Below are 72,089 nucleotides of genomic sequence, written 5' to 3'. Positions count from 1 at the left end.
AGAATGATGTTACACATGTAGCAAATGTTAACTGTTTATATTAAATTTGTTATTAAGTTTAATATTAGTGTAGTATAGAATTAGTGCTAATATTAACACTGTTTGAAACACAGTGAAGTAATAGGTTATGAAATCCAATCTTGTAAAACTGGGAAGTTACTACAAAATGTTGCTGATAGGCTGCAGGCAGAAGCACACACCTGTAAGTCTAGCCACTGAGGCAGGAGGATAGTAAGCTCAAAGTCAGTCTCAGCAACTTAGAGAGATCCTAAGCAACTTAGTGAGACCTGTCTCAAAATATAATATGAAAAATGGCTGGGGATGTGGCAAACTGGTTAAGCGCTCCTGAGTTCAATCCCCAGTTACAAAAGCAAACAAACAAAAAAGTTGCCAGCTTGGGTAACTTATGTAAACCCTGCCTCAAAATTAAGATTTTTAAAAAAGGGCTGAAGACATGCAATGGAGGAAGGATAGCATCTTCAACAAATGGTGCTGGGAAAACAGGAAATCCATATGCAACAAAATGAAACTGAATCCCTGTCTCTCACTATGCACAAAAGTTAACTCAAAATGGATCAAGAAGCTTGATATCAATTTAGAGACACTGCGTCTGATAGAAGAAAAAGTTGGCTCCGATCTACATATTGTGGGGTCGGGCTCCAAATTCCTTAATAGGACACCCATAGCACAAGAGTTAATAACAAGAATCAACAAATTGGACTTACTTAAACTGAAAAGTTTTTTCTCAGCAAGAGAAACAATAAGAGAGGTAAATAGGGAGCCTACATCATGGGAACAAATTTTTACTCCTCACACTTCAGATAGAGCCCTAATATCCAGAGTATACAAAGAACTCAAAAAATTAGACAATAAGATAACAAATAACCCAATCAACAAATGGGCCAAGGACCTGAACAGACACTTCTCAGAGGAGGACATACAATCAATCAACAAGTACATGAAAAAATGCTCACCATCTCTAGCAGTCAGAGTAATGCAAATCAAAACGACCCTAAGACACCATCTCACTCCAGTAAGATTGGCAGCCATTATGAAGTCAAACAACAACAAGTGCTGGAGAGGATGTGGGGAAAGGGTACTCTTGTACATTGCTGGTGGGACTGCAAATTGGTGTGGCCAATCTGGAAAGCAGTATGGAGATTCCTGGGAAAGCTGGCAATGGAACCACCATTTGACCCAGCTATTGCCCTTCTCGGACTATTCCCTGAAGACCTTAAAAGAGCATACTACAGGGATACTGCCACATCGATGTTCATAGCAGCACAATTCACAATAGCTAGACTGTGGAACCAACCTAGATGCCCTTCAATAGATGAATGGATTTAAAAATGTGGCATTTATACACAATGGAATTTGCAGGGAAATGGATGGCATTAGAGCAGATTATGCTAAGTGAAGCTAGCCAATCCCTAAAAAACAAATGCCAAATGTCTTCTTTAATATAAGAAGGGCAACTGAGAACAGAGCAGGGAGGAAGAGCATGAGAAAATGATTAACATTAAACAGGGACGAGAGGTGGGAGGGAAAGGGAGAGAGAAGGGAAATTGCATGGAAATGGAAGGAGACCCTCGTTGTTATACAAAATTACATATAAGAGGATGTGAGGGGAAGGGAAAAAAACGAAACAAGGGAGAGAAATGAATTACAGTAGATGGGGTAGAGAGAGAAGATGGGAAGGGAGGGGAGGGGGGATAGTAGAGGATAGGAAAGCCAGCAGAATACAACAGACACTAGTATGGAAGTATGTAAAAACGTGGATGTGTAACCAATGTGATTCTGCAATCTGTATACGGGGTAACAATGGGATCAAACGTATGAAAAAATGAATCAAACGTATGAAATATGCTATGTCAAGAGCTTTGTAATGTTTTGAACAACCAATAATAAAAAAATAAAATAAAATAAAAAAGGGCTGAAGATGTACCTGAAAGGTAAAATGCTTATCTAGAATGTGCAAGGCTCTGGGTTGAACACCCAGGACACTCCCCCCAAGAAATGTCTGATATATTGAGAAAAAAGAATTTGTTCTGTGGATATGGGCCTCAACTCTTAACGTTCATTATATTAGATTAACTGTGCATAACTAGATGAATAACTGAGTTTCTGTCAAAGACTGGAAGTTCTGTTCAGAAAGCTGAATGTTGAGATTGATTCTATCATAAGTAACGGTTTCCTTAGTGTTGATGAGGTTCACTGTGTGGTTCTGGGACAGGGTAACTAAAAATATAAAGTGTTCACATGTATTCATAGGAAAATTAGGTCAGATTCATTTCACCACTCTTCCCTTCCTGTCCTTCCTCCCTCCCCTACAACACAGTGAACCTTCATGCATATCCACAAAGCACCAATTTTTAAAAAAAAATACTGGAAAAAAAAAAAAAACAACAGAAAAATCAGTAGAATAATGGAAAGGGAGCAGAGGGAGAGAGAAAAGAAGGGAAAGGGCAAATACTGGGGACTGAATTAGAGCAGATTATATTCCATGTTTGTATAATTACGTTAAAATGAACTCTAATATCATTATAACTAATATAATTAAAATCAGCTAATTAAAAATTCTCAAAAAAACAAAACAACAACAACAACAAAAAGAATAGAAGTGAAAGGAAAAATACTGAAAGAAAAGATGCGAAAAGTATTGGAAGCAATATCTACCCAAGATTCTGCTGTCACTGCAGAAGATTTCTGGAGAGAACACAAACTTGCTGTTTTTGGAAAGCAAACTGGGTGGGTTTTTCTTTTTAATAACTTAAATATCAATGTTAAGATTTATTATGATCTTAATAATTAATTCACTCATACACTTGGATTAATGTGTTTCACTACTGAGGTGCTTCATTTATATTTTATAGATGCTAAATTTTTAATTAATCTATTCCCCTAAAACTCAGTCTATTAAGAATGCTTTTGAATCCTTGAGAGTTGAAACTTCAACCTTGCCTAATAATTCATTGCAATGCTTTGCCTTTATGGCCAGGAAATTCTTCTATATATTTTCTCTTATTCACACAGATTTATTGAATGCTTCTTAAGTGCCAGCATTATTCCACACACTAGACATGCAACAGAATATGAATCAAATCTCTGTTCTCTTGGATCTTTGGTTGCACCAGGGAAGAAAAACACAAACAAGACCATAAATAAGTATATGAACTTTTAGAAGATAAGTGCTACAAAAAAAAGGAACATTTTTATGATTTAAGTATGAGGTGTCCACCAAAAGCAAAAATATTAGACAATGCAAGAATTTTCAGAGGTGAAACTATTCAGGTACACAAAGTGCAACATAATCAGTGGATTCATCCATGAGTAACTGGGTGGTAACTGTAGGCAGGTAGGGTGTGACTGAAGGAAGTAGATCACTGGAGACATGTTTTGGGGGAATTATGTTTTGTCTCTGGTCAGCAGCGTTCTCTCTCACTGCTTCCTGGTGGCTATGTCCCGAGTTGCTTTCCTCTACCACGCCCTGCTGCCATAATGTTTTGCCTAACGTTGGGCCCACAGCTATGGAGTAGGCCAACCATGGGCTGAACCTGTGAAACCATGAGCTGAACTAAACTTTCCTCCTCTACATTGTTCTCCTCAGATCTTTTGGTCACCATGATGCAAAAGCTGACTAAAACAAACATTGTAGAGAGTGAGAAGAATCCAAACAAAGAGGTAGGTGGGTAGAACACAGTTTTAAAAATGTATGGTTCAGGTAGGCTCCATTCAAAAGAAGCCATTTGAAAGATACTGAGTCTTGCAAAATTTCAAAAAAGACCCAATTAACAAGATGGTCTTGCACTTTATTGGTAAAATTTTATTAGCATGTCACAATGTCATATTCCATCTTGGGAATGACATCCAATTTTATAAAAATCATCTTTTTCATTTGTCATATTTATCATTCCTTACATCCTTTATTTTAGTTTGGTTAATCTTGATATAAATAGCATACTAAAATAAAGAACATTGATTAAATGTCTCTTTACCTTAATTAACTCGAAATACCCTATAAAGACAGATTCATATGTGGAATAACTTAGTCTTCTAATGTCAACTTTAAATAAAACTATTTTACCTGAAAAGTGAATTTTATATAGACCAAAACACAGACTCCTTGCTATGCCGATAACAGGATTACTAATCTCATAACATTTTCAGCAATTTGTTTTAAATTATATGTAGAATATGCAGTACAAATCAGATATTTGATTGGATTGAACTTTTCTGCTTTTTTTTTCCTTAATCACATGTGCTTATCAGATACTTTTTAGAAACTGAACATCACCACATACCATGAAAGAGTGAAAGTTTTAATAGGAAGGAAAGATAGAATGAAGCTTCAAAACTTAAAATTTTGACATGAAACATACATGTATTTTTTATTAGTTTAAATAATGTTATGAAATGTTAATGGCATGCATCTTGAATCTGAATCTAATTTCAGCTAATTTAGAAAAATCATCAGAAATAAATTCAGATATCTTTGATGACTTCCCAATAGCATAATTTTATATTCCTTTTCTTTTTATTTATATCACTTCTTTTTCCTTTTGTTCAGGTCCCTTGAGAGTTCAGATTATATATGCATGAAGAGCCTTTTTCTTTCTTTCTTTCTTTTTAAATTAAGACTACAGCATCTACAACGTTCTGTAGCTCTCTCTCCTCATTTCTTACCTAACAATCCATACCGAACAATTTAATGTACAATAAAATGATAATAACTCTTCCATTTTACAAACGTGACTTCTATGCAAGGCACAAACGAAATTAAAATTGTCCATTAACATTTTTAAGTCAAAGTTAAATAATCCAGGAGATAGATGTGATCATCTCATTTCCTAACAGTAGGAGCACACCACACTCTTTGCACTTCAGCTTCTCCTACAGACATTGCTTATTCACCTGTAAATGGCTGTTCATTTTATCATTGCTTATAATGTGGAAACAACTTAATGCTTACCCATCATGCTGTACTTAAATAAATGATGTAGTTATAAATTGAAAAATATGCAGTTATGGAAGTAAAGCAGATGTTTTCTGCTAGACCTTTAAAGTGTCTGTGATATAAGTAAAATCTATTCACCAGATTTTTTTTATGGCCTAGGTGTTTTGGGCTTCCTAACTGAAAGAGTAAGGAAGGAATGTAACCTTCAATCTCCAGTGAACTAGCATTTGTCCCAATATCACATACTGATTACTTTTTGAAGGCTGATTTTTTATCTCATATGAAATTGAATCGATTTTCTATTGTTATATTTTCTTCCATTTTTATGTTTATCCCTGAAAAACATAGAAAATCATTTTAAGCACTAAAACTTTTCCAAATGAACTTTAAAAGCAATTTGTCAGGTTTTTATAAAATCGTCATTTTTCTGTTGTGAACACTTGAATTTATGAATTAATTTAGAGAGATTCAACACATTTACAGGAAGTTTTCCAATCTAAGAACAATGTATTTCTATTTGTTTGGTCAACTCTAGTGAGTCTATAAGTAGAATAAAAAATGGTCTTTACCATGTTCCTTATATTTCTCCTTAAATTTATTCTGATACATTTTACATTTTATTTTCTGAAATTATGTATCATCTTATATTTTCTAATGTACCATTTTGCATATTAACATGAATGCCACTATTTTTAAAGTTTATTATTTAATTGACAAGAATTGTATATGTTTATGGTGTACAACATGATGTTTTGATACACATATACTTTGCAGAATGGTTAAGTCAAATTAATAACATGCATTACTTCATGTACCACTATTTTTTAACAACACTTAAAATCTATTCTGTCAATAATTTTCAAGTACATAATATATTCTTAGATTATTGATTTCATATTAACTTTGTAACCAGGATTTTATTGAAATCTTCATTCATATAACTTAAAAGTAATTATATTAGGCTTACCAGGTAAATATTAAATTAACTGCAAATGATAATAAATTTGCCACTTCCTTGCCAATATTGCTTTGCCTTCCTCAATCTAATCATATTGGTTAGAATTTATGGAATGGTATTACATAGACATGACAGTGAATGGCATTTATTCCTCCAGAGCTTTCTTCTTATTTGATTAAAGTTTTACAGTTATACATAATATTTGGGTTCATCCTGACTAGACTTTAATAGTAATGTAGCCATTCCTTCTTCATTGAAGATGATCCCGGTTTCCATTTTAAATAATCTATTTATTTTTTAAGAAGAAATATAAATTTTATCATTTTCCATTTAACATCTTTGAAGATGAATATTATTTTTCTCCTGTTGACTTATTAAGTGGCAACATGATTTATTCATGTTGATATGTCCATCCTGATATGAATTTTACTTGGCCATAATACTTTATGGCTTTACTGTGATCATTTTAGATACATTTTATTTAGACTTCTTAAAAGACATTTGTAAGTGAGCCTGGTCTCTAATTTTCCTTTATTTTATTATGCTTGTCAGATTTTTATAACAACGTTTTTCTGCCTATTTCTAAAGGAAGTATTTTTCTTCATTCTGTTTTGAAACATCTTAAAAGCACCAGAGATATCTCTCTAAAAACATTTTACAAAGTTCAACTAAGTACTCATCTGAGTCTAAAAAGTTTTAACTAACATGACAATTTCATTTAATTGTCATCTGTGTTAATTTATCTATTAAGTTTCAGTAATTTATAATTCTGTGAATTAATTTCAAATAGGTTTAGGAAAATAGAGTTGAGTCATGTCACCTCACCAATTTGGTAAACATTTTATAATGTTAGTCTCATTTTTCACAGTACAATGTTTATGGAAACTCACAGATGTAGGAACTGTGTGAATCAAGAACCTGGTTCCAACATGAACACACTTCAGTTAACGAAGTGCAAACCAAGGAGACTACATGGAAATATTTTCCCTATTCTCATTTTTCACTTTGCACATTTGTAGTTTCTTCTTTTTTTATTAGGTTGCCTCTTCTTCAAAAATTGACCATTTTCATATATTGTTATTGGTAATTGCTATCTTTATGTTTTCTTTTCTTCCTTCTGTTTAACATTTTATCTGTCTTCTTAATTTTAATTCTTAATTTTCTTCATTCTTTCTTCTTTAATAAGTATGTGAGGTTAAATTTTTTCTCATGTACTGTATGTAATATCACATTGATTATTAATATGCAGGAGTTAGTATGATTATTTATTAAATATTTGGAAGACTCAGTTTAGATTACTCTAAAACAGTGCTATTTACTTCCTTCATATAAGACTAATTTTCCTGGTTAAGTCTTCAAACTCATACATCTGGTTATTCTGTTTTGCACATCAATAAAATATTCCACCCATCATTGCTTCCCTCCCCCCAAACCAAACACAGCCCAGAAGAGTGTGAAATGTGATTAATTGAAAATCTTAGTTCAAAGTAAGTCATTGTTGGTTCCCACCTATGTCTAATAATTACTTACAGAGAATCCAGATTACTTTGTGATCCTGGAAGCCTATGTCTATCCAGGCTTACTTCTTTTGATTGGGTTAAAATGAAGAGTGATATGACAAGTATTTAGTAGTTCAGATTGTGGATATCTTCTACATTCGTGGAAGATGTCATTTTCTTCCCTTTATTGCATTGCTTTTCAATTTTCCATTTTTATTTGACAGAGAAGAATGAGGTAAGAATGCCATTATTCTACCATTTCTAAAACCATTAGTTTTGATAGTTTAATATAATGAATAGGACTAATATTAAAGAGAAAATATTTGTGGACAAAGGATTTGTTCAAAATATCTGAATAAAGTATGGTTTCATTCTTTTCTGAACAATTTTAAGGGGAAAATATGTTGCTATATCCATTAAAAACAAGGTCATACTTTTCAAAATGTTACATTTTGTGTAAAAATCTTAAAATACAATAATGGTGAAAGCATAATATAGATAAATAGATGATAAATATCCTATACAAATAGTACTTCAAACAACAAAATTTAGTGATTAATAAAATTCTACTCTCACCCATATTGTAGCACCCTTTCACTACAAAAAAAAACTAGAAAACTGGACAACATACATAACATACTAGAATTTGGCCAGTGTCCAGCATAGAACTGTGATCTCTGAAATAAAAGAAGTGAACAAGGTAAGCCTATAATTACCCTTGGAAGGAAAGTCTCTGCCATGATACAGGAAATACAATAGTCTTTCTGAGTTAAGGAATGAATATTGGAGTGAGTAGGAGAAGATAACAGGAAGGCAAAATATTGGTGGAGCAAAATCTCTACAATCATGCATAATGATCTACTAGATCTTTATTAAATTCTAAATCATGTATGCATTCAATGAAACCTCTGAGTAAGACAAAGAACTACTCTAAGCAATGCCCAAAACAATTCCAATTCTAAACTGAGACTGATTGTCCCAGTTGTGGAGGAAAGGCCTCACTTAGTTCCCAGGGCACTCAGGAAAGACCCTTCCTTGGGGTATACGTTAATTGTAGATAGCCTTAAAGAAAATGCTGCTAATGACCTACCTTAAGAAGGCTAAACTACAAACCAAAAAAGATTAAACTGATCAGCAAATAAATTTCCTACAGCATAAAGAAAAAATAAAAGTTAAGACTCATAACAAAATACCATCCACAGTATCCACAGTACACTCAAGAGATGAATGACAAAAAGACAGAAAAACATAGATCATCTGAGGAAGAGAAATAACAGAGATGATGTAATTTGTACAAATTGCTCAAGAATTTAAATAAAAACATGAATATAGTAGAAAGAGAAATAAGGGATTTAGATAAAACAAAATGAAACTTCTAGAAGTAAAAAGACAATATCTGAATTAAAATTATTGCATATGTTTAAAAGAAGTAGATATTAATGAAGAAAAATTCAGCTAACATAAAGACAAAAAAATAGAAGCTATCCAAACTAAATTCCAGAAAGAAAAACAAGACTGAAAAATAAAAATTATTTAAGACTCAGTGACCTATGAAACTATCAAATAATCTAACTTATTTAAAAGTTGGAGTTCCATGAAAGGGGCAGGCAGGCAGAAGTAGTTGATTAAAAATGTTTCAAAAACTATGGCTAAAATATTTCCGAATTTGATGAAAACTGTAAACTCTAATATTCGAGATGATCAATGAATCCCAAGTAGGAAAAACATATGCAAAACAGAAAAAGAAAAATGACCAAAACATCAAGGCATGTCATAACAAAACTATTGAAAACAAGTGATAAAAAGAAAATGGTAAATGGATGGTGAAGCACATGTACAAGGGAACAAAGAATGATCATAGACTTCACATGAAAATATACAAGGCAAAAACTGGGCACCTTCAAAATGTACATAGGTAAATAGATAAACTATAGCATATCTGTACAAAGGAAAATTACTTAGTAATAGAAATTTCTCATAAGTGTATCAATGTGAATACATCTGAAAATCTTTATACTAAAAGAAAGACAACATGATTGGTGTAATATCATGTATATGAAATTTTAGACTGATAAAATTATAAAAATAGAAAATAGATTAGTAAATATCTAGAGCCAAAGATACAGGGCATGAATATCAAAGGGCAAAGGCAAGTTTGAGCTCTAATATTTTCTCCATTTTGGCTGTCTAAACTCATAAATATTTGCTCTAGGAATTAATGCAGTCCATTGTATGTAAATTATACTTCAATACTATGGACTTTTAAAAAAAAATAGCAGGTAGAGACAAGCCACTGACAGTAATAATACAGCAATATTATCCATAGGTTATCAATATCCATGCAGGAGAAAGTAATGGCAAACAATGGAGAATCTGTCCCATTTTAGAACTTAAGTACTCCAATTAGCAAGGAGTTTTCCACTAGAGAGAATTCAACCTCACTAGAAAGCAATGAGATGAAATGGAAAGGATTTTATCCACTCATAGTAGGTGTGCATACAAGCTACCCACAGTGCGATGTTCAGAAGGGGCTGAAGTAACCTAATGTCTTAATCTTCAAATAACTGCTAGAACTCTAGCGGGAGGGATGGGGAGTTAGGGAGGTATTGACTAAAGGACAAGTATTTCATTTACAGAAGAGGAAAAAGCTCAGAAGATATATTGAGCATCATGGTGACTAGAATTAGTAACAATATATTATATACTTGAAAACTGCTAAGAAAGTAGATTTTAAGTATTTTTATCACAAGGAAGTAGTAAGTATGTGAGATATTATACATAAAATATAGCTTGACTTAGCCTTTCCACAATGTATACATATATCAAAACATCACAATGTACACCTTAAAATAAATAATGCTTTTTATTAAATTAAAACATGAAATAGAAAAAAAAGAAGTGGTAGTAATATTAGCATTGGTCTTAAGCTATGTGTGTAACATGGGACCTTAAATACATGAGCAATTGTAAGGATACTCTTTTGTTTCTGTGTTTTAAGAACTAGGATTCTTGGGGTGGAAGGAAAAACATACAGAGGTAATATAGAAGAGTTTAGGGAAATATCTCACGGTCCTTCATTTAAACTGAAAATATGAGAATTGTGCATAACGTACTTTATCCCTAAATATTATAATATGCTAGTTTTATCTAAGACATTCTAGAAACTATACCAAAACTTAGTAGTAATGAGTTCAACTGGTTATCATAAAACACTATTCCCCATTAAAAGAAATTGGGGCTTCTTTTACAAATGGCTGCTTCTAGGTCTGGGTAAGGAAAATTCTGAATGGACTTGGAACATTTTACAGACAATATACCTAATAAGATTTCACAAACCCCTAGGTCTATATCAAAAGAACAGGAGTCAACCTGAACAGATTTATACTGACCAAAAATGGGATTTTGAATTTCATTAAAAATAAAAATTGCCATGGATTGAGTATTAAATAATGACTTATTCCATAAATTCATAATAATCTATTTTTTTAAAAACTATATAAGCATTATGACAGTACCTCAAATTATAGTCTTAAAAGGGGCAAATAAGGAGAAAAGATTAAAAATGTATTCTACTTTTCCTGTATAAAAGGACACCATCATAGTAGATGAGAGAATGTGTTTCCTTATAATACCAAGTCAAGAAATGAAAGAGAAATGGTGGACATAAGAATATTATTATTTTGCCTTCCCCAATTAATCAATGGATCCAGAGATTGAAAATTGATGACTGTTACCTCAAAAACTAATCACATTCAGGTACTATGGAACTACTGAAGAAAGAATACATCACCACCAATAGTTTGCAAAGGGATCAAAGTTGAATACAATCAGACTTCTGAATAAGGCTGACAATTTCCAGAAAAAGCATAGGAAAGAGAACCCTGTTGAACTGCACCATGAGTGTGCCAACAACAAAATCCAGACTAAAAGAAACCACAAGTAAAATGACCCTGGTTTCTCAATAGATAAATTGTAAGGTAGGGAAAATGATAGTGAATCAAATAAAAGAGACTTAAGATAGATCAAGTTAAAATTGGCCAAGACTGCTTGTTTTAGTCAGCTTTCTTCCTGCTGTGACTAAAAGATCTGACCAAAATAATTGTAGGGGAGGAAAAGTTTATTAGAGTGCTTATAGTTTATCAGTCCATAAAAGGCTGGAGATTTGAAGCGAGAGAGAATATCATGGCAAAGTATGGTGAGAGGAAGCAGCTGATTTGGTGATCAAAAGAAAGCAGAGAAAGAAAACAACATTCTCCAAATGATTAATAAAGAGATTAAATGATAAAAAAATGATTAATAAAGAGATCTGTTTTGCCATTTGTTGGCTTTGTCATGTATACCCATACATGTATACCCCATGTATACCCCATAGCCATGCCCGAAATAAACCATTTCTTCCAGCCACACCCCACCTGCCTCCAGTTACCACTCAGTTAATCACATCAGGGATTAGATTAAGGCTATAACCCTATCATTTCTCCTCCAAAACTTCAGCATTTTTTATCTTGCTGTCATCAGGATAGAGCACATAGAAACATGCTGGATGGCTGGCAATGTTCTGAGTAGTACTTGTGAAGATGATCTCTTTAAAATATTTCACAAGCTTCACCCTTGTTTTCTGCATTCTATTTCATAATAAAAAGGTAAAAATCAAAACAAAAGCCCTTAGACAATAATATCCCACTTCACAAATTGGAAGAACATTCAATAGTTAGAAGTACATTAGCGATCACCTTGTCCCTGTCTATCCCTAAGGCAAAAATTCCTTCTGTAGCTGCTACTGGACGTGTGGTAGAAGGACCAGTGGCCTTGACATCCCCTGGAAACTAATTAGAAATGCAGCATTTCAGTCCCCATACCAGACCTACTGACATGGAATCTGCATTTTAACAAGATTCCCAAGAGGTCCACGTGTATGTTAAAATTTGAGAATCTTCAACATATTGATGGTTATTCGAGAACTTCCAATTATATTATACTTTATATTTCCCTAATCATTTTTCCAAGTCTTTAGTTATTAAGCTTTTGTTCTTATTAGTGAACTGAATACTTGCTTTTTATAATTTCCTCCATATAAGTACCCTCATATTTTTTATATACCTACTGCATAAAGCTGGCCTTTTCTACATACTATGCTTCTATATTTCAAAACAGTCTCCTATTCTACAAGCTAGGCATTACAGGTTGTTTCATATACTCCTTGTAGGGCTCAATTCCCAGACTTTTCCCACAATCACACTATATTTCAGTGAATGTATGATATCCTTCCTAAAATGGCTGTCAAATTGTGTAACCTGTCTCACATTGCCCAGCACGCAATGTTATGCAGGAAGAAGTCAATATTCTGCATTATTATAAAACAAGAACTAATATTTAATATGTTCAGTTTAGAATAGAAATAAACAAAAAGCCCCAAATGACAAAGCCAACAAATGGCAAAACAGATCTCTTTATTAATCACGATCTGCGCACTCCATTTTTTTCAATGAATTTATTTCTTCTGTATCTTTTCGATATGACAAACCTAGAGATAATTTAAAATTCAAGAATATTTTGCATATGAACTTTTGCCAAGTGTGGATTCCCCACTTCTTGACACATGTGATTGACTTTGATTGCTGAAATGTAACCTTCTACAATTATTCATGCTAAATCACATCTTACTGTGTACATAAGGTTTTCTTCCTTATCAAGACATAGTCAATCATCCATCAATTATGTTGTCAGTGGGAATCCTACCTTTGTCCTTTTTGAAGTTTAATGCTGAGAGTTCTGAATGTAAACTTAGGGTAATATTTGGAATCCACATCTCAGCAGAGATAAGTACAATAGCACATGAAATTTGTAAATTTATTAGTTTTTTGAGTATTTATTGAATATCTAGCTTTTCAGTTTATGTCTCATTTCTAATAAATAATTGTATCTGTTAACTAAGCTTTTATCTAAAATTCAATAGAGTTAATGACAAGAATAGCAAATAAACTCTCTAGTCCAAGGAAGGGCATCCAATTTATTGAATAATTATTGCATGTAAGACACTACATATATCGAGATTAATAAAATGTAATCTTTGTGTTAAAGAGCTCACAGCCTAGCTAGTGGGAAAACCACATGAATAAATACAAATATACAGTTATTCATGAGTAAATATTATTTCATGTTCAAATGCAATTGTAATACAAAGAGGGTAGAGCTCATTTAGCATAGAGGCTAAAGACTACTGGGTTCTAAAAACTACTGATTGGTAGTCCAAGTAGTTTAATACAATAGCCTGTTTTAGAAAAGAAGCAGAATTTGGCTACAATGACATGGAAGAGTACAAAGTATCCAAGAGGAGCTGAATTTGAAATAACCACTTTTTGTTGTTGTTTTTGGTGGTGGTGGTGGTGGTGGTGGCTTTTGGGCCATAGGCTTCAGTTTTCACATCAGCAAAAGAGATGATAAAGCCTAGAAGGTTTTTTCTGGTTGTGGAAATTAGACTTAATGCACCCATTATGGTATTTGACACAAGGGTAGATCTGGCCAGTAATAACAATAAGCAAATGAAAAAGGCAAATAATTTTTTCAAGAAACAGGAAGGAAGAGGGGAATTTACCTGAGTCAGAGTCCAGCAATGATTTTGAAATCACAGATTTCATGAAAGTCTTAGAAATTGGTGTCTGTTTCAGGGATGACTTATAAGAGTTACAATTTAAATAGCCACTTTGTGAGAAAAAAAGATGCTGCACTGTTCTTAACTGGTCATTCAGACTTATTAGAGACCTCTGGAGAGGTGAGAAGAGGTTAGGACACCGCTACATGAAGCAGCAATTGGTTTCTCTCAGGTAGACGACAAAACCTTAGGAGGTCACAGGAGTTATAGTACTTTCCACTAAGCCCCTCTGGTTGTTACTCTCTGAGTAAGCACTTTGCTTTGCCTCATTGTGGAATGGAAATGAGATCATTAAGAATGTAGGAATATAGGCTCCTAAAATAATAAAAATAGGCGGCCTTCTAAATCAGCTTTATATTCAGCTCAATTAAATAAAAGGCAAGCATTTGTGTCATCCAAAGCTTTGCTCTAGAAATACTGCTGCAATTTTCTATGTTGCTTGTCCAATGTGAGCATTCCAATGTGTTAATAAACTTGCAATTTGACATGCTGATAGTGTCTCCCATAAATGAGATTTAAAATGTTTATAAAAGGGAGTTTTAGAGGAGGAGCCTCATACAGGCTGCTTTTGCTTAGCTCAAGCATTAATGAAAACAATAGTAATTCAAGCCAAAAGATCAAAAACTAATTGCCTGGCAATTGTCAAGCTTCATGGGGATGCTGAAAATATTACAGAATTTAAAACTGCTGAAAAAAAAGCGCAATTGTTTAGGTTGATTTAAAACTATGCCAATAAGCCCAATAAAATAAAAACCATCTCTCACCCTCATTAACTCCACAGTCATTAATTTAAATTTGCTGCTCCTTTGCTTTTCGCTTAGGTTTTTTTTAAAGAACTTCTCTTCGAAAATAGATCAGACCAATACTGATAAAATGTTAAAGAGAAACAGAATTCACAACCGATGCACAAAAAACAGCTGTGTAATTAACTTAAATTTAGAACATTTTATAAATCTCTTGGTTGAAGTAGACCAAATTATATACCATTCTTCATAAAGCACCAAATAGTTCTTTTCAAGGCTAAATTTGGTAGATTTTCACTAATTCCTATTGCCTAGGCTGTCTGAACATAGTGCCTAGAAACTTCTTAAAATCATCCAGGAATACTACTGATATGTTACTATTTTTCATTATTAAGTATTAATTTCAAAATTAATAATTATTAATTATGAAGTTTTAGTATATATCAATACAAAACAAGACTGATTTTTTTATCATGCAGCAATTAAACAGTCAATGATTTAGAGTATTTTCTTATTATTGAAGTTTATGTAGTTTTTTATTATTGTCAACATAATTTCACATGCACTTTATTTTTTAGAATGACCATTCAGCAGAAGAACATGTTAAACAATACTGAGATACAATTATGGTTATCTAGACGAGAAGTGATGCTAAAAGATAAAAAAAAAAAAATCTGGCTTTCTTTAGCAATAATTACACTTACAAATTGCAAAAATAAATGCAAAAGAGAAAGATAAATTAATTATATTTTGCTACATAATAAATTGCCAGAATTTATAGTATAAAACAATAACCAATCATTATTTATTATTATTATTATTATTAGTAGTAGTAGTAGTAGTAGTAGTAGTAGTAGTAGTAGTATCTCATGTGGTTTCAGGGATTAATGGGTTCAACTAAAGAGCCTACCTTGGGATCTATTATGCTGCAGCAATAGGACAGTGGCAGGAGCTAAAGAAATAAGACATGTATTTTCTTAAGTTAATAACTAATCATTCTTGACTAAAGAAAACAGAAACTCTAAGTCTTCACTTTTCAAAATCAAATAAAAATAATGGAATGTTTTTTTCTTGACATAGGAAGTTGCTAATTGCACTATACCTCTATATAACAAGGAAAACGTACACAAAGTCAGGTTTGCCGTATTCAAGAGAAGTTGTATGGACAGATTCTGCTTCAGTCTTTTTATTGAAAGTCTAATTCCCTGCATTGTATGCAGTAAGCAACATGCACTCTGCAATTCTGAGGCAATGAGATGTATTTTTGATCGCAGAAAGGATGACAGGAGGCACCCCTTGCCTGTCCAGAACCACCATCAAGGCTACTAGCTACTACTTAGAACAGTTTCCAGCTTCCCTGAGGTCATGAGTTCTAAAATGACCAGTTCATGAATATCAGTGCTGGCATTTGATAAAGTCTGTGTTCTCCCCCAGCCCAGATCCTTGGTTCTGCATGTTGACAGAATCTAGTAATATAATTCTATGATTTGAAATTTCATGTATTAAAAACTCAATCCATAAATTCATATGTTAATGATTTGGAGGTGACAGGCTATGAGGCTCTGCTGTCATGAATGCATGAATCTGTTCATGGATTAATTAATGAAATAGTCATCATAGATGTTGTTGCTGTGTTATAAAAATCAAGCTCTCTAGAAAACTTAATTCTGTTCCATCATGCAATACCTTCTTCTGCCACGTTATAATGCAGCAAGACATCTGCTAGATGCTGAACAGATGTTGATGCCATGCTTTTGGACTTTCAACCTATAGATCCATGAGCTGAATAAACCTCCATTCTTTATAAATTACTCAGTCTGCAGTACTCAGTTATAGCAACAGAAAACAGACTGAAACATACAGACTATTAAAGTAGACAGGCCCACAATGAAAAATGATGTAGATTTCATAAAGATGATCCTTTGAGAATTTAATTCCAGAAGATGAAAGCAATGAGACCATCAGAATTGAGAATAATAGGGAACTTTGAATCCATTATCTTGTTTCTCAAAATTCCTTCTGAATGGATAACCAAAAAAAACAATTAAATCTTTCTTAATATGTACATGACTAAGGGCCTTATTGCACAGGTAAGGATTAAACTAGAGCTAACATGGTTTGAGGAGGCATGATCTTTTGACTAAAACAAAAGCTATTGGAGCTAGTGAAATAAGTCCTGCAAGTTTCCACAGGGAAAGTGTACTCTGAGTTTGTTTTGACTGTAGGAAAACGTAAGAACAAGAAAGTGTGCAGAGATTCACAGTCTAAAGAATGGTATCCAATAACTGAAGGCTGAGGAATGAAATATCCATTTGAGGATGGCAAGGTCATCAGGGAGAGATGATAATATAAGGTGTACGGTAGGACCAATGACTCAGGCTATTTTGATTGATCAACTCTATATAAAATGATCTGACATTGAAAGACAATCCATTGATATTTATATTTGATTAGCATGAACATAAAACTTCAGTAATAGCAATTGCAGATTTCTTTCTATACCTGAATAGTGATTTCTGAATGCCAATTCAGTTTCATCAACTAAACCTGCACATTTTCTTACAAATTCAGATTTCTAGACCCCCATCTCTAGAGATTTAGATTTAATTGGTCTGATTTAGGGCCTGTAAATCTGTATTTACAAGTTCTCTATTACTAATGTATAACTATACTTCAGAACTAATAATATGTACAACAAGGCACTAGTCAACTACAAAACATCTATCCAACAGGAATTTATTCCAGACACTAGTATAAGACAACTTCAAACTACATGGATGATGTTCATCAGATTCATTGACTTTGCCTAAGGACCTACCATTAGTACATCCCAGCAATAAGGCTTGATGAATTGCTGATAGCAGGCCCGCCCTGGCCCCTGGGGACTCAACCCCCAGTTCTTTGTTATGCATGTCAATGTGGCCAGCTCACAAGGCCATGACGCGGGCTTGCGGTTCCCTGTTTATCTGCCTCCCACATATGTGTCTCTCGGGAACATCTTGACCTGTTCGAGCCTCCTGATAGGGGACGGTGACGTGAAGGTAACCCAAGGACGCAGTTATTACTCTCCCCTCCTCACTTTTGAGTAATTTCCCGCAGCTGTTAAAAAGATATATAAGGGGAACAAATCTGGCAATAAAGCGCACACACGCTCCCTCCTGGATGAAGAACCTTGGTGTCCTGTGTATTTTTTAACCCCGACGTCCCTCGCCGGACTCGGCTCCGTTAGCCGGACGCGGCAATGAATGAATGAAAAACCACTGCATTGTTTTAACTAATATTTAATTTCCAAATAACCATCTTGTACTGCCCAAAAAGAAATCAAGAAATGGTATTTTTATTCATTATTTTATCAAAAAACAAATATTAATTGAAATTTTATAGAAAAGTAGACTTGATATGTTATGCTAATGATACAGTATCTGCATGCTCCATGGTTATAGCTCCTAAACAGGGTTTAATTCTAATGAAAAAACAAAGGCTTTTGAATCTCCAAAATGAGAGGCATTCTTTGACTACCTGAATGCCTCTGTTTTCTACGAAAGTGATTGTTATGCAGCAGTGACTCACTGCCATAAAATCCCAGACAACATTTCATGTTCTCAGTGATTTTTATAGCTGAGATTTAGAGTCTGGTTCACTATTTCAGTGATCTGTGTGGGGCTAAATGCCCGTTTTCTCAAAATAGTAAGAAAATTTTCTCAGGATCGAAGATTTTAAATCCATGACCTCTTTACCAAAAGACTATCTTTACTAGCTTTGTTATTTCTTTAACAAAGGATTTTTAAAAGATTAGTACTTAATACACATATTCATAAATATTTTCTGGTACATACATTTGGAAGATATTGCATCAAGACTGGACAGGATATCCAGGAATGGTTGGCAGGTAAGCAGAGTAACTGTGGAATTGTAATTGACAGAAATAGTCAAATCAGATCAGAAAAAAGTTTCAATCTATTTCCCATCTCTGCAGCATTAGGGGAGAGTGCCAGAAATAGACCCGACATCCTATTTCCCTGAGAGTAAGATGAACAGTTTCCTCGGAGCTTTCATAGAAAATCCCATCAGAAAAACATCTGTCTCTGAAATTTCAGTATTTTCTCCACATCTCTAAGCCATTTTTACACCAAGCCAGATTCTTTAAGTTCTGTTTATCATTTTGGAAATTTTTGGAATCCCATGACCCTGCTCAGAGTGGCAGGATCTTACTGAATTTGAATGTTAAAAGACTCAAAGGAGTCCTAAACAATGGGCAAAGAGAATAATAACATTGTGAGTAAACAGAATCAAGTTGTTTTTGCCTTTTGTGTGTGCATTTTCGTGTGTGAACATCTGATAATCTTCATTTTCCTTTATTTAATTATGTAAATAGCAAAGAGAAGATCTTCCACCTAATTCAGAGCATTACAAAGTTATAAAGTCAGTTTATTTGAAGGGGAAAAGAAGGCGGCAATGCTAGAAATACCTGACAGCAATGAGATTTATTATGACTACAGTTTTAGGGGGAAAAAATTGTCATAGAAAGAAACCTCATAGCACCAACTCAGATGCCTAGGAAATCTTAGACTTTGTTTGAAACAGAAGATTATAGTAAAAGTTATCCCTGAATTACTTAATTTAAACCCTTAAATTTCTTTAGGGATGCTGGGAGTGGTGGCCCATGCCTGTAATACCAACAATTCAGGAGACTGAGGCAAGAGGATCTCAAGCTCGAGGCCAGTCTCAGCAACTTAGCAAAGCCCTAAGCAATTTAACAAAACCCTATCTCAAAAATAAAAAATAAAAAGGGCTGAGGATGTGGTTTGGTGGTAAAGCGCCCCTGGTTTAAATGCCTGGTACAAAAAAAAAATTATTTAGGGTTATCACAATTGAATTACAAACTTTCACTAATAATTTCAAGAATGTACAGAGTGGTTGCCTGACTTCAATTTTACTAATTACATTAAGCAATCATGCATTATGTGATAATTGGACATGACCTGAGCTAAGGAGTTGACAAAACAAATTGCAAATATAATATACTCATTTTTTGAGTTTTTTTATATTAAGCTACTTGAGTTAGAAGCCTTAAATGTTTTTCATATTTCTAAAATAAGTGTTTATCAGAGATCAAAGAAAATTATGACTCATTCCCAGGTGTGCTGGATTCATTCTGTCTTTAGTGGAACATTCTGCGATTTTTAAAAATGATCTATGAACACTGAACTAGTACATGGTCTCTCCTAAATGGCATGGCAACGTGCTCTGAAAACCGCTAACCTCATTAAAAAGTGATGAACAGATACATCAGCTTATAAATGTCATACCCATTTCATTTCCACATGCTTAAATACATTTTAAGCAGGGAAACCCACAACCTGAATTCTAAAGTAACTATCTCTTCATAAATTACTTGCCATATTTGAGCTAAATTTAGATCAGAACTCTAAACTATTTATGAGAGAAATGTCAATATGAAAGAAAGGGTATCTCATAATTTTCAAAATTGCCAGGATAGGTTAAAAGTCTTACTTAGAATTTTCTAGAGTTTATTGTTTTAATGCACCTCAGTGAAATACAATTTTGAGTAGTTTAGGACATGTATTTTCTTGATATAATCTACAGTGATAATTAAAACTGTCATTGAATCCAAAGGAATGTATGGGAAATTTATGAAATATTTCTCTTCCAAATACATTTTACCTCAACCTTTATTAGAAAGAAAATAGAAAGGTACAGAAAAATGAGTTAGATCTAGTAAGATCAATGTTGTCTGCACTTGAGAACACAGAGTAAGTGGAAGCGAGTTAGCCACTTATCCTTGATCTGATCAGGAGGCCTCCTGCAGAAGCAGCTCCCAGGGCAGCACAGAGGATGAGAGAAATTGCGAGATTCTACAAGATAGATGTAAGTGGAAATAAGGGACACAACAAACTGAAATCAGAAAGGTCTCCTTGGGAAATTCAGAGAATATTTTTAAGAAGTCAAGTGGTAAATTATTTTATCTAACTAAAAATGCCTTTGACCAGAGGAAATAAGCCCATCTCCACACTCCAGATGATTCTCAGCTTTGTAATCAGCAGAGCCATCACAAGGATCCATTTAAAATGCAAGACACATCATATGCTATCTCTTCTCCAAATTATCTATCAGTTTTCCTTCTCATTCAAAATGATCCCAAGTTCTTTCTAAAGGCCCACAGGTACAACTAGATCCTCCCTCATCCCCTACCACAGTGCCCTTATTGCCTCTTCTGCTCTACTTTCCTACCAAACTGGACTCCTCACTCATCCCATATCATGGGGAAGCCGAATGAGACCTTCAGTTTCCTGCTTCCTTCCTCTGTCCCCCTAGATTTTAGCACAGTTCACATCCACACCTCCCTCAGGTTTCTTACAATCTCAGTGAGAGAGGTGCCCCAGCTACTGTATTTGAAATTGCAATCCTCCACCCTCCACACTTACAATCCCTACCTTCTTTCCTGCTGTATTTCTCTACAGTTCTTATATTCCACAGACATTGTGTGCCATATATTTTACTTCCTCCAGACATTCCAACTAGTATATCAGGTGTATAGGGGCAGGGGTCTGTTATGTTTAGTGACTGCTGCATCCTCAGAACCTAGAAGAATTTCTGGCCAACAATAAGTGCCTAATAAAATTTTGCAGTGTCGATGAATTAACAAGAACCACAAATTCCATATTCTGGGAATATTAACACATCAACTATGTTTTGCTAATTCCTGGATGTCTCTTCTTAACCTTAAACTCCTGTTTGGACCAGCATATCCTGATACCATTTCACAGGCTCTATATCTCTATCTGTATCTTATTTGGAAGGTCAATGTCATCTCTTTATTTGCCATTCATCTAAATTCTCACCACCAAAATTCTACTAAAGATACATCTCTCCTTAGAAGTCTAACATTTCCAATATACCAAGTACATGCAATGTACCAGGTACTTTGCTAGGAGAGCACTGGATACAAATGTTTAAGAGAGAGTATTTTCCTTTAAGCAGTTTTCACCCAGTACAATTCAGGGATGGGTGTATAGTTATGCATTTCCTTCTCTAGCATTAACTTATCTAGTGACTCTTACCTGTGTAAACAATTTGGCTCCTGTGCAATATGTCTGTATGTGAATGTATATCCTCATTAATTAGTTCATTGTTTCATTCATTTAACAAATGTTTATGGAATCCCTTCCACATGCCTGGCACCATTCTACTTGCTGAGTGTCAGGCATGGGCCCAGGCCCAGGGAACAGATTCGGGATCCCAGGCATGGTTGAGATATTAGTCATCCTTTATTCAAAGATAGCAACAGCCTCAGGCCAGCCCCCACTCCAGCTTGAGCCCCTAGCCATTTAGCCCCAGTCAATTCCATTTATCCTAGTCAGTTCCATTTAGCCCCCAAGCCATTTCTATAAGCCTTTTTTATATGCAGGCAAGACTAAGAAGGCACACAGCCAACAGGTTATGTGTGTGGGTGCATGCTCGAAAGCAAATGTTTGTGACCTTGATTATATACACTGAATCAGAGTGCTTGTGACCTTGAGTACACACTAACCATAACATAACTGATTCATGACCTTGACTACAAGTTTAAAACAACCACCCCCCACCCCCAAGCCTCAGTGAGGAAACCCAACTATAGCCATTTGGGACCTGCCCCAATACTGAGGGTACCCATGAAGAAAATGGAGACTGTTTTTCCCCTCAAAGAACTCTTAGTCTAGTGGGTAGAAACAGCTGGTAAGTCATAAATAAATCTACCATATGTGTAAGTTGTACGAGTATGTATGAGCTGGTGATAAACACTATACTGAAAAATACAGTACAGCTAAAGAAACAAGGTAAATAGAGATAACTTACATTGGGGAGTCAACGGAGCCCTTATTACTTTCCAATATTTGAGTAGACCCCTAATGGGAAGTAAGGGAGTGGGGATATCTTGAGAGTAGTAACCCAGAACATGGGAGAATAAATGCAAAACAAAGCCTGGGACATGTATGCATTGTGTCTGCAAGATGACAGCATTGGTAAGGAGGGTGAGCCAAGGGGTGAGGAAATTGAGACAACAGGATGCAAGACCCTAGAAGGTCTTGGAGGATCTCTGATGTTTGCTTTCTGCCGCCCCAACTCCCCAGTAAAGTGCTTTGATTACAGAACAGATTTGTGTGTTCTTTAAGCTTTCTATGGAATGTCCTACGGGACCTTGTGCAGAATAGGTGTTTAATATCTTTGGCTGTGATGAGAAATTCCCATTTTTTTTAATACAAAAAAAATCTGCCAAAACCTTGATCTTCCTCAAATGAGAGCAATTTTCTTGTAGAAACCTGAAATGAATTGCAAACCAATTCAATTACCCTATCTGTTACAAATTCACAAAATTTAGGCCAGAAATAGAAGCCTCCCTAAAACTTATGACCTTTCTCTCTCCCTCTGTCACATTTCCCCAGAAATAACTTTGTCATTCAAATCTCTTTAAAAAAAAATTCTTAGTTTTTTTTAACTTCATAATCCTTACAATTTCAGAGGTTTTCAGCAATAAAAATGTTACACCCTTTGGCTCACTACTTTTTTCTTTTAAAAGACACACCATTTGCACATTCAAGTTGTCCTGGTGCACAAATATTAGTATATAGTCAGCCATCCACTAAGCAGGCATAGATGTTGATATAGGCATAGGGGAGGCAAAGACGAGGAACCATATCGCAATCGAGATTTACATTTGTTGAAATCAGAAAGTCCAGCCTGACTGGAAATCCTTTTACTAGCCAAGAGATTCCATTTATAAAAGAATAATGAGGTTAGTAACAAACACATAGAACCCTTGCAAAGGCTCTGAGAATTCATGTCAAGTGCTTATCATAGGCCTGTAACATAGTAAAAGCTCAATCAATATTAAATATACATAGCTTATTAAATTTTCTCATATATAACTTGATAAACTTAAAAACCATGCATACATTTATATGGTACCTAACTTAATAAGCTTTACTTTTTCCATCTCTACTTTTTCTCTCTTCTGAGCTTTGAATCTAGACATTCCCACCTGAATGCTTTTCCAGTACTTAAAATCAGAAAACAGAATTAGTTTCTGCCTTATAGTGCACAATACTTCAATCATTATACCAATATCTGTAAACCCAAATGTGGAACAGAAATAGCTTTCTAAGTAATCTGGCAGCCTCAGACCTTCCTCCTCTGAGATATAAAAAGTTCATCATCCACCACTAACACTAGTAGCTGTTATTATTTTCTGTTGCACAAATAAATTAATAAATAAAGGGAACAAGCCAGGCACGGTGGTGCACACCAATCCCACACAGCTTTGGAGGCTGAATCAGAAGGATGGAGAGTTTAAAGTCAGCCTCAGCAATGGGGAGGTGGGAAGGCACCAAGCAACTCAGTGAGACCCTGTCTCTAAATAAAATACAAAATAGGGCTGGGGCTGTACCAGCTCAGTGGTCGAGTGTCTCTGAGTTCAATCTCCAGTATCAAAAATAAATAAATGGAACAAACTAAGGTGATGCATTAGAAATTCAGGCTGGTGTATTCGCTGGGTTCATGATTATTAAGTGATGTGTTTTTCCTTAATCCGGTTTCTCTGAGGTGAAACTCTGGAACAATCTTGTCTTCCTCCAGCCTGCCACCAACCTACCTAGAGAGAGAATGATTAACTGCCTCAGGCAGTTCACAGACCAAAGTTATCCATATGGGACAATGATAAGCAAATCTTCTTTCTTGGTCGGTTATGGAAAGGTTTTCTCCACTTCCCCTTTAAGTACTTTTCCTTTTCTTTATTGCTTATGTCCAAAAGAAGGGCTGAAAAATTTGTTCTACATTTCACCCTCATTCATTTAGGAATTTTATAAACATTATCCTTTGCAAGACTGTGATACAAAAAGTTAAAATACCCTTTGTTTGGTATTCAGACATTATTTCAGAAATCTCAAATAACACACACACTCTGAGAAAATTTTAAAACATTTTGAAATCAAAAGCTCCTAAAGTACCTATATATTACTACAATTAAAATAGTATTATTTTTAGGTTGAATGTTCCAGTCTTTTTTTACCTAGTAACAAAACATAAAACTAATTGGGACATATGACATCTCAGCGTGATAATAATACACAATAATTTTCACTTTGTTTTTTTTTTTTTTAACTTGATCTTGATTTTCAGTTCAGCCAATGCATAATGTCAAAATGAACAACTAGAATCTTGAGAAACACACTGTTTCAAAGTCACATTTTAGCCAAGTAAATGGAGTTCATAGCTTAATAACATTGTAAGTTCATCGTCCTATATTACTTCTGTGGGATTGAGTATAGTAAGCAACATGTAAATGAATTTATCTCGATAGTCATTTTATTACCATATATGGAACAATTTCTTTTTTTAAATGAATGACTAAGACTTTGTGATTCTGCAAACCTTTATTTTAGCTGGTAAGCAAAAAGATTACCAACATGTCAGAATTATATTAATAGGCTCCCTGCCCTTTTCTCTGAAGTAAAAATGTATAAAATGCTTACTCCAGGAATTGCTTCTGCTTTACTGTCCCTTAAAGGTGACTCTTGTTTTCTGCTTACAGTGCGTGATTCCCTATTTTCCTGAAAGCCATGCTATATGACATTTGAATGTCAGAAGCTTCTTTTCTATTTGAAAAGCACTGACTTTTAATAAGTAGATTAAAAGATGTTGTTGGTCCTAAGGAAACTTCCTAGAATGGAGAAAGGTAACCACTTTTCCCACTTTCCTTAAATTCAAAAATTTTTTGGCCAATTCTTTGAGAATGGCAAAAAATATATATTTATTTTTCCTTGAAAAAGCACTTGATTTTCACCAATGGTAAAATAGAAGGAGTTTTTGTTGTTGAATGTTTGTTCCTTGATTCTGTTTAGCTTTCTGTTCAAGTATGTTCTTAGGTTTCAATGGGTTGAGATTCTCAAAATATAAGACAGGATCCAGCTCGTGATTTCAGGCTTTTCGCTACCCATTTCTCTCCCTACATCCCCCTCCATTCTAACCATAGGAAATGTCAGGAAAGTTAGACGAAATGTGAAGCTTGAAGGCACAGCTTTATGGTAGCAGGAGAAAGCGATGGACTGCATCAATTTTTTCATAGCTTTTTGTCACGGTAGAGTCTTCTAAAGTTCTGTAAAGGAGATTAAATGCACCACAGGGCACCAAGTGGTCCCTCCAGAAGTAAACTGTTATAAAACTTGAAATTTGTTATTTTATAACTTCCAAGTGAATGTAGATTTTATCCTCTACATTCTGTACCAGTTTATATCAAGGTAAGTGTGCACAGAGTTACACAGACTTGCCTCTTGCAACAGTTCAGTTTTCAACTTTTCATTACAATGGCCCTTAAGAAACTATACTGTTTCATATAATGACTTCCTTGACTTTTCCCTTATATACTGACTTTTTGCCAAAAACACACTAAATAAATGCACTGTAAGAGTGCTCTGCCTAGAATATTGTTTGAGGCAAACATACTCCATTTATTTGTCAGTGTGGATTCTACTCAGAGACTATCACTTGGAAGACATATGAACTATGCCCCATTTTTGAATGAAACAAAAATGTCTGAGTACATGCACCACACAAAACTGCAGCACACAAACTTGTTTGTGCAAATGCTATTTCTTGTTTTGGAGCATTCATCTTTTTAGCCTTTATTTTGCCCTAGACTTCATTTTCTGTTCAATAACTTTATTTTTAAATAAAATTGTGTGTGAGATAACCATGAGTCCTATAAGATTTGAAACTCATTGATGTGGGATAAAAAGAATGATTTCCAGCTACTAGCATCATTATTTGGGGGGGACGGGTGGGGTGGCGGGGTACCAGGGATTGAACGCAGGGACACTCAACCACTGAGCCACACCCCCAGCCCTATATTTTCATATTTTATTTAATGACAGGGTCTCACGGAGTTGCTTAGCATCTCCACATTGCTGAGGCTGGCTTTGAACTCATGATCCTCCTGCCTCCGCCTCCCTAGCCAGTCGGATTACAGGTGTGTGCCATGGCATCTGGCCAGTAGCATCAAATTTACTGGACAAAAATCTACTTATTTGCTTTCAAATTATTATTCATAACTAATCCATTCAAAATTTCTCCATTGTCTCATTTTTCTTCTATCTGTGAAAACTTTGGGTATCTCAGATTAGTATGGGTTGAAGTATAATTTTTCCCATGAAAATTTAACAACACTTTCGTTTTTTAATGGCTTTTTTTTTTTTTTTTTTGCTGCATGGTTTTCAGGATTGAAGTTATGAAGCAAGGGAGACATGTATGCATGTAATCATTGATTTTCTAAAATACTTATAGGCAAATAAAATTGGCTTTCCAAGGGGATATGCCAGATTTCCTTTGCCCCTCGGCAACTTCTGGCAAACTCATAAGCATATCAGTTAAACAAGAATAGAGTTTATGTACTTCCTTTTTCCGGTAACAAAACCAGTAAGATGCGCAATCTCTGTATGGAGTGAAACCCATCACTCTACTTTTTTTATTTTTTGATTGGGGGGGAACAGAGGAAAATTATGTTTGGAAATGTTGGGGAACCTCTGTACCACCTTCACATAGATGCAATGACAAGGGCTCCCTCAACCCATGAAAGACAGTGAATTTGAGTATACATAACTAAAGTTTGTGTCAATGAATATCTAAATTTTGCTTAGCCTCAGACTGATCATCTTTGCAAATGTTTCTTAAATGGTCAATGGCTAAAAAATTGGGATGGGGAACATCTGCACAAAACATAAGCTTTAGAATCAGAGCATCTCCTTTTGGCAAAAAATAAATGCGTTTGGAGCCAAAGCTAAACTATCTCAGCTCAAGTTGCCTGAAATTCTGTTCTGGGAAAGAAATGAACTCGGATGTATTTGTATAAGATGACTTTCCTGAAATATGCATGGTCGGGCTGAATTATTCTCTTTCTCATTGCTTTTTTCCTTCAGCTAGTGCTGCTGGAGCATCTAGCTGCCACACTGCCTGGTCTAGGGATCAGGAGTCCACACCACTGGCTCTCCCTCTGCATACTTCTCAAGCTTAAGCAGATCATTTCAATTTTCTGTTTTATTTCTCCTCATTTTTTGGTCTCATTGCTCTAAAGACAGTATCATGGACACCATTATCATTCTTGTGTTGGTCTCGTTCTTCTCACAACACTGTTAGGAGATGATAAATTATTAAAAATATCTATTGAAAGAAAATGCATGTCTTTTATTTTCTCTAAGTTTAAAAGATGAATTTCCACTGAATTCTATGTTTCCCTCCTTTTTCTCTTGCCCTCTCATTTTTCATTACTTTACCATTTGGAAGCATTTTCTACTTGCAATTTTACTCCCAGTATCTATGAATATCTTTTATAGAAACTATTCAACAGCATTGTATGAATGGACAAATGCATTCATAATGTAATCATTGTTTTTATTCTCACATTAACTCTCTGATAATATTGAATACTTGCTATTTTTTTAACCCTGCTTCCTTGTCCCTAATTTTCTTACCCCATGTCCATTTCTTACCAATTTTTTTTCATGGGTTTTTTTTGTTGGAAATAGTAGTAGTGAATGTGAGAAGAATAATATAAGCAAGGCTGGATATTTATATATCATTTTATATTTTATATTTTACAAAGTGTGATCACTACTCTTTAAAAATACATTTTTTTTCAATATTTCATGATTCATAATGACTACAGACATCACAGGGATGCACATGTATGAGTCTACTCTACCTTTACTTTTTCAAAGTTTTTTTCCTAAGAAAAGTGACTCATGTTCATGTCATCACTCTTTATCTTCCCTGCAGCCTGGTGATGTTTTACCTTCTTACATTGATGAGTATTATGTGGTTTGAAGAGGATTTTTCATTGACCTGAGGGCACCTGGGTAATTTTATTCATAGTAATAAGCATTATGATAAGCACATCCTATTCATTGTTCTAGATTAACCACAAAATTCTCTGAAGAAAGTATTAAAACTTACCTCACTTTCCAGATCAGGAAAAAAGTTAGAGAAAATAGGAACATGTCTAAAGTTACTAAAATTCTAGTCCATTTCATTAATGAACCTATATTTTTAAAAACTACACTGTTAGATTCTTCTAAATCTACTAAAACAAAGCCCCTGGTGGGATACTCTTCTGCTCTGAGGTTAGGACCTGAATGAAGTGCATCAGGTTAGGGGCTGGGAACTGAGCTCAGCAATAAACCCTGGTGTTGTGCAAAACCCAGGGTTTGATCCCTAGCATTGTGAAAGGAGAAGGAGGAAGATATCCTCTAATTTCTAATCCTCTAATTTCTATCCAAGGGTTTATCCTATTGTACTATATGTTCTTTTAGATTCAGAAAATACACAGGATATTATCCATTGATATGAAGTATATATAGTCGATAATTTGAAGAGACATATAAATTAAAGCCAATCTATCAAACAAAATAGCAAGTTCATTTAGAAGGCTGGGATTATGAATCCACGAGAAAACATCCCTAGCTCAGGTCACTGTTATTCATCAGGAAAGCCTTCCTCCAGTAGTACCTAAGCTTTGAGTGACAGGAGAGAAGGAGAACACATATGGAGACCTAAGTGGGGCTGGCCATGTCTTGACAGGTGTAGCTTGGGGAAATGGTATAAGGAAGGTACCCGGTGATGGTGTAGAACTTCTGTTCCTTCGAGGAAGCCTCACACAGATTACTCTGTAGGAAAACTTCTGTCACTCTCATAGTGGCCTGGAGCACATTTTCTTTGTGGACTTCATGGCATCTGGCAGAAGGAATGAAAGTTCCCACCCAGCTCTGCTGAAAACATTCCTGCTACTGGGGAAAACCCCAGATATTAAGGGCTCAGTGGAGCATTCTCTGCCTCCTTTAGTCATTCCCAACATTCTGGTGACATTTGAAATTAGAAATAAAAAGCTGGAGCACTTCAAAGAAGACAAATTCCTCTGATATTCCTATTTCCCCAGGAAAAAAAGAAGTAGTATTTTAGTATATCAGCTGCTCTGGATTCCGAAGCAGACCACATGCTTGGTGACAGCTGCTGACATAAGCAATTTCCTCAGAGTAAATCTTCCGATGTATTTCATACAGAAGTTCACTGAGTCTTTGCCTATGGACTGAATTTTAACTTAAAATATGGTCCCATTCTGTTCTCTCAAAATGTGTCTAAAACAACATAACAACAAGCCCTATTAATGTTTTTAAACCATTTAGAGAATGCAAATAAAGTACCGAATAAAAAGTATTGAAAAACTACTAAAATGGCTTTTACAGTTGCCAACATAGAATAATTTGTATTCTTTAGAACCATATAACTCTACTCCTGAGAATTCAGGCCTAACATCTGCAGCAGTAGGAAGCTTAGGGATTTACCTCTCCACAACCATCCATTACTGCTCATAATTGATACTGTTCAGCCACAAAACTAGACAACACATTGAATTTCTGAAGGTTTAAAATATTTTAAACAGCAAGAAAAAGCCTTCTGAAATTCATGTAAATATGGATTTAGAAGATTCCTTCTGGTCTGAAAGATTAAAAGGAAACATACAATTAATAGGGGAGGAATACCACCACCCACAGAAGAAAAACATGTAGGCTCTAAGGAATGGAAACATGTTTGCTAGAAATGTGAAGCCCTGAAGCACTTCTTCCAGGAAGAAGACAACAGAAGTTCTTTATGAGACAAGTCTCCAGGCTCTGGAAAGGGTCCAGACAAACTCAGGTGATGACCCCTCCTGGGACTGGCAGCTCTCTTTTCAGTGCCAGAGATGGTCTAAGCTCCTATTGGGTGGCAACAGATCCCAAAGGCATATCCTCCTTCCTTTCTCATTCTCTATTCTCTTGCTGGATCCCTTGTTCAGAAAGAAAGTAGTTCATCTTGGCTACTGACACAACACAGATGTGCTTTCAGTCAATATTGGGAGTTGTCTTGTATCACTTTATTCTGTATTTTTATCTGTTCAGGGATGCATCTAGACTTCCTGCATTTTATGTCAATTTCAATGTAGAATACTATTCTAAGAAGGCTGGATTACAATAAACTTCAAATTGTAATTCCAAATTTTATTCCAGAGGCAAAAAATGCCCCTGCTTAGTATTAATGGGATATTTAGTACTTAATGAGATTGAAAATGATACACCTATCCTTCTTTCTAAATGGATACTGAGGAGCAACATATTTAAAGCTGAAACCTGTCTCAGGTTTCTATCAAATCTCTCCTTTATTCTGACTACTTCCCTGTTAGAAATAAATCATGCTCATCAATAGAGTCCTAATTAGAATCAATGCAGAACCATTTTGGATGAAGGGGAACAATAGGGTGAAACTATTCTGTAATAACCAAAGTAATGGGGTATAGCCCAGTCGTCTAGCACTTGCCTAGCATGCACAAAGTCCTGGGTTCTGTCCGTAGTACCACAAAAGAAAAAAACAATCAGTAAGGTAAGAACTGTATAGTGTCAACGTTTATTTACTAAAATATACATTGTTTATAACACTTTGATGGCTTGAGGATCTGGTTAACATTGTTAGACTCATGTGGAAGTGATAGAGTAAGAAACCTAGGTTCATAGCATATTAACACTCTAGGGTTGAAAGCATTCTTAAAGACCATCCAACCCAACTACCAGTCTGCGGTCTGAAATTTTTCTAATTTCATCCATGGTGTGACCCATTTGAATGTATCTATTAGAATGCTTTTTAGTTACAAGTCATAGAAACTAAACTTGGATTAGTTTAAATAATAAGGGTAATTTATTTGTTGACATAATTCAAGTTTAGATGTAGTCTAGATTTCAAAGAAGTCTTAATACAGTGACAAAAATAAGGGCAAATGCTCTCCCACCTTCTATCCAGGTCTCACTTTTGTTCTCTTATTGTGACAAATACTCCTAAGGTGATCTCCCTCCTGGTTACAAAAGAGCCCAGTCCCCAGGGCTACATGCTGCCTTCTTCGTCTCCAGGAGGAACTTTGTCCTCACAACCCAGGCCATGTCCCAGGCTTACTATGATATGCTGCCTAAGTCACACTCAAAAGCCAATTTTTATGGCTCAGATATGGAATCACCTGTTTGACTTAGTTTTAAGAGTATAGCACGTGATCAAAGCCAAGACTGAAGTCAGCTGTTCCAGAATTCTATGGATCCTCAATGACAAGTCAGGACTTCTGAGGGCATGTGACAGACAGCGAATACATGCTGAATGTGTCCGGTGATGGAGATCTTATTTTTTTCCAAATATTTTTCCTTTTGCACTAGGGTATATCTGATATAAAGTATAACTATTATATAACATAGGTAAAATTCTACATGATAATTTTGTCTATCTTACTTGACCAAGCAAACTATTAAAATAATCATACCTATATTGAATTTTTATCACCCTAAAAAAGAGTTCTATTAAGTGAGAAAGTTGCCATGTTACCTGTAATTACTGCCCTGATTTTATCAAACAACAATACTGAAGAAACAGGAATCTGATGAGTGACTCGTAGCCAAGTAGAATGTTTGTGTAGCTCACCTCTATTCCAGCTCTTAGTGAAGCTGCAGCTGACCACTGTGATTTGAAAGCTAACAACCAAATTTTAGTAATAGTGGTGACAAGTATGTCTTCAAAACAGAAACATCCTTCATAGTATTCAGAGAATGCCACATTTGTGTGTGTACATGGTTATTCCCACATACCAACCCAGTAACTCATATCATACAAGTTGTTACTTACACTTGCCTAATTTTACTTGGAATTCTAATGTACAAAAGAAAGAAAGGGGTGGGGAGGAAGGAAGGAAAGAACTGTGCTTTTATTTGCTAATTTGCCAATCATAAATTTATTTTCATTTCCTAGGCTCTCGCTCAAAGAATCTGAAAATGAGGACAACTTTAAATTCTAACTTCTACCTTTCTTCTATCCTTTAGATCTTCTCAGGCAAAATTTCTCTATTGATTCATACATTTGAGTCATTAAAATGAAGCTTTCTATGTTTACCCAACTCACTTTCTTATTCAGTCATCTTTCTCAGGTCTATTGCCTGACTAATTTCCAGGAGAAATGTGATTGTTTGGGAAGAGAAACGAAAGAGGCTAAATACTATTCCTTAATGTAGAATTATATTCAGCAAAGCCATAATAGCTTGTAAGCTTCTGAAGACAGAGAATATTTTTTATTTTTATTGGACCCCATAAGGCTTAGTTCAGTGCAGAAGGGAGGTCTCAATGCATATTAACAGATAAATAAATTTGACATTCCTTTGACATATTAAGATATTATATTTAAACCAGTTTCCTACACTAAATTTTCTAGGTGAAAATAATACTTTAATATTATTATTTTTACTCTATGAGTACAAATGTCAAGTGAATGAAATAAAAGAATTTCTAGTCAATTATTTTCTGCTACTGTAAATCTCTTCTAAATAAGCCCTGGATGGTGGAGCTGAAGAGGATGACAACTTTCCTGGTGCTTTGGGGACTGCATTGGGCAGAATTGAGGGACTCTTTAAATTATTTCTCCAGAAACATAGTCTGAGGCTATGCCAGGCATTATCCCTGCATACATGGTGGCGGCACTTCTGGATAGTAGCATCTGATACTTTTTACCATCTATTTCAGATTCCTTCATATTCCATAGCATATGAAAGAAATAATCTGTATCAGGGGTAGAAGGAATGGCAAGAATAAATCATATTGCACAATCTTTTTTCCTTTGATATCTTACACTATCCTATGGGCCATTTTATTTATTAAGAAGATATCTCATACTCATAACAAATGTTTGACTACCCTGATGAGTGATTGAATTTTTTGAAGTGAAATGAAAATTGATTTTTGCTGCCAATCATACCTCCAATTTAAATCACATCAACACCCACACTTGATAACATATAAGGTTCTGTGTAACATTAAAAGCTATTGCCTATACATCATTCCATCTTCTATCCAACTCTGTGAAATCATATAATGCATCATTATTAAAGTATAAATCTTTATGTGTAGTTGAATAATAACTTCAGAAAGTGCCAACTGAAAGTCATTCAGTGCATATAATTTTCAACACTCTTTTGATAGAGGAAAGGCAGGAGAGTAAATTACATAAAATAAAGCAAACACATATAGGCTTAATTTAAAAAGAAAAAAGTTTCTCACTGATGATATCCTTTATAAAGTCTTATCTTCTATGGATTAAAATAAGATGTTTGGAGTCTTGAGGTTTGGTGATTCTAACAATGCTAGTAATGCCACCTGTCAGTGAATTGCTGGGTTGAACAACACCAGCAGCTCAACCTCATGTCTTTACACCTTTGCAAACTTCTAACTTGTTTGGGCCAATGAACTGGGTTTGTACTTGTAGTCCTACTTTTAATCCTGTTACATAAAAACAAGTTTGTCTGGTTGCTGAACAGTTTAAAGACAAGACAGAATCTCTTTGTAGTCTGTGCAAAATTATGAAGCTGTGCTGCTCAGAAAGTACTTGAACATTGGCATCTCTAATTTTTCTCCCAGAGGACTTCATGTTTAGTCAACTTGTTACTGTCACATTTTTTATATAACTTGTAGATGAATATACAGGGAAAAGGAGTTGCTGGGATAGCTTGATATAAGATTAATGGAAACTACCCTAAAAAGGTCCCTTATGGTTGCCAAATAAGGAGGTCTAAAAGGATTATTTTAAAAATAATAATGAAATGGAAACAGAGTAATTAAATGGAAATTTGTAAAGAAAATTTAGAAACATACCCCACCTAGAGTAAAATGTTTAAGAAAAAATTTAAAGGTGAGGATTATAGAAACTTATAGAATATTTATCATAACTAGGAACAAATTGCAATAAGACATGATTAACTGATTAAAACAGGTTAATATTTTAAACCTGTGTGCCCTACAAGAGGATTAAAAAATATTTCAACTAAAAAGATAAAGGTTCATACATTAAGAGTTCTTAAATTCGAAATAATGCTTAAAAACTCTAAAAAGTTAGCATGTGGACTAGACCAGGGAGATTGTCAAAGTTCCATTCAAATTTGAAAACATTAAGGTAAGCAAAAAGTTGGTGACAGGACCCATCTACAGATTAAATTTTAAAAGGAAAGGAATTGATCATTATTAGGAATATCTTTATTTAAATACATAAAGCCCATGAGCACCAAGCTTGAGTAAGGAAAATTATTCTACAAAATTTATTGATAAATAAGTGGAAATCTTATAGAAACATAAAATTATCAGAGGGAGACTTATATAATTGCTTCCTTTTAGATTTACTACTTAGGGGTTTAACTTTCCCAAGGCCACTTGCCTTCCAGTAGAATGTAAACACCAAACTGAAGAACCACACCTGGAGTAAATAGACTCAGAATTTCTATATTACTTATGTGGCTTCAGATTTCATCCATCCATTAACAAGAAAACTCTGTAAATACCAACTTGCTGTGGCCACTAATCCAGAGGGCAGACAGACCCATCATTTTGTGTAATATTATGTTTACTTCCACTCAGTTTCTCTTGGCTAGGGAAAATATTCTTGTGAAAGAGGATAGACCACAAAGTCCATTTGAAGTGTATCATAAGGAAAACTCTTTCCATAGTTATGTTATTAAACTGGATTACCCCCCCAAAAAAATCACAGTAGTGTTTTTCTCCATTACCTCACAGATTATCCTAGGAGAAAATCATTACTCTGCCTTTGGGAGGGAAAATTAAATTATGGTGATTATTTAGAATGAACCTCCAATTTTTGTGTCAGAATTCTAAACTCCCCAGAAAACGTTTCAGCTGTAAGTAAAAAGAAAAAAAATGAATCTACTGAATTAAATAAATTTTTAAAACTAGAAATATAAAGGTAACCAGAATTAAATACATTTTATTTCTCTAGATTACTCAAAAGAGATATTTACACATATAAAATTGTGTCTTTTTTGTTCTTAATGTTATATGTTAACTCATTTGCCTCATTTATATAAATTCAGATACATTTGAATACTAAATCATTATTTTAGAGATAAGTTTTATTTTAATGCCATATTAACAATATTATTTCTTTGAGTCTAGTAAGCCAAACTGTTAAATTCTTCTCTGATAACACTGTAATACTACATCTTTTCTGAGTAACTGAAAGAAACAAATTCTCATACCATTAACCTAGATTATTCAACCAACTCTTATTATTAAGAATTTTGCTAATTACACTGATATTTGATGTTCAATGAGATTAATTAGGTGGTCTTATATTTACTATAAATAAAAGAGATTCTGTGGGAGAAAGTTCTGGACATTTTTGTTTTTTCTCTCTCATTCCCCTATATAGAGTATTGGTTTTCTGCATGCTTTGTACATGGATGAACTATTGTATAGAAATGTGTCATTCTTGGGGTGGAGACCAATCTAGAAAAGTTGACTGAATTTACCAGAAACAAGCTCAAAGGTCTGAGTGGAACCATTAAGTTCATGAGGATAAAGGGTATAATTAAGAGTCAGTGGGTAAATCGTGAAACACTGCAGTTAAGATGAAACTTGAGCTCTGGTTTCAAAGATTAGTATAATTATTTTTGTTCAATGGCCAAACACAGTCCAGGCAAGAAGTTAGCATGTGGACTAGACCAGGGAGATTGTCAAAGTTCCATTCAAATTTGAAAACATTAAGGTAAGCAAAAAGTTGGTGACAGGACCCATCTACAGATTAAATTTTAAAAGGAAAGGAATTGATCATTATTAGGAATATCTTCATTTAAATACATAAAGCCCATGAGCACCAAGCTTGAGTGAGGAAAATTATTCTACAAACTAGTGTACAAAATGTTAGTATGTTGAAAATAGTTTGGAATACCGAAAATAAATTTATCAGAGAGGGTGCAGTGAAAAGAATTTGGCATATGAAGACCCAGATGCTGGCACAGGGATACATTAGTGAGAATTTAGGTGTGACTCAAAATTGGGATGTTGAACTTCAAGAAAACAGACAAACCAACCAAAGTGGAAAAATCTTCTGAATCATGACTGGAGAGCCAGTCTAAATAGCAAAGGTACAGGTAAAATGCAAACAACCAGGCTAAACCTCATTAAAAACTCCTACTGCCTCTGCTAAGGTAATTACTGAAAAGAACTAAGACTATGTAGAAATTTGAGGATAAATACCACCAGATGTTGGGGAAATGATGCAGAATCTTAGCACCAAGAAGCGTCAACCAGGTGTTTCTGCCATTTATCAGAAATTGTACATAGGTCTTTAGAATCAATTAGATACACATTGTTTCTGGTAACATGGAAACTTCTATTTGTGCACTCCACCTTTTGTTATATGAATAATAAAGACCTTCACAGACCAACAGGAGAAGCAGAAAACCAACAAACAATGGTATGTGGTCGATGCTTTGCTAGGAGGGTGAGTGTGTATAGGAGGGGCCTCTAACCACATGTGGGAATATTTCTCTGAGAAACATTTTGGTGCTGCTGGTTAAGTAGGTGTTACATAATAAAAGGAGTAGATAAGGAAGGTAGAAGGTATTGCTACAATAAAAATTTAAAAAGATATGTGCATACATATAGGCACATGTAGCAAATATATATATATATATATGTTTGTGTGTGTGTATTTCATATATATGAAAATATAGCAAAATTATAGGAATTAACATAGTTTGGAATCAGGATGTTATTTTCATTTAGGAGTTCAAATTCTAATCCTCCTTCCATTCTTACCCAACATCATCTATAACAAAAATAATAAACAGCTGATTCATGATTTTAGAGCAGTAATATTTCTACCCTATGTCTAAGTTTCCTTACTGGTGAAATGGCTGTAACATCTGGCACGTGTATATATAAAGTTTAAGGCTCAAGATATACATAGATAGATATATACACATGCAAAAATCTATAAAGACGCAAGTTAGTTTTATAAGGTTGTTTCACGTGTAATATAGACACACATAGAATCCTAGAACAAAATAGTTAAGTATTCTTCTCATTCTGTGTCCCCAAAGGATGATGATTTGTTCAAATCTAAAGGTAATTTATTGGGGGGGCGGGGGGTGTTGAGGCCAGCCTGGGCAACTTAATGAGACCTGTCTCTAAGTAAAAACTAAAAAGGGTTGGGGATGTAACAATTATATACCTCCTCTGGGTTAAATTCCCACTACAAGAGAGGAGGTGGGGAGAGAAAGAGAGAAAGAAAGAACTTCATTTTTTTTTTCCTATTATGACCAACATTCTATCTAAAGGCCACTAGAATCATGAATGAAGGAATGTACCTGTTTAAAAAGCCACATTCCTTTCTAAGTTCACTTAAACTTAAGAGGAAGAGTTTGCATTTGTTTTGTGCTTAACCAACTCATCCAGTACCTGATAAAGGGCAAAGAGACAGATTTGGATCCTGGCCAATAATCAGTACTATATCATAAAAACCCAGTCAGCAAGGGACCAAAAACTGCATTTAAATCTGTCTTAGATGAAAGTGGATATAAACTTGCATCCTAGTTGTAATATTTGTAACCATATTTTCTAAAATATTAAAGGAGCTTGGGAAGCAGGAATACTGTCCAGCATCCTATAAAACCTATATCTGAATCTTTGTATCTCATTGATGTCACATACATTCTTTTTTAATTTATTTTTTAATTAGTTATACATGATAGCAGAATGCATTTATGTACTTCAATATATCATACATAGATAGGATATAATTTCTCTTTTTTCTGAGTGTACATGTTGCAAAATAACATTGGCCATGCAGTCATATATATATAAAATAATAATGTCTGCTTCATTCTACTATCCTTCCTATCCCCACACTCCCTTACCCTCCCCTCCCTTCACTTCCCTCTATCTAATCTAAGGTAACGCTATTATTCTTTAGTGCCCCTCCTTTTGGTAAATTAGCCTCTGCATATTAGAGAAAACATTAGACCTTTGGTTTTTGGGGATTAGCTTATTTTGCTTAGCATGATATTCTCCAGCTCCATTCATTTACTGGCAAATGCCATAATTTTGTTCATCTTTAAAACTTAGTGATATTTCATTGAATATATACACTACATTTTCTTTATCCATTCATCTATTGAAGAACACCTAGGTTATTAGCTATTGTGAATTGAGCTGCTATAAAAATTGACATGGCTGAATTACTGTTGTATGCTGATTTTAAATCCTTTAGATATAAACTGAAGATTGGGATAGCTGGGTCAAATGGTGGTTCCATTCTAAGTTTTCTGAGGTGCTGAAATCCTCACCATGTCTGCCTAGGATCTGACTTAATAAGATCCGAAAAGCACAAGAAGTAAAATCAAGAATAAATAAATGGGATGGATTCAAATTAAAAAGCTTCTTCTCAGCAAAGGAAACAATAATGTGAGGAAAGAGCCTACAGATTGGGAAAAAATCTTTACCACATGCACCTTCAATAAAGCATTAATTACTAGGATTATAAAGAACTCAAAAAACTTAACACCAAAAAACAAATAACCCAATCAATAAATGGGCTAAGGAACTGAACAGACACTTCACAGAAGAAACACAGATGGTCAACAGATACATGAAAAAAATGTTCAACATCTCTAGCAATTAGAGAAATACAAATCAAAACTACACTAAGATTTCAACCCACTTCTGTCAGAATAACAATCATCAAGAATACAGGCAACAATAAATATTGGTGAGGATGTGAGAAAAACAGTTCATTCATACATTGCTGGTGAGACTGCAAATTGGTGCAACCATTGTGAAAAGCAGTATGGAGATTCCTCAGAAAACTTAGAATGTATGCAATTTGCCAGAATTTTATTGAGAAATTTTTGCATCTATGTTCATCAGAGATATTGGTCTGAAGTTTCTTTCCTTGATGTGTCTTTGTCTGGTTTTGATATCAGGGTGATATTAGCCTCATAGAATGAGTTTGGAAGGGTTCCCTCCTTTTCTATTTCATGGAATACTTTGAGGACTATTTGTGTTAATTCTTCTTTGAAAGTCTTGTAGAACTCAGCTGAGAATTCAGCTGGTCCTGGGCTTTTCTTGGTTGGTAAGCTTTTGCTGTCATTTTCTATTTATTACTTGAAATTGATCTGTTTAAATTGTATATGACCTCCTCATCTAGTTTGCATGGGTCATATGTCTAGACATTTGTTAATGTCTTTGATATTTTCTATTTTATTAGAGTATAACTTTTCAAACTAGTTTCTAATTATCTTATGTATTTCAGATGTGTCCATTGTGATATTTCTTTCTTCATCTTATATTTTAGTAATCTGAGTTTTTTCTTTTTCTCTTCATTAGCATGGCCAGGGGTTTATCTATTTTATTAATTTTTTCGAAGAACAAACTTTTTGTTGTGTCATTTTTTCAATTGTTTCTTTTGTTTTGATTTCATTGATTTCAGCTCTGATTTTAATTATTTACTGTCTTCTACTGCTTTTGGTGTTGATTTGTTCTTCTTTTTCTAGAACTTTAAGATGTAGTGTTAGGTCATTTTTGACTTTTTATAATTTTAATGAATGCACTCAATGCAATAAACTTTCCTCTTAGTACTACCTTCATAGTGTTCCACAGATTGTGATATGCTGTATCAGTGTTCTCATTTACCTCTAAGAAATTTTTTATTTCATCCTTTATTTCTCTACTATCCATTTATCATTCAACAATGTGTCGTTTAGTCTTCATTTGTTGGAGTAACTTCTAATTTTTATTCTATCATGGATTTCTAATTTCATTCCATTGTGATCTGATAGAATGCAGGGTATTATCTGTTTTTGTTTGTTTATTTTGCATTTATAAATAGTTGTTTTGTGGCATAAGATATGGTCTATTTTAGAGAAGGAGCCATATGCTGATGAGAAGAAAGTATATTCGCTCATTAATGGATGAAATATTTTATATATATCTGTTAAGTCTAAATTATTGATTTTATTATTTAGTTTTTGCTTGGAAGATCTGTCCAGTAGTGAGAGAGGCATGTTAAAGTTACCCGTATTATTGTGTTGTGATCTATTTGATTCTTGAAATTGAGAAGGGTCTGTTTGATGTACATAGATGCTCCATTATTTGGAGCATAAATATTTATAATTGTTATGTCCTAATGATATATACTTCCCTTAAGAAGTATGAAATGTCCTTCTTTGTCTCTTCTGGTTAACTTTAGCTTGAAGTCTACTTTATCTGAGATGAGGATGGAAACCCCTGCTTGTTTACACAATCCATAGGAGAGCTATTAGGTTTAAAGCTATGTATTGTTTATACTGGGTGCTGTTGATATTGGTCTCACCATTAAAGGCAAGGTCCTGGAAACCTTCAGGGACACTATAGGTCTACAGGGTAGAATTTGGGCTGTGTTAGATCCATACTACTAGATGGGAAAACAACATGAAAAAACAAGGGAATAAAGCACCTCAAACAAATAAAGATGCTCCAATGACAGAATCCACTGATAACACAGTAGAAAAATGTTCAAGAAGGAGTTTATAATGTACATAGTTCAATTGATCTGTGAAGTAAAGGATAGTATAAGGAGTGAAGTCAAAGAAAAAATACAGAAAGTGAAAGATAACCTCAATAAAGAGTTAGACATCATGAAAAAAAAAAAACAAGAAGAAATCCTTGAAATGAAGGAATCATTAAACCAAGTTATAAATTCAATGGAAAGCATCACCAACAATCTAGACCACTTGGAAGACAGAATCTCAGGCAATGAAGACAAAATATATAATCTTGAAAGTCTAATTGACCATTCAGAGAAGATGGTAAGAAACCATGAACAGAACATCCAAGAATTATAGGATAACATGAAAATACCAAATTTAAGCGTTATCGGAATAGATAAAGGAGCAGAGATACAAACCAAAGGGATGCACAATCTTTTCAATGATATAATAGCAGAAAATTTTCCAAACTTAAAGAATGGAATGGAAAATCAAATACAAGAGGCTTACAGGACCCCAAATGTACAAAATTACAGCAGGCCCACACCAAGACACATTATAATGAGAATGACTAACACAGAGAGTAAAGATAAAATCTTAAAGGCCGTGAGAGAAAAAAAATCAAATTACATATAGGAGGAAACCAATTTGGATCTCAACTGATTTCTCAACCCAGACCCTCAAAGATAGGAGGTCCTGGAATAATATACTTCAAGCTCTGAAAGAAAATGGGTGTCAACCAAGAATTTTACATCTAGCAAAACTAATTTTCAGATTTGCAGATGAAATTAAAACTATCCATGATAAAAGTTTTAAAAATTTACAACCAGAAAGCCTATCTACAGAACATTCTCAACAAAATATTTTATGAGGATAAAGTGAATATCAGCAAAGGGAGGATCTACACTAAAGGAATATTCAACCAAAGGAGAAACTAAGTCAAATTAAAAACAGAAATAAACCCAAATGAAAGGGAATAAAAATCATATCTCAATAATATCCTTGAATGTTAACAGCCTAAACTCATCAATTGAGAGACATAGACTGGCCAATTAGATTAAAAAGACCCAACAATATGCTATCTTCAAGAGACTTACCTCATGGGTAAAAGACATCCATAGGCTGAAGGTGAAAAGATGAGAAAAAACATATCACTCATATGGATTGTATAAACAAGCAGGGGTTTCCATCCTCATCTCAGATAATAATGTCATATATATTCTTAAGCAGATAAAGTTACTCTAGCTCCTAAGTCCTGGAATACCTATTAAGGGATAAAAGAAAACTGCTCCAGATGCCACCATTTAGGTGGATTGTAAGTTAGTAGATGATTCTTATTTCTAGAATGTTCCCTACACAAGCCCACAGGCAAAAAACTCCTGGAATCATACACAGATATTTTAAGTTGGGTTCACATAGGATGAAATGTCCAGACTTGTCGAGCACCTGGCTGAGTTTGCACATGTCCTTCATTAAGTATATGGATCAGCCTGAAGGAAAGTCAGCTCTGCTTGTGTAATTTAGTGTGTTTATATCTTTCTGTTTCACAAAGGGGTTGCTTGTTGTCTAACTCTGACTGTTCACACAAATGGAGGATAAATGTAATCCTCTCAAACTCATGCACCTAGCCGAAACAGAAAATAAAATTGGAATATATGAATGTAGAATATAATTTCCTATAATTTTTTTCAGTTAACCTCAGGTTATTCTTTTTTTTTAAGGTGGGCACAATATCTTTATTTTACATTTATGTGGTGCTGAGGACTGAACCCAGTGCCTCGTGCATGCTAGGCAAGCACTCTACCACTGAGCCACAACCCTAGCCCAGGTTATTCTTTTGACAAGGTTCATAAAGATGATTTAAAGATGTATATTCATAAAGTTATCAACATATTGGAAAGATACTGGTGCATTCACTAGTCATATTTATGTTGTACTTTTCTTCAAGGTTTACAAAATATCTTGAAATATTATAATACTAATAATGTTCATTAAAGAAACTTTTTTAAAAAATCATACCCAATCATGCTAACATTTTAGAACTTTTTCTTTTCGGAATCTTTTTTCCTGGGTTCATTTTTCATTATTTTCCAACACATTATAGGTATCTACTTTATTATATGTTTTTCTCATAGGCATTCCCTACACATTTTCCATATATATTAATTTATTTCCACACTATTTCATTTAATGAAAAACTATGTTAGACACATAACAGACTAAATGCTGAAGATGAGATATAGTTGTCATGTTCATGGAGAACATGCTGCAGAAGTTAGAGACTTTTGCATTAGAACTTGTTATACAGTCTGATAAGTACTAGGGTAGGAAAGTATATTATGGGAGCAGATAGACGCTTCAAGGCTTCCTGGTAGGAACTGAAGGACCATACACAAGCTATTATGTTAGGAAACTGAATAAACATAGTGTAAATATGTCATAACACTTATATTAAGGGAAGAGATGAACAGAAGTGGCTGGAAAAGTAAATCATTCCTACATTGATCCTGAAAATATTTATTGAGCATCTACTTGGTGCCAGGCACCCACAGTACATTGATGGACACAGAAGCAGCACAGTTCCTTCAATCATCAATCCATGAGAGTTAGAAAATCTGGTGGGGTGGGATATTATAATAAAAGAGCAAATGACTTTGCCTAAATATTCAGTAAAGTCCCAAATCCAGTTTAAAGGGTAAGTAAATATCTCACAGATTCACTGGAAAATAAGCCTTAAATGTTGAGCCTGACTAATCCAGATAATGGGGGTATAAGGAATGAGGAATCAGAAGGAGAATACAATGTGGAAGGTCTTCTAGAACTTATTAAAGAGTTTAGTTTTAATTATAAGAGTTTGGTGATTGTTAATCTGCAATCTGTATACATGGTAAAAATGGGAGTTCATAACCCACTTGAATCAAATGTATGAAATATGATATGTCGAGAGCATTGTAATGTTTTGAACAACCAATAAAAAATAGTAATAAAATAAAATAAGAGTTTGGTGGTATAAGTCAAGGAGTCACCTTGTCAAATATTTATTTGGAAAAGATCTGTGATAAAAAGATTGGATCACAGGAGCAAGACCACAGGCAGGGAAATGGGGGAGGAGAGATGGTGTCATTGCTCCAGATGAAGAAAGTTGGCAGTGTGAACTGCAGCTGTGCTGTGGGCTGGTCAGATTTAAGAGATATCTAGAATAAAGTTCAATAGAACTTATACCTGATAGCACACAGAGAGAAATAAATAAAATGTAAGGGTAGTACTCACCCTAGTTAAAATAATGGCTCAGACAAATGATTGGGCCATTCCAGAGGAGTAACAAAAGTAACAAACTGGTTTAAAGAAGAAGAAGTTGAGTTCAATGGAAAACATTGAATTTATAGTGTTTTTGTGACATTAAGGTGAAGTTTTCCAGTGTGATGATATACTTATTAAAAATAGGCTTAATATGGGAAAGCTTAATACTGAATTCTATTGCATTTCCAGAAAAAAAAAAATACTGTCCTTTTTCCTTTAACACAGGGAAGGAAATTTTGGCTAAGCAAGATTACAATCTTGGCACACCATACTTTGATTTTTCTAAGGAGCAGAGGCCCCAAGATCTTTGGAGAGGTACATATCCAGATTCCTAAATAATTGCTCAAATGGGCTTGAGACAAACACTTCAGGTCATGTAGATAGGAGGCATGCTTCTCTGTAACCTGCACCTGGATTGCTGAGCAATCAAGTATGGTTTGAACTCTAGTCACCTTACCCCATCAGCCCTACTGTACCCTACCAGAGGCTCTGGAAAGGAAGGAAGTGTGGATTAGTCTTTCCTTGCTCTCCTGGTTCCCAAGTCTGTACATGTCTGTGTCATCCATGAGTATCCAAGTACTGTATTGACCTTTTAGGTTTATTATTACTTTTCATTAAGCAGCAGTGATTGGCATTTATGAAAATATGAGTCAAGAGTGAGGAATCTTTTTTTAAGTCCATTTTTTTTAACTTTTATTTTATTTGCTTATCTTTATGTGGTGCCAGGGATCAAAACCAGTGCCTCACACATGCTAGGCAAGTGCTCTACCACAGAGCCACAACCCTAGCCCCAAGAATGAGGAATCGTATGCTGCCAAGTCCACCTAGCTTTAACATATGTGACTCAAAATTATTTCCAAAAAAAGGAGAGTGATAGAAACATTCCAAATTCTATCATATTACCCATTGCAAAATATCTATTGAATCCAAAATATGATTACTTGTGAAAATTTTAAATGTTCTGTTTCACAATTATACTCTTCAGTTAAAGTATGGCTAATGTCAAAATAATTATTAAGGTACCTAACATTTTAACCACAATAAATGACACACTATACTTAATTCCACATACATTATTTGGACAGTTTACATGCATAGTTCAAAATTAAACACACAAAATCAATATGAAGTGGTCAATAATCATTGACTTAAAATATAGCAGCAGCTTATGAAACAATCTAATCATTTCAGAGACCAAAGAAATATTTTCTTTAAAATTAAAATAACTCCAAGGCTATAGATTCTTTGAAATTTAATGAGGCCTTAAAATTAATTGATTATTCCAAAAATGCTTTATTTGTGACACCAAAATATAAAGCTTTTAAAAGTTTTTAATTGAAAACATATACATATATATATGTGCTTATATGTGTGTATTAAATTTCACACATGATCTTAAATTTAAAAAATAAAAAATATTTCTTCTTGGTATAATTAATTTAATTTTTCATATATATCTGAAAGCTGAGAAAACAAATGTATTATAGATAGGATAATCCTTTTGTTGTTTATTTACATCCTACATAAATGTTATTATAAAAGAATCATATAACATGAAAATCACTTTCCACTAATATAAAATTCTGACTCTCTTTAGGTCGTCCTTTTATCCAACATGGCCTCTTTCCCCCCCACTTTTTTAACTAGTATTAGAAATTTATTTCATATAGTCATTAACTACCAAGGAATGATTTTAACATTAGCCAGTTTTTTTTAACTGCACATATTGACTACAAGCACAATTGACACAATCCTTTTATTTAATTTTTAAACAATTAAGTAAGATTCAAAATATATGAAAATATGTGTGTGTATGTGTGTGTGTGTATATATAAACAGCAAACCCCTATGTACTCAATAATTTACTTAAGCATGTAATTCCAAAGTACCTGAAAGCATATGGTTTTACCTCATAAACATTTTTTTGCATTTAAAATTTTTTAATGTAGGGAAAAAATAGCACCATCATCCTGCACATGAAACAGTGCCTCTAAGTTTAAGAAAACAAGCCCCAAGATTGGACTACATCTAAATGCAACATTGCTTTGTAATAAAAACCCTAGTCAGAGTTTGTTTGAAGAGAAAAAGATATGAAGACATTTAGCATGTCTTATCTTAAGGCAAAATATTTTTTAAAAACACTCATCACAATATAAAATTGTTTTGCTACAGATTAAAATGTTATGAATATTTCATAAATTTCTACACTTTATGTCCTAAGTTTTTTAGTACCTGAGGCTATTTATTTAAAATATAAAATAAATAAATATCATGGTTTCTATCTAGAATAATTTGGTTCATTTTGATAATACTTTCTCTCCTAATTAACAATTATATATGCTATTATATACAATTTATGTATGTTTCTTTTTAAAAGTAATTTCCTATTTTTAAAAGTTTTTTATTTCAAAGTAGGTCCTTGTCATTTCTTAAAGGTAATATTGAATAAAGACATCATGTTGGGATTAGTGTAACACAGACATAGAAAAATCTATTTTCATTTAGCTTTACTATGAGATGAAACACAGCAAAATAAAGCAGGCTTTTACCCATAGAACCTTCAACATATGCCTCCTGAAAACTCTGCCTGCAAGTTTCTTCCCACTGTTTCATCTGCCCATAACCTCTCTCTTTATTCTGTCCATGTTTATTGCCACAGAAGGGTTTCTCCTTATTTCCATGAGAGATTCTTCTTCCATGCCCTTGTCGTTTATCAGTAAGACAAGAGAGCTAAGTAAATTTAGATTTTACATTCCCTTACTTCACACTCAAGGAAAGAAAAATGTAGAGTTTTAATGGCTTACCTAAGTAACCAGCCTCTCTTTTCTAATCTCTGCATCCAATCCTAGTTTCACTGTACCAACTCTGTACCTTTAAAGATAGCATGTCTTCCTAACCTCACCTTCATTCGAAAGGTTAATAAAAGCACACAAATAATTTCTCAGAAATTTTTGTAGCCCTTTTTCCGCTTAAAGTTAAAAACAATCAAATTATCAACTAATTTTCTGATCAGCAAAATTGGTTTATTGATTCTGTTCCATTTCCAGATTACCCACACAAGTCATCAAGAGGATCATGACTCTTTTTAAAGGGTATTAGGGAAAAAAACAAAGCCATATGTTAAATTCTTGAACCCCTGCATCTAAACTACATCAACTCAAGGATTATCATGCTGTCTTCAAGAACATGAACTAGAATACATCATCCATAAACATATTTCTATTCAAAAAATTTTGCACATTGGAAATAAACATAAACACACTTTGTTGAAGACCTTCTTTTTTTTTTTTTTTTTTTGAACTTTAAATATTTTATTTTATTAAATAAATATTGATATGTTTACATAGTTTTTACAAGATAGACAAATTTCTTCATTAACCATTATTCTATTTTGTGACAGTCTTGTAATTAGAATTTTAACAAATGTGTAATTTGCTACAAAGTGAATATAATTTACTAGATCATTTCCCTATTGTTGGCAATTAAAAGTGTTTCCCATTTTTTGCTATTACAAGTGACAGGACAATGAGCACTTTAAAATTTTCTAAATATAAATTATTTTTAGAGTAATTTCCAAAATTAAAATTGATGTACAAAAATTTTGAACACTTTTATCTTACTAGACATTGCTAATGAATTACTTTTCAAGTAATAAAACCAAATTAGATTCTGAAGAAATTTGCCAACATAAGATATTATTTTTTATTTTGGTGTTAATAAACTGGAACCTCATATTCCATTTCTTTGAATGTTTTGATTACTATTGTTTGTGTATGTGAATATATGTTCACACACATATCTATATATTTCTCTCATTCTTTTCTGCTTCTTTTTTTTTTTTTTTTTTTTTTTTTTATTAGTTAGTCATGTATTTGAGACCATGCTAAATACATAACTTTGCCAATTGAATTGTGTTCATTTTATAAAGGTACTAAACACATATTTTATTACTCTACTGTCTTCTGTCAAATGGTTACTATTTTACTTATTTCACCATTTCCTTGTTTAATATAATGAAAAATACCCTACATACATATTTTTTGGTACTAGCCCAAATATTTTCTTTTTTTTTTTTTTTTTCTTTTTAAATTTTTTATTGTGGGTTGTTCAAAACATTACAAATTTCTTGACATATCATATTCCACACTTTGATTCAAGTGGGTTATGAACTCCCACCTTCACCCCATACACAGATTGCAGAATCACATCAGTTACACATCCATTGATATACAAATTGCCATACTAGTGTCTGTTGTGCTTCCCTGCCTTTCACATCCTCCCCCCTCCCCCCTCCCCACCTCTCCCCTCCCCTCCCCTCCTCTCTCTCTACCTCCTCCACTGTATAACCCTGAGGGTCTCCTTCCATTACCATGCAATTTCCCTTCTCTCTCCCTTTCCCTCCCACCTCTCATCCCTGTTAAATGTTAATCTTCTTCTCCTGCTCTTCGTCCCTACTCTGTTCTTAGTTACTCTCCTTATATCAAAGAAGACATTTGGCATTTGTTTTTTAGGGATTGGCTAGCTTCACTTAGCATAATCTGCTCTAATGCCATCCATTTCCCTGTAAATTCTATGATTTTGTCATTTTTTAATGCAGAGTAATACTCCATTGTGTATAAATGCCACATTTTTTTTTATCCATTCGTCTATTGAAGGGCATCTAGGTTGGTTCCACAGTCTAGCTATTGTGAATTGTGCTGCTATGAACATCGATGTAGCAGTGTCCCTGTAGCATGCTCTTTTTAGGTCTTTAGGGAATAGACCAAGAAGGGGAATAGCTGGGTCAAATGGTGGCTCCATTCCCAGCTTTCCAAGAAATCTCCATACTGCTTTCCAAATTGGCTGCACCAATCTGTAGTCCCACCAGCAATGTACAAGTGTACCCTTTTCCCCACATCCTCGCCAGCACTTGTTGTTGTTTGACTTCCTAATGGCTGCCAATCTTACTGGAGTGAGATGGTATCTTAGGGTGGTTTTGATTTGCATTTCTCTGACAGCTAGAGATGTTGAGCATTTTTTCATGTACTTGTTGATTTACTGTATGTCCTCCTCTGAGAAGTGTCTGTTCAGGTCCTTGGCCCATTTGTTGATTGGGTTGTTTGTTCTCTTATTGTCTAATTTTTTGAGTTCTTTGTATACTCTGGATATTAGGGCTCTATCTGAAGTGTGAGGAGTAAAGATTTGTTCCCAGGGTGTAGGCTCCCTATTTACCTCTCTTATTGTTTCTTTTGCTGAGAAAAAACTTTTTAGTTTGAGTAAGTCCCATTTGTTGATTCTAGTTATTAACTTTTGTGCTATGGGTGTCCTATTGAGGAATTTGGAGCCCGACCCCACCGACTGTAGACCGTAGCCAACTTTTTCTTCTATCAGACGGCGCGTCTCTGATTTGATATCAAGCTCCTTGATCCATTTTGAATTCACTTTTGTGCATGGCGAGAGAAAGGGATTCAGTTTCATTTTGTTGCATATGGATTTCCAGTTTTCCCAGCACCATTTGTTGAAGATGCTGTCCTTCCTCCATTGCATGCTTTTAGCCCCTTTATCAAATATAAGATAGTTGTAGTTTTGTGGATTGGTTTCTGTGTCCTCTATTCTGTACCATTGGTCCACCCGCCTGTTTTGGTACCAGTACCATGCTGTTTTTGTTACTATTGCTCTGTAGTATAGTTTGAAGTCTGGTATCGCTATACCGCCTGATTCACACTTCTTGCTTAGCACTGTTTTTGCTATTCTGGGTCTTTTATTTTTCCATATGAATTTCATGATTGCTTTCTCTATTTCTACAAGAAATGCCGTTGGGATTTTGATTGGCATTGCATTAAACCTATAGAGAACTTTTGGTAATATCGCCATTTTGATGATGTTAGTTCTGCCTATCCATGAACAGGGTATATTTTTCCATCTTCTAAGATCTTCTTCTATTTCTCTCTTGAGGGTTCTGTAGTTTTCATTGTATAAGTCTTTCACCTCTTTTGTTAGGTTGATTCCCAAGTATTTTATTTTTCTTAAAGGCATAGAAAACTATATTCATCACATCCCTCTCTGATACACTGATAACCACACAGGAGCTGAGTCATATCGTTTTCTTGGTGTGAGTTATTGAAGTCTTTGATGTTGGACTGTGGCAGAGTCTTGTGAAATAAACCCAGTGTCCTCATGTCTGGGAGAATTTCTCTCAAAGAAACTACAAAGCATTTTTATATTATTCAATCTGTGTGCTACTATTTTCCCCTTCTCTTTTTCTGAACAAAGAAAGAAAAAAGAGTAAGACATCAAATAGGAATGGGGATCAAATAAGAACATATATGAATATATGAAAGTGGTTTGAAAAGTAGAGTTCTACATAAATATCAAAGGTTATAAGCCTGGTGATCATTACCATGTGGAGGGGAATGAGGATGCCTCCACTTCTCAGTATTCATCTTCCTCCTATCATATCTACTGCCACAAAAAGCACAAAAGAGCTAATTTAAATTTTCTCAAAAAAATGAAGATTCCTGAGATAATGATATTTTGATGCTATATTCCTAAATGAGTTTCAGATGGTATTTGCTTAGGCAGAGTTGGAAATTAATACAAATCAAACAAACAAAAAAGAGTGTGGCTCAAAAACAGGAAAACAAATGAGGAATGAATGGCTGTATCCATTACAATAGACAATGGACAAGGTCAAGGACATTAGACATGGAAAAATTTATGGGAGTGGGGCTTGGCTAATTTTATTGTATGGGTTCTCAAACTTGCCCTTGTAAATGCTAGTTTTCTCTAGACCTGGCACAGAGGTGACTTTATATTTTTTTAAGCATTAAAAAAGGCTCATTTTGATCTCAGAGAAAGTTGGTTTATCTTACTGATCCTCTTGCAGTTTCTATTTCTACCCAAAGCCAGCTGTAGAAGCCTATAGGTTCAAAGTCCTGCAACAATCTAATCTTTAATTCAAAGTAACAGGAGTTTAGACTAGCTTGTGACCTACAAGCAGGTTTTTGCTTATTCCAAAAGACAGTATTTATAGTGTTATCAGAAGCCTCTAGGAGTCTATGAGTGTACATTATTAGATAGGGCATCAGCTAATCTCCCCAGGTCTTGGTGGGTATCTCCTTGATGGGATCAGTGTGACTCAGCCCTGTGAAATTTAATACAGCACAGGGAAATTTTTAAAATCAGTGAAGAAACATTGAAAAGTATCTTATATGAAGGAAGATACCCTCTGATAAGTTTCAGAGGCAAGAATTCCATTTAGGAGAGAAATTAAATGTTCATTTGTTGGATTATCAATTTCCAAAAAATGGCAAGGAGCCTGCTTTATATTCTGTTGGCTGTGACAAATTTCCTAGTTTTTAACCACGGGTTCACAACTGACATTCCTCTTAAAGATTCCCCTGGCTATATTCTCCTGTCTCCCCAGAGTTCTTTCCTCTCAGCTTGAAAGGCTAGAAAATTGTTCCCTTGCTTCATCTATGTAGTGTTTTTGTCTTTCCCCCCAAATTATAATCTGCTTAAAGACAACTCCACAGCTGTGAAGGCTTTGTAATTCCTGATGCACAATATTGACTATGCAGACTGTGCACCCCTCTAGAGAGAGAGGCAGGACTTGCTTCAGCTCCCATTTCCCTACTATGAAGTGCAGGGCTTCACCTTTATTACCACCAACTACGTAGGTAGTTCAGACTCCATACACTTGTTTCTGTAGAACTTCCTGATCTTTCAAGTGCCTTTGTAGAGCTCTTGAAAACGTTATCTTTGCTATAACTGTGCATTTAACCTTCAGAAATGAGTTGTTAAATCACTGATCCTGTAAGGATATGGGGCAAGGAAGACTGAGGAAGGAAAGCCCAAGTGAGGTGAGGAATTGGCACCTGCCACTTGGGGGCAAAACACATGAAGAATCATAATGCCCATGACTGACCTTCCCAGTTTAGACGCAGACCATCTGTTAAACATTGAGATTTATCAACTTCCTTTTTGCATACAAAGTAATCTTCTCAAGGCTAGTAGCATCAATCACATTTAAGCGTTAGTGGGTTTATCAGCCACCATGATAGGAAAATCATTTGGGACCTTAAGATATTTGAAGGAACACAGGCTCAAAGGTGTGGCCCTTGGCAGACAGAGAACAAAGAGAAATTGGAGAAGACCAACTTCACTGTCTTGGCAGGTATACTAGGTGTTGGCAGTCACTTTTCCTTGTGTCAAAGGGCTATGATAGAAAGGACACTAGATACATATCTTAAAATAACAGAAGACAATGCTACTAACGATAATAGCAAAACAGCCAAAGTAGCCCATTATATATGGAGTGTATCTGCACAACCTAGCACTCTCCCTGCACATGAGCTACTGGTTTTTATTTTTTAATTTCTGTATGACTTTAAGGTGACCCCGTCTTTTATCCCAGACTTCCCTCTGAATGATGCTTCTCAAATTGTATGAATGTGGCAGGGTGCCAGTCTTAGAACTCTGGGACACTGGAGAAAGGTAAAGTCATTGAGCCACAGGCTGGGCCAAGCTTGGTAATTAATGTCCCTTGCCATCTTGCCTCACACACAAAAGTTAGAGAAGTTGGCCAAAGGATCTTGCAAAAGACCTTTGGTAATTTTCAATCTGGGTAGAAGAAAGGATATTTTTGCCTCTCAAATAGCAAAGCTGTAAAAATATGAGCCTAGGGACGGAAATGACTATAACCTCATCTCATGAAGATACACCCACAAAGAACGAAGCAAGGGCAAGAGATGGAGAGAGCCTGTGTGGCAGGGTTTGGGTATCTAAGTGATCCTCAATTTTAGTCCTAAGATCAGCTCAACGCTCTGCCCACTTGAGTTGGTTATCTGAGCTACTGATTCCATCATTTTTCCTCCCTTCCAATCCAAGCCACACTGCCTTAATTCTCAGTAAAGAAGGAGCATTGCAGCATACAAGAAGAAATTTAAAATGTCCTACATGCTACTATTGCAAATGTAAAAAGATGACATATTTAATAAATGTTTAACCCATGAAAGAAAATATTACTTTATAATGTTTATTAAACCTGATACTATTCATGTTAAAAACATTCTTTTCTCACTGGAGATCCAGTGATTATTTTAGACAACCAAATGATTACCTTTTTGTTAAAACTGGCTAAACAAAATGTAGTTGTCTTATATGCAAATCAGAAACTATATACAAATTGCCTGAGCCCTTAATTTAAGTTATGACTTATAACTGGTTAATTATATTCTCTTACCAAAAAAAAAAGCATCATTAATTGAAATCAGTAGACAGACCAAATTGAAACCTAACATTTGTCATAAATTTTAGCTATTTCTATCCAAACAACAAATAGTGATTTGCTCCAAACACTAAATAGTGATTTTGAGCAATATCTGGACATAACAAAAAACCAAGTTGACCCAAAGTGGCCATAAAATAAAGAAAGTCAGATATTTTCCCCAATTGTAACATAAAGTATAAGTCTCTAATAATTCTAAATGTTTACTGTGTATAAAATCCAGGATGGGGTAGTGAAAATCTCTTTCTTTTTCTGAGCCAGGAACATGTTAAAGCTGACCTCAACCACAACATGGTTTCCAGAGTGGGGAATTCTATGCCCTTGACTCTTCTGGGTCACTTAACTTTTCAATGCAAGCAGCAGGTAATCTGGGCCAGGCTGCTTCGTTGGTTTCACGTGATCATGCTACCAGTTTGGATGGCGTTACCCAGGCTAGTAAAATAGGGCAGTATTCTCCAGGCAGAGTTTGCTAAAATTAGAGGAAAACCTACTGTATGCAAATTTCATACAAATTTATCTGTAGGGAAGGGATTAGGTTACATGTTTTTAATGTATATATGAGGTTGCCCATACATCAGTTGCTATTATTCATTATGATAAAGTAAGCATTCCAGATATAAGCATTTCTTTTTTTTCTTTCAAATAATTGAGGTTAAGTTTTCTTCCTTCTTCACTTTGATACCTCTCACATTCCCCAATTTTAATAATAATTAAAATTAAAGAAAATCTCTTTTGTTTTTATGGCATCCCTAGCTGAGAAATCTGGAATGTTACTCACCATAGGAAACCCCCAGAGGCTACTGGTCACTGTGCAAAGACAGTGCCACCTGGGCAAGCACACAAAGCAGGCTCTTCATAACACAAAGCCAGCTCTGCCACCTGTACAGCTTGTACAATTGAAGCTAAAATTTATTGAAGCTAAAGCATGTAGATTTTCTCTTGGTCAACAACAGAATGCACCTGAATTGTATAAACTGTTACCTCTTAGCAGATCCACTATTTCACAGACTGTCAAAATCTCAGTTAAGAAAATACAAATTCAAGAGAGATTAAGGGACAAGATATTCAAATATTTATTAACATCAGTAACTTAAATTTTAGCGAACAAAGTACATACATACACACACAAATATACACACACACACACACACACCACTACAGGTCCTATTAAAAATGTGGAAATGTGTATCCATCAGAGTCCAGAGAATCCAGCAGGCCTGAAGTCCTCATGTTCAATGCTGGGGAGGATCACATTCGGAGAAGCACTGCTACTACTATCCTTAGGCTTCATTCATTTACCAAATCATCTCACCAGAGAATCTGCATATAAACTAAATACTTTATCTCCCCCAGAAGTAGTTTCAAAGAATTACAATTCACTATTCTTTCCTGATTTTAAAGGCTATTATGTGAATTGACAACACAAAGAATATCTTGCATTCTGTGAAATTTAAGATTGACAGTACTGTTCCTTTTTTGCTTAATGTCTTTGATAATGGGTAATACATTTCTCCTAGCACTCAGTGTCAGAAAAAAAAAATTTATTCCCTAATAATCTACTAATGAGAGTTGTAGTCTCTCATATTAATATTTGTCTTGACTGCCTGAAAATAGAGGTATTTTTGTTCTGAATCATAGTAATTTTGATTGTTTTTTACTCTGATTTTAATATTTTTGTCTTTAGTAATAAATATATCAAATATTTTGAAGTAATCAGACTTACAATAATAAGTAAAATGCCAAAGGAAGATGTTATTTTGCCATGAGTGTCTGTGTATATAAGGGCTGGGAGAGGAGAGTCTAAGAAGTTTTGATGATGTACTTCTTTATATAAACATTCAGTACTGCAAATTCAAGTGGTATAAGCACAAAGTAAGGATAGCTTACCAAGGAACTCTGTTCTTTTTTAGAATATTTATCTTTATAGTAGCATTAACTTGGATAAAAGCCAGTACTATGTTGTCCTGCTGAAACCTAATAATATATTTTGCTCATTATGTCCAACAAGCCTCTATATCTCTCCAGGTAATTGAGATTAAAGCCCTCTTTGTACTTTTCTCTATTCAAACCAATGGATTTAACAAGTTAGGCCTTTCACCTGTATTGTGTCAGCCTCAAACATGTCTTCCTATGCCAAAATCTTTCACACACCACTGCCAGATGGAGACTAATTCCAATAAAATTCAAATTATTTAACCTGGGATCCAAGGCCATTTACAGTCTTGATGCAACTCATCTTACAAAGTCAATTTCCTCCTATGCCTCCCGTAAGCATTCCATCCCAGCAAAACTCATTTTCTACTGCATTCCCCTTTGCTTTCCCTCTTCCATTTAGTTGGTCTTTAAGAACTTAAAATTGCATTTATCCTTAAAGCCATCAAAAAGCCTTGCAAAAACCTGCCAATAAAAGTAATTTCTTTTCCCTCTATAACTCTCCTAACACCTTTATGGCTTTTCCTTACCACATATATCTTTTATGGTCAGTATTGGGAAATCAGTTGTATTTCCCCTGCAAGACTGAAAGCAGAGTCTGTTACTACCATAAGACAAACCTAACACACCATGTACCACACAGTGGGAAGGCTCTCATCCATTTGGAGAATTAAATAAACTGTCTCATTTTCAAGAAGTGATGCAACATTTGCATTTATCTCAGCAACATAATATATAAAGATATAAAGCAATCTGAATACCATTGTGACAACAAGAGAGTCAGCTAAAAGGTATATATCTGATTCGCCAGAGCAGGGTTTATGGAGGAAAGCTCATGGATTCAGGAACAGTAGCAGCTAAGTCTGCTCCCCTGGCCCTTTTACATTCTGGAGCAGTGCACAGACACCTCACAGGATCCAGACATCTGACTCTAGAGGTCAGACACCCCCCACCCCCAGCTGTGTGGCAGTAAGGGGTTTTTAGAGTCATATGACATGACAGAATCTTGCTTCCAGCCCTACCCTGCCAATTCAGCAGACGCAGGGCTAAGTATTAGGCCTTCATTTAATCAGGCACTTAAAATTGAAGCTGCAAGATACGGGAAGCTTGCCACAGGATTTATCACATCAGGATTCCTGCTCAGGAAAGCACTGGCCCCTGTCCTGGCATGTTGAAGGAGGTAAGAGTCCAAGATGAGTGGCTGACCAATGCCAGGAGCATGAATCCATAACTTATTTCCATGTTGCTTTACAAGAAGCAATCCTATTTTCTAAGAGACCAGCTTGCTAAAGATCAGTCTTGGAAAACTTAATTCTTACCTTTCATACATTCATAGCTCTAAAGCAACCTGAAGGTTATTTGTTGCATGAAACTCAGGTATAGGGGAGGGGTCCAACTAGACAGAACCTGTTACGTAAGTGTGAAGCACTAGCTGGCAAAGATTGAAAATCCTCACAAAAGTAAAGCAGATCAATGAACTAAATCAGTGAGACCCTCAGCTTGGGTTGTTGCTTCAGATATCCTGGCCCTCCACAAACAGGGACAGACAGTGAACCTCCCAAGAATCTTCATCACCTGAACAAGTATATCTTTCACATATTCGCACAGTACAGAAAAATAACATTGATCTCCTAAAAGATTATGCTTATCATTGCTTTAAAGTCTAGAGTCCTGCCTGTTGTCAATTTTAATGGGCGAAAGATCAAAGAAAGAACCCTCTGAGTCAACCACATATTTAATTATTGGCCCCATAAAAACATGGGGGATGTGGATCATTAACCATGTGTTCCAGAGAAACGCAGTGGTGCTTAGAAATACTGTCCAAATTTCTGTGCATATAAAGTTCCCTCCCAAAAAAAGCAAGAATGAAAACAAGAAAGGGCTGGGGATGTGACTGAGTAGTAGAGGCTTTCCTAGCATGTTCAAGGACCTGGGTTCAACCCCCAGTACACAAAGCAATAATAATAAGACAAAAAAAAGATTTGCTCTGCCAGTTAATAGCTTGGAGTCACAATCAGAACAGCTATCTTTTCCTCACTCCTCAGAGGAAAGATGAAAAAGGGAAAGGATAACTCAGGGCAGAAGGGAGAACTATCCAGAGCACATGATGCCTCTTCTGTTTTTATGAGCAGGCACCCTCAGGACTGGGGACACCCAAAGTGGGAAAGGATCTTGGTGCCCAACTAGGAGCCTCAGAAAAATGGAATCCAGGACAAAATCAGTGGCCACAGTGCTGCCTTTGTCCTGTGGACCCTCCAACTTATGCAAGCCTGAGTAAGAGTAAGAGTAATTGTCAGAAGTCCAAGTTCAGAAGTGCAGAGAGGTGCAAAGCCTTACCAAAACCCCACAAGACCTGGACTCCTCACCATGATGAAGTAGAGGTCACAGCAAAGAAGTGAGAAAGGTATCAAGGCATCAGCACAACCCCTCCAGTAATGGCAGAGGGAGAAAGCTGACAAGCAGAGTAGGATAAAGTAGAGCCCAGGATCATACTCCTGCTCCAGGAGGTATGGTCTGAAATGTGTGGCCACAGGAGAAGGAAACCCACAACATAAAAAGGTTGACACCCTGGTCTGTGTTCGCAATGGCTGCTGGTCCCAAGCAGAAACCTTGCTCTGCTTAGCTGCACAGAAGACTTGGAAATAGAATTATATTTTCAAAACACAAGTAGGAACAAAATCTCATCAGTAATAACTTACGGTTTTCACTCAGGTTATAGTTTCAAATAAATATTCAATAAAGCCATGTTCACAATGTTGACAATTCTAGCCACAGAGATAATTGTTAGAGGAAGGCAGGAAAGCTAATTTTTATAAATGAAAAGTAACATTTTGTAAATGAAAAGGAACATTTTATAAAGGTATTGACTCCACCCTCATTATTTACATATAAAGAGTACCAAATGTTGCTATGTACAATCCTAAGAAACTGAATGCTGAACGAATGGCATTCTAGTACCATATTGAATAGTACACAATGTTTTATTCCTAAAATGTAGTTTCTGTAGAAACTGTCCAGTTTAATCATAGTAGGATACAAATAACAATTAAGGTGGTTCTGTTTTTGAACAAAAACAAACAATACAAAGTTCTGATATTTTCATCATTCATCTATCTGTCTAAAATTTTTAAAATCTAGAATGTTGAAAAGTACATCGAATTCTCTATTGTCTGTGTAAATTTGCAATATTCTGTTTAAAATGCAGGGTTTATATTTTCCTTTAACTGATATTCCTTCAACAAGTGTTAGCACTTTGAAAATTATTTGTATTTGAAAAGTCATTACTGTTGGCTATGGTTCAGAAACTACATGTCCCCCAAAGGTCCATGTGTTCAGGGCTGGTGGCCAGCCTGTGGTGTTGTTCAGAGACGGCAAGACCTTTAGGAGGTGGGACCAATGGAAGGAAGTTAGGTCATAAGGGGCATGCCTTTGAAGGGATTACTCAGATCCCCAGCCTCTTCCTTTCTCTTTTTCTTCCCAGTTGCCATGAGGTAAGCAACTTCCTTTGCCAAGTGCTCCTGCCATAATATGCCAAATAAAACAACTTCTAAAAGGCTTGAATTTATGTTCTTTTTTGCCATATTACCATTCCCTGTATTGCAGAATTTTACGATGGTTTCACAATGGTACCAATTAACATGACTGAGCAAAAGATAGAAAAATGAAAGAGAAAAATAAAAACTAAAGAGGGAATGGAAGGAGGGAAAGAGAGAGAAGAATGGAAGAACAGAGGGAGAAGACAGGGAGGGAAGAAAGGAGGAAGGAAATCTAGAGCTTCGTGCTATGTGGAAATAGGCCTTCATCGCTGCCCGTCAACTTTGAACTCCCTTTCTGTATTTTGTTTTCCACATTGTCCCCCCTTTCCAAAGTAAGAAAAATATAGAACTCCTGGTTTCTTTGGCCACATATGTTTTATCAGCACACCTCAGTAGGCTGTATGTTCAGAGTAGTTACTTTCATATAGAAGAGATCTTTGTTTGATAACCCTCCTGGGTACCTAACTTTTCCCTGCTTTTATCTAACACTCTATCCTGATTTTCTGGGGTGGGGGGTATGGACACATGACTCTCACAAGTGGCTTACTTGAGATTTCCTGTGTGTATTCTTTTATTCTTTATGACACTATGTTAGTCAGCTTTTCATCTCTGCATCAAAAATATCTAACAAGAACAATTTAGAGAAGGAAAAGCTTATTTCAGGTCAGGCTGTTTTAGAGGTTCAGTCTATGATTGACCAGTTCCATTGACCTGGGACTAAGGTGAGACAGATCATCATGGCAGAGAGGTGGCAGAGGAAAGCTGCTCAGCTCATGGCAGCCAGGAAGGAGGGAGGGAGAGGGAGGGGGGAGAGGGAAGGGGAAGAGGGAAAGAGAGAGGGAGAGAGAGGGGAGAGAGACCAAGAATAAGCAAGGAGCCAGAGATGAGATATAATTCCCAAAGATACACTTCCAGCCACACCCCCAACTGCCCACAGTTACCACCCAGTAGTCCATTCAAATTATTAACCCTTCATGTGTATTAATCTACAGATTAGGTTATAGCTCTCAAAACCCAATCTTTTTGCCTCTGAACACTTTAGCATTGCCAAACACATGAACTTTTCAGGGGACTTCTCATATCCAAACCTAGAAGTCATTTCATTAAGTCTAAAAGGGCATATGCAAAATTATGTGAAGTCTTAAAGCAGCATAGAATTGCTTGATAAATACCATGTACTCAGCTACTGCAAATTTTAATCCAATATATTCGTCATTTGCACCTCTTTGCACCAGGGCAGAGAGTTCTGTATTTTTCTTACTTTGGGAAGGTGGGACAATGTGGAAAACAAAATACAGAAAGGGAGTTCAAAGTTGACGGGCAGCGATGAAGGCCTATTTCCACATAGCACGAAGCTCTAGATTTCCTTCCTCCTTTCTTCCCTCCCTGTCTTCTCCCTCTGTTCTTCCATTCTTCACTTTCTCTTTCCCTCCCTCCATTCCCTCTTTAGTTTTTATTTTTCTCTTTCATTCTTTCTTTTTTCTATCTTTTGCTCAATCATGTTAATTGGTGCCATTGTGAAACCATCGTAAAATTCTGCAATACAGGGAATGGTAATATGGCAAAAAAGAACATAAATTCAAGCCTTTTAGAAGTTGTTTTATTTGGCATATTAAGGCAGGAGCACTTGGCAAAGGAAGTTGCTTACCTCATGGCAACTGGGAAGAAAAGACTCAATAAATTCAGGTCAATAAAAATAAATAATTAAAATCTAATCATTGCATAGCATATGATTGGGTATTTATATAGTTTGAAATCATTGGCCCTTCCCAGTATCCCATTCTGTTTATCTCCACATAGAAGTCAAGCAAACAAAAGTGAAATAAAATTTGCAATAGACATACCTCATATGAGTCTGTTAGAATGCATGCATCAGCAATAGGGTAAAACACACAGACACACACACACACACACACATGCACACACATTGAATAACAGATATACCATTGCCGACATTATTCTGAGCAGCCATTTGAGCAGCTTGGATGATTCAAGGAGTTTCAATCATCAAAGTGAACCTTAATTAAGCAGATCAATAGAATTGCTGTCACATTATGGAAGACCATTAAAATCTGCTAATTAATGAAAAGTTATGCTCATCAAAGCTTGGAGTATATTTATTGTACTTCATTTTCTACCATTAGCAGTTATGAAACTGAAGAGCTTTCATTTCTAATTATACTCTCTTCTAATTAATTCAATGATGCCACAGTCTTGTTTTTATCATAAAGCAGTTACACATAACACCCACAACCACTAACAATGAGAAGGCACCTGAATCAGGGCCCCCAGACTAAATTAGGATGCATCTCATTAGAATTGGAGCCACCATTTATCCCTGACCTCAGTTTTTCTGTCCTGTAGACAGTGGAGGTCAACTAAAGCAGTGAATAAAAACTGAGAAGAGAACACTGCTGTGAATGAGATCATGGATTTGAAATATCCCAGAATAAAACAGTTGGAAAATGGTTTTAAAGACCAGAGGTGGGCTGGAGATATAGCTTGGTTGGTAGAATGCTTGTCTTGCATGTACCAGGCCCTGAGTTCAAACCCCAACACTGGAAGAAAAAAAAAAGAAAGCCAAAGGCATTGCAGCAATACTGCATTTAGATTTTTTACTAATTCTCACAATTTGTTATTAAGTTTAAAGTTACTATTACTTTTGCTTATATTATCTTTAAAGTGTCTTTCTAAAAAGAGAGAATATAATTTATATGACCCCTCAACTTTCAAATGTTTTATGAAAAATAAAATCATAATATGAAAAATTAGCTATTTGCCAAATAATGCTATGAACCATAATTCAGAAGTAGCTTTTGAGTGTTGCCCCTTTTGTTCACTCCTTCCACCATAATGAACACATTTTGTTGATGGAATACATATGTATTTTTGAGCACAAATTAGGCCCAAAGTACCTGGGGACACAGTAGTTAAAGAACGTTGTCTCTACCTTCAAGTAACTCAGAAGGAAGGCAAGAAAAACAATGAGATGAGAGCACTAATAAGTATGCAAGGCATAGTATGACAATAAGGACAAAACACATCCAGCAGGGTCCTGGGAATGTAACTTAATGGTAGAGCACTTGTCTAGCCTGTGTGAGGTCCTGGGTTCAATCCCCAATACTGAACAAAAATAAAATAAAAATTACAACCAGTAGGAATGTCTAAGTCTAATTGAGGGGGACATAGTAGGGAAGATATCTCTTGTGTCTTTGATGAAGCTCTTGAAGATTAAGAAAGAATTAACTAACCAAAATCCAGGGTAAGGGGACAGTGGTGGCCACAAAGGTCAGGAGACAGGCATTGGAGAAGGAAGGAACCCCATCTTCATGTATGTCAATGCCACCTTCACTGTGTGATCCCTGGGGGCTGAACTCACAAAAATGCCATCCTTATCACATCACAGTAATTTGTACAGAAAGTTTCATGCTCAAGTTTCTTATTTTTCTGATTAACAGAATACAAGATTCTAAGCATTATCTCCCACATCATGTAGGAGGGTGGGACAGTTTTAAATTCAGAGACCAAACCCCATCATGAATCAATGGGAAAAAAGCAATGGAGAAGAGGGAGGTTAAGCAGCAGATCATTCCAGGGAGTGGTAATCTTGGTACAATTGGCCTATTTATCATGACAGAGTACCAAAATGACAAAAATAGGACAAAGCACTCCTTGTGGAAAATAAAATGTGGTGTATTTCTCTTCACTGTTGTTTTGTTTTGTGGTAAATTTTTTCACTTTGGGTTCCTATCAAAATCCTTCATCTAAATATACTTGAACAATTTGCTTCATGAGGACAATGATCTCACCTTAAATGTGGCAAGAGAAGGCAAAACAAGGGATCCTGTGAGGAAACCAGGCCAAAGAGAAACCCATAAAATAAAGGAAATGGAAGAGAAAAGAAGTAATAAATAAACTCAGGGAGAAAATGCCAAAATAAGATTTTTTTTAAATTTTGGTTTGAAAATAAGCAAATTAAATATACAATCAGAGTATGGGTATGTATTTAGTACTGTCCATGGTCAGAAGAAACACTTGAAACATTGAGGGGTGGGGGGCAAAGAGGCAGTGTAGGTAATGAATGATTGGGTTGGATTGGGAACAGGAGGGCTGGTTGGAAAGGAAAGGAAATAAAATGCTAATACCTTCAGGTCACCTCCCCTCCTCCTCTAACCTGTTCCCAAGGTTTCCTGCCTCCAGGAAATTGTTCTGCTCTGCAAGGAGTTGTTAATAAATGCCCTCTGGGCCAATCCCTTCCTGCCTGTGCCCCCTGAAGGCTCCTTTCTCACCTTTTGGCCAAATAAGGGGAGGAGGAACATGAAAACAAAGGAAATCTGAAATCTATTAAAGGGGCAGGATACCCACCTCCCTCAGGACCAACTTTGACACCCTCCTCTGCCTCTGCAGAGGAATCTCTGTCCCTCTCTTTCTCTCTGTTCTATCCTTTAAATAAAACTCTTGCCTCAGGTGTCCAATGTTCAACACCAGGGGAACAGCAATCGAACCTGATTCTCAACACTGGTATCAAAATGCACATTTCAGGCTCTCTTTTCTCCAATGCATGTTCTTGGCACCTTTGTCTAATATAGGATAATTGTAGTTTTGTGGGTTAGTCTCTGTGTCCTCTATTCTGTACCATTGGTCTACCAGTCTGTTTTGGTGCCAATACCATGCTGTTTTTGTTACTATTGCTCTGTAGTATATAGTTTAAGGTCTGGTATAGTGATACCACCTGCTTCACTCTTTCTGCTAAGGATTGTTTTAGCTATTCTGTGTTTCTTATTTTTCCAGATGAATTTCATGATTGCTTTTTCTATTTCTATGAGGAATGCCATTGGGATTTTGATTGGAATTGCATTAAATCTGTAGAGTGCTTTTGGAAGTATGGCCATTTTGATAATTTTAATTCTGCCTATGCAAGAGCAAGGTAGATATTTCCATTTTCTAAGGTTTTCTTTAACTTCTTTCTTTAGGGTTCTGTAATTTTCATTATATAGCTCTTTTACCTCTTTCGTTAATTCCCAAGTATTTTATAATAAATGGTGCTGGAAAAACTGGAAATCCATATGCAACAAAATGAAATTAAATCCCTGTCTCTCATCATGCACAAAACTCAACTCAAAATGGATCAAGGACTTAGGAATAAAACCAGAGACTCTGCGTTTAATAGAAGAAAAAGTAGACCCTAATTTCCATCATGTGGGATTAGACCCTCACTTCCTTAATAAGACTCGTGTGGCTCAAGAATTAAAATCAAGAATCAAATGGGATGGATTCAAACTAAAAAGTTTCTTCTCAGCAAAATAAACAATCTGTGAGGTGAATAGAGAACCTACATCTTGGGAGCAAATCTTTACCCCTCACACATCAGATAGAGACTAATCTCTAGGATATATAAAGAACTCAAAAAGCTAAACACAAAATAAATAAATAAATAATAGATAGATAGATAAATAACCTACTCAACAAATGAGCCAAGGACCTGAAGAGACACTTCTCAGAAGATGATATACAATCAATCAACAAATACATGAAAAAATGTTCATCATCACTAGCAATTAGAGAAATGCAAATCAAAACCACTCTAAGATTTCATCTCACTCCAGTCAGAATGGCACCTATTATGCATATAGACAACAATAAGTATTGGCGAGGATGTGGGGGAAAAGGTACACTCATACACTGCTGGTTGGACTGCAAATTGGTACAGCCAATATGGAAAGCAGTATGGAGATTTCTTGGAAAATTGGGAATGGAACCACCATTGGACCCAGCTATCCCTCTCACCCAAAGGACTTTAAAACAGCATACCACAGGGACACAGCCACATAAATGTTTATAGCAGCACAATTTACAATAGCTAAACTGTGGAACCAACCTAGATTCCTTTCAATAGATGAAAGGATAAAAAAAAATGTGGCATATATACACAATGGATTATTACTCAACAATAAAAGAGAATAAAATCATGGCATTTGCAGGTAAATGGATGGAGTTAGAGAAGATAATGCTAAGTGAAGTTAGCCAATCACAAAAAAGCAAATGCAGATGTTTTCTTTAATGTAAGGAGGCTGATTAATAATGGGATAGGGAGCAGGAGCATGGAAGGAATAGATGAACTCTAAATAGGGCAGAGTTGTTAGAGGGGAAGGGAAGAGGGATGAGGTTATAAATTATGGTGGAATGTGATGATCATTATTATCTAAAGTACATGTATAAAGACATGAATTGGTGTGAATATACTTTGTATACAACCAGAGATATGAAAAATTGTGCTCTATATGTGTAATAAGAATTATAATGCATTCCACAGTCATATATAAATTTAAAAAATAAAAATTGTTTTAATATACACATTTCAGGACTCTTACTACTAGTTCAAATTATTAAGTAAGTTTTCCATAGGAATATTGACAAATTAGATACTTTATTTGCTTTCTTACTTTTGAGGACTTTTATTCTAAATATATCACTTTCAGTTTACCATTTTAAAGCACAATATGCAATTAAAATTATTTTTCTTTCCCCCAAACCACACTTTTTGTCAGACAAAATGGTATTTACTTTGTCCTTTGTTTTGTTATTTTAGTATTTTGGAACTCAGTGAAAGCTTTCTAAGTTATTAAGGCTATTACTTCATGGTAGCAATTTATCCAAACATACCAATTTAGTCTAAACTGAAATATTTAAGGAAGCCAAAATTGAAGTTGTTTTGCAAATACATAGAAGATTATTTTCCTATTTCTGATTCAGAAGCGCTATTAATATGTACTAAGCTATTATTCTACTAACTAGTAAGTTTTTTATAACTTGCAGTTTCATATGGTTCCAATGAATAACTTTTTAAAAAAAATGACAGCAGAATGCATTACAATTCTTATTACAAATATATACCACAATTTTTCATATCTCTGGTTGTATATAAAGTATTTTGACACGCAATTTGTGTCTTCATACATGTACTTTGGATAATGATGTCCATTATATTCCACCATCCTGCTAATCCCCTGCCCTCTCCATTTCCCTCCCACCCCTCTGCCCTATCTAGAGTTAGTCTATTCCTCCTATGCTCCCCCTCCCAACCCCACTATGAGTCAGCCTCCTTATATCAGAGAAAACCTTAGGCATTTGTTTTTTGGGGATTGGCTAACTTCACTTGGCATTATCTTCTCTAACTCCATCCATACACCTGCAAATGCCATGATTTTATTCTCTTTTATTGCTGAGTAAAATTCCATTGTGTATATATGCCACATTTTTTTATCCATTCATCCACTGAAGGGCCAATGAATAACTTTTAAAACTAACTCTAAATCATTCTAGAACATGATAGACTAAGACTTAAGTTTTACTATGACCAGAAGTGGTGGCTCACACGTGTAATTCCAGTGACTCGGAAAGCTGAGGCAGGAAGCTCACAATCTTGAGGACAACCTCAGCAATTCAACAAGGCCCTGAGCAATTTAGTGAAATGTTGTCTCAAAATAAAAAAATTAAAAGGGCTAGGGATGTGACTCAGTAGTAGTAGAGCACCCCAGGTTCAATCCCAAGTACCAAAAAGAAAGAAAGAAAGAAAAGGAAATAAAGTGTTTCACTGGGCCTAGTGGTAGCATATTTTTATAATGTAAGTTTAAATATATTTCTCTAATCTATTAGGAAATATAGCCAAAATATATTTAAAAGTAATTTTTAAAACTGACACATTTTAAACTAATTAAAGAAAACCAGATTTCAGTTTATATGTATTATATTAGCTAAGTAGATATCTATGCCTGTATAGACGACAACACTAGCATTTCTAAAGAGGCCATTTATTGAAGAAGTATAGTTATGTGCCTTGTCACAATCTTTCTAGAAGAAATCAGATGATATTGCCAAATACCATAAATATGTATGTACACTTAAAGTCAACAATTTTAATGCTTTGGCTTTAATAACTCAATTACACATCTTTTAAAATCACAAGGTCTAACCAGTATTACATAACAAGACAGTAGCTGGTTGATGATATATATTCTGGCATAATGCCAAAGTATTACCCTGATTTCTCTTTCTCTCTCTCTCTCTCTCTCTCTCTCTCTCTCTCTCTCTCTCTCTCTCTCTCTCGGCAAGTTCGATCCAATGTTTTACATATTCTTATTCTAAAACTCTGGACCTCTAAGCCAGAAGTATTAGTAAGCAAAGAGAGAGCAAAAGAAATGACTGACCATAATACATTTTTTTTTTTGCTGTTACTTCAAAACTATTTTAAGGATGATGCAAATTGAATTTTTATTTTTCAAAGATCTCATTCCTGAATTATACTACTGATGACAATCAATTTCCCTATCATGTAAAGAAACTTGAAACTTCTCAAAGATAATGAGCAAGTTAAAGCCTAGATTTGTGTTCTTAAATTAATCTCATTTAATGTCTTCTCTGTTGATGGGGTGCACAACACCATCAAAGGACTCAACATTTCACTTCTCATTGGGAAGCGGATGGTGTTTAAGAATGTAAAACCCCGGAGTGACACACAATAGCATGAACTGAATAACATCAATTTTGTACAAACTTCAGTGAAAACTAAGATGAATCTCAGACTCCTGGGCCAAGAGCTATCAAAATATTTTCCTGGCAGTTCATATACTGGTTGAGCTAGATTGAGGTTGAACAGACTGTAGCATATTTTAGGTACTGCAGGAAGTCCTTGTGACTAAAGCATATTGAGTGAGAGGAGGGAGACAGATGAGGATTGATATCTCATCTGCAGAGAGACTTCTTTCAGAGCAAGGGGAATCTATTGAAGAGTTATGAATAGGAACTGGTCGGATCAATTGTTGTTTTTTAATGGTCACTCTGGCTAAAGTGAGAAGATTAAACAGGAGACAAAAATACATATGTATAACAACTTTTTCCCCCCTCACATCCTCATACCTGTATTCTGTATAACGAAGGGGGTCTCCTTCCCTCTTCCATGCAATTCCCATTCTCTCTCCCTTTCCCTCCCACCTCTCTTCCCTATCTAGAGGTAATTTTCTTCTCATGCTCTTCCTCCCTACCCCATTTTGAGTCACCTCCCTTATATCAGAGAAGACATTCAGCATTTTGGGGGAGGGGGATTGGCTAACTTCACTTAGCATTATCTGCTCTAATGCCATGACATTAGATTGGGTAGAGAGAAGTGATGGGATGGGAGGGGAGGGGAGGGGAGGGGAGAGGAAGGGGGGAATGGAAGGACAACAGAATAAAATAGACATTATTATTGCTGTGGGTATATACGTGACTGCATGACCAATGTAATTCTGCAATGTAATTTCTGTACACTCAGAAAAATGAGAAATTATATCCCATCTGATTCAAATGTATGATATGTCAAGATCATTGTACTGTCATGTGTAACTAATTAAAACAAATAAAAATGATTTAAAAGATAAAAATTTCTATATATATATATATATATATATATATATATATAGAGAGAGAGAGAGAGAGAGAGAGAGAGAGAGAGATGGAGAGAGGGAGAGAGACCAAACAGGAAGCTCCTCTTACAGAAGTCTAGAGATGGGTGGAAGTACCTTGTATTAGGACGGGACATGACAGTGGAGAAACAGACCAGTTCAGAAAAGGGCCCTCCCTAACCAGAAAACTGATACTTCTATGCTTTCCATATGAGATCCTACAATTAGACCATTTGATAATGGAACTTTAATTGATATGTCTCCAATTTCCTGATTCCTACAGTTATATCCTAGTCCAGTTGCAATTCAGCAATGACCATTTATGTGATCAATTTTCAATACCAGATCACGAGAGAACTCAGTAACGATATATTATGACTATCACTCCCTGCTTAGAATGCTTGTTTAACCAACTACAGATAGAACAAGTTCAAACCTTTCTAACATGGCTGAGTGCCTCTGTAAAATTCTGGGATCCTAACTACCTCAGGCAACAACTTTTAAAACTTCTCATCCCCAATTCTGTGTTCTTGCCATCCTGAATTGCCCTGAGTCCTTCTCTTCCTCACACTCGGGCCTTGTTCTCACCAGCTTCCATCCCTCTGGGCATGCTATTCCCTATGCTGGATACTGACCCACCACCCAACACTAAGCATTCCACCCTCACGTGCAAACATGGCAACTCCTCATGAAATTTCCATTCCTGGCGTAGATCGCTTGCACAGCTGGGAGTAAATCCTGTTCTCTGCATGGTATCGACACCCATCCTGTGTCATCATCTCATCCTGTAGTTCTGCCACGTGGTTTATCACACTAAGTGATGTTATTTACTAGTCCCTTCTTTAGTAGCTTCTTGAAGTTAGAAAATGTATTTTATTCACCTTTGTATGTTCCATGCTTTGACACACAGTAAAATCATAATAAAAAGTTGACAAATGGTTAAATAAGCAAATAGGACATAAATCCTAAATTTAATTCCAGCTTTAATTCTTAACATCAAATGTCAAGTTACTAGCCTTTTGAACTTCAGTTTCTTCTTCCTTAAAACTGAGACAACACAAACTGAGAATACGATAATGGATACGATTTTTAAACTGTAAATATGTTACTAAATATAACATGCTTATATTTAATTTTTGTTTTGTTTTGGTTTGGGTACTGAGGATTGAACTCAGGAGCACTTGACCACTGAGCCACATCCCCAGCCATAGTTTGTATTTTATGTGGTGACAGGGTCTCACTGAGTTGCTTGGCACCTCACCATTGCTGAGGCTGGCTTTGAACTCTCCATCCTCCTGCCTCAGCCTCCCGAGCTGCTGGGATTATGGTGTGTGCATGCACCACCACACCTGGCTATATTAAATTTATTAGTAACTTGGTTTTCTCCTCTTGGCTTTTAATAAGGGCTCAATACATAAATAAATGAGTGAATGAATGAATGCCAAAAGTTCTTTAACGTGGTGTACCATCAGCAAAATGTTTTAATCAAATATCTATTTCTTGAGTCCTTTTAAAAACCACTGAAGCCTTTAGTAACTCTCTCAAAATCCCTGACTATTATCAGTATTACTCATTTGCACTATAATTTAGTCAACGTCAAGAACAGGAAAGGAAAACCGTCACTTTTCTCCCAATCTGAGAATAAGCCTTTCCTTCTTGAAAAAAAAAAATTAATAACAAATGGCACACATAAATATAGTACCTCTCATAACATTTTTCTTTTCTCTGTTCTCTTCATCTAAAAAGTCAACTTCCCACACATATCTACACCTTATTTTTTCCCATGTTTTCAAATGTTTGTTTTATTTAAAAATAACATATACTAATTTTTTTTGCTATACAAATTACCAGTGTAACAAAAATAGAAAACAGCAAACAAAATTACATTCTACAAGATATTTGAAAAACGTGAAGTCTAAATTAAGAATTGAAGGAGTATGGTTGAGCTGACCCACAGTGTTCTGTGTAAAGAGACGGAAGTCAGGAATTCGGCATGCAGCTGAAAGGCAGCAAGAGGACCTGGTCCCCGCATCAGTGCTGGAACCCTCCCATGGTGACCCTCTTGTCAACCAACTTAGTGACTGATGCAGCAATGGAAGGGGAGGTCGCACACATTTCGTGCACTCCTGCAATCACTGTTTATCTTTGTGAGATGAAACTCCTTAGAAAGGTTTGTGAAGATAAAATCCAACCTTCCAAGTTCCCCTTCCTTTCAAGGAAATACCTTCAAGCACTTGACAAAAATCACAGTATTCATCATCATGTTAATTTACACATCGTCTGGTGTATTTCAAGCTTTTGACCCAGTTTTATATCTACTTCCCATATAATATATTTGATGCTTATTCCAAGTCATAGCTGTGAATTCTCATCAACTTCAAGGGGTTTCAAAACACAGAGAGAAGAAAGACGAGAGAGAACATGTTCTTCAAAGATACATTATTCTAGACATAAATAATTTATTAAAATAACCATGATTGCCAGAACATGGTCTCTTCCATTATGCATCATTTAAAACACAAGTTTATTAGAATTTTTACAACCTGTACAAGTGAGACTCTGAAAATAACTGTCTTCACATAGAGCCAAGAGGGTTAACTGAGATGAAAGTGTAAAAGTTTTCTTTAGAGGTTCCTCCAGCTTCCTTCTTGGCTGGCTCTAGAGTTCAGGAATAGGGATACAGTTCCTCCACCAATAGGGCTTCATATTTTCATACGATGAATTGATATGGAATTATAGTTAGGCAGTGTAGTTTGGGCAGGTAACAACCTATTGTTTCAAATACACATACACACATACATATTTAGAACTCTGTAAAGTGAGCATTTTTACTTTTTTTTTTTGGGGGGGGGGTTCCGGGGATTAAACCCAGGTTGTTTAACTACTGAGCCACATTTCCAGCCCTTTTTATTTTTTTATTTTAAGACAGGTCTGTCTAAGTTGCTTAGGACCTCAGTAAGTTGCTGACGCTGGCTTTGAACTCGCTGTTCTTCTGCCTCAGCCTCCTGAGCTACCGGGATTAGCAGGTGGGTGCCACCATGCCCAGCTAAGGTGAGCATCTTTTAAATATAAATTCAATTCTTACACACCCTGATTCCCTTTGGTCAGTCAGAGTAACATCAAAGTCACAAGAAGAGAGTCCATATTAATTTCAATATAAACTAGTTCTTTTAGTATAGAATTGGGTGCCATAAAGTAGACAATACTCCCCAGCAATGTCTTAATAGCCCTTTGTTTTTCCTCCTCCAAACACATGTGCTTACAACAGTTGATTCAGTTCCAAACTTTTACTGCCTGGATCATACCCCTCAACTCCCACGGGACACTTAACACTTACTGCTTGCTCCCCCTCTATGTTCTGGCAAATGCCACCTTCTGCCTTACAATCTTCTAGCTG

At 35.3% G+C, this 72,089-nt stretch overlaps 1 long non-coding RNA gene across 1 annotated transcript; it reads right to left on the bottom strand.

The window, feature by feature from the left end:
• Window positions 1-15,652: 15,652 nt before the first annotated feature.
• Window positions 15,653-42,518, bottom strand: LOC131423849 (uncharacterized). Its single transcript, XR_009225944.1, has 3 exons — window positions 42,314-42,518; window positions 18,643-18,708; window positions 15,653-15,758 (listed from the first exon to the last, which is right to left on the bottom strand). It is a non-coding gene; the product is annotated as an uncharacterized LOC131423849 (long non-coding RNA).
• Window positions 42,519-72,089: the final 29,571 nt, after the last annotated feature.

This window comes from Marmota monax, unplaced genomic scaffold (genome assembly GCF_021218885.2).
Source record: "Marmota monax isolate L192 unplaced genomic scaffold, Marmota_monax_Labrador192_F-V1.1 WCK01_AAM20220418_F8-fsc00139, whole genome shotgun sequence".
Classification (NCBI taxonomy): Eukaryota; Metazoa; Chordata; class Mammalia; order Rodentia; family Sciuridae; genus Marmota; species Marmota monax.
Note: the sequence above shows the minus strand (reverse complement) of the source record. Positions and strands in the feature narration are given on the sequence as shown.